The 70,209-nt window shown below is 39.7% G+C and overlaps 7 protein-coding genes across 8 annotated transcripts; 6 read left to right on the forward strand and 1 right to left on the reverse strand.

The window, feature by feature from the left end:
* Positions 1-12,642: 12,642 nt before the first annotated feature.
* hgd (homogentisate 1,2-dioxygenase) lies at positions 12,643-20,574 on the forward strand. 2 transcript variants are annotated; one of them, XM_041232950.1, is made up of 16 exons: positions 12,643-12,862; positions 13,768-13,911; positions 14,015-14,086; positions 14,464-14,552; positions 14,926-15,031; positions 15,425-15,484; positions 15,827-15,918; positions 16,273-16,307; positions 16,533-16,612; positions 17,001-17,100; positions 17,180-17,304; positions 17,700-17,804; positions 17,920-18,046; positions 18,692-18,873; positions 19,477-19,630; positions 19,959-20,574. In XM_041232950.1, exons 2-15 carry the CDS (start codon positions 13,843-13,845, stop codon positions 19,618-19,620), a joined length of 1,386 nt encoding a protein of 461 aa, XP_041088884.1. In that variant the 5' UTR covers positions 12,643-12,862; positions 13,768-13,842; the 3' UTR covers positions 19,621-19,630; positions 19,959-20,574. The 2 variants fall into 2 exon arrangements, with proteins under 2 accessions (XP_041088884.1, XP_041088885.1); XM_041232951.1 differs by lacking the exon at positions 13,768-13,911 and having other exon boundaries at positions 12,645-12,862.
* A 135-nt stretch (positions 20,575-20,709) lies between these two features.
* ndufb4 (NADH:ubiquinone oxidoreductase subunit B4) lies at positions 20,710-22,504 on the reverse strand. Its single transcript, XM_041232952.1, has 3 exons — positions 22,305-22,504; positions 21,334-21,480; positions 20,710-20,864 (listed from the first exon to the last, which is right to left on the reverse strand). The coding sequence occupies exons 1-3, from the start codon at positions 22,497-22,499 to the stop codon at positions 20,802-20,804; spliced, it is 405 nt and encodes a 134-aa protein (XP_041088886.1). The 5' UTR covers positions 22,500-22,504; the 3' UTR covers positions 20,710-20,801.
* A 259-nt stretch (positions 22,505-22,763) lies between these two features.
* Positions 22,764-26,256, forward strand: LOC121302765 (sperm-associated antigen 16 protein). Its single transcript, XM_041232949.1, has one exon. It carries the CDS (start codon positions 22,811-22,813, stop codon positions 24,716-24,718), a length of 1,908 nt encoding a protein of 635 aa, XP_041088883.1. The 5' UTR covers positions 22,764-22,810; the 3' UTR covers positions 24,719-26,256.
* Positions 26,257-30,497: 4,241 nt separating this feature from the next.
* On the forward strand, positions 30,498-37,925 carry LOC121302835 (matrix metalloproteinase-20-like). The gene is made up of 9 exons (XM_041233099.1): positions 30,498-30,730; positions 31,394-31,542; positions 32,072-32,197; positions 32,853-33,014; positions 33,815-33,974; positions 36,084-36,217; positions 36,291-36,447; positions 36,590-36,693; positions 37,469-37,925. Exons 1-9 carry the CDS (start codon positions 30,534-30,536, stop codon positions 37,567-37,569), a joined length of 1,290 nt encoding a protein of 429 aa, XP_041089033.1. The 5' UTR covers positions 30,498-30,533; the 3' UTR covers positions 37,570-37,925.
* Positions 37,926-40,702: 2,777 nt separating this feature from the next.
* On the forward strand, positions 40,703-47,879 carry LOC121302580 (collagenase 3-like). Its single transcript, XM_041232582.1, has 10 exons — positions 40,703-40,837; positions 41,597-41,838; positions 42,608-42,756; positions 43,874-43,999; positions 44,540-44,701; positions 45,134-45,305; positions 46,195-46,328; positions 46,423-46,579; positions 46,975-47,078; positions 47,375-47,879. Exons 1-10 carry the CDS (start codon positions 40,703-40,705, stop codon positions 47,473-47,475), a joined length of 1,482 nt encoding a protein of 493 aa, XP_041088516.1. The 3' UTR covers positions 47,476-47,879.
* Positions 47,880-53,582: 5,703 nt separating this feature from the next.
* LOC121302833 (collagenase 3-like) lies at positions 53,583-59,129 on the forward strand. The gene is made up of 10 exons (XM_041233096.1): positions 53,583-53,738; positions 54,658-54,887; positions 55,299-55,447; positions 55,966-56,091; positions 56,336-56,497; positions 56,923-57,082; positions 57,461-57,588; positions 57,988-58,144; positions 58,495-58,592; positions 58,820-59,129. Exons 1-10 carry the CDS (start codon positions 53,613-53,615, stop codon positions 58,918-58,920), a joined length of 1,437 nt encoding a protein of 478 aa, XP_041089030.1. The 5' UTR covers positions 53,583-53,612; the 3' UTR covers positions 58,921-59,129.
* A 3,844-nt stretch (positions 59,130-62,973) lies between these two features.
* Positions 62,974-69,148, forward strand: LOC121302834 (collagenase 3-like). Its single transcript, XM_041233097.1, has 11 exons — positions 62,974-63,056; positions 63,522-63,757; positions 64,434-64,582; positions 64,774-64,899; positions 65,496-65,657; positions 66,350-66,456; positions 66,696-66,772; positions 66,933-67,063; positions 67,463-67,622; positions 67,994-68,097; positions 68,609-69,148. Exons 2-11 carry the CDS (start codon positions 63,606-63,608, stop codon positions 68,710-68,712), a joined length of 1,272 nt encoding a protein of 423 aa, XP_041089031.1. The 5' UTR covers positions 62,974-63,056; positions 63,522-63,605; the 3' UTR covers positions 68,713-69,148.
* Positions 69,149-70,209: the final 1,061 nt, after the last annotated feature.

Below are 70,209 nucleotides of genomic sequence, written 5' to 3' on the forward strand. Positions count from 1 at the left end.
TGTTATGTGCAGTTGGGGCACATTATTCCTAATCAGATAGGGTATGTTGTTCTTTGCTTGGTGGGTAGGAGTGTAGTGTTTCATGGGTTCACACCAAGGACCAGGGCTAGCAGTCTTTCAGACCCTAGACGTGAATCACACTGAACCACAGACTGACTCTGAATTTGAAAAACAAGCTTGATTTTCTATTTTTGGATCAGCTGCCAGGGGTGTTCACTGAACAGGCATTCCAGGTGCTTGAGGAAGTGAGTGTCTGTCATGTGATACTCTTAGTGTTCTGCCAGGTTATCTTCAGGGTGATCTAGAATGATTAGCTTCATCAGGATGGGGTTCAGGATGTTCTAGAATGATTAGCTTCATCAGGGTGAGGTTCACAATGATCTGAAATGATCAGCTTCGTCTGGATGGGGGTTCAGGATGATCGAATGTAGTACAGAGGGGGATGGAGATGGAACTGTATGGCATTAGTTTTAACAGCTCCACCAGTCTCTCCCTTGTTTAATATGGTATTCTCACATACACATATAGCTCACCTTGTCTCCTGTAAAGAATGTTCAACTATACATTTTATTTGATTAATTTCCTTAAGATTTAAGGAAACTAATTACAATGCATTTACTTGTTGTGCAGCTAACGTTTCATACTCTCAGTGGTATTTATTTCACCTATGTTCTCATGTGCCTTAATTCATGCTCCCCTAAAACCCCAGTGGGTGCAAAGTTTACATTAGATACTATCTCATATCCCACATTGTACACATTAACACACAGGTAGGGACACAGGAGTAGGGAACACAATATACATACACTAAATACCTTTGTGTGAACCCCGACAGACTGAACAGCTCTGGAAGGGCCACTGATCTCCAGGCTTGTCCAGTGATTGGATAATCTCCCATTAAAGGGAGCTTTGTGCACTGATCTCCAGGCATGTCCAGTGATTGGATAATCTCCCATTAAGGGGATCTTGGGGCACTGATCTCCAGGCATGTCCAGTGATTGCATAATCTCCCACTAAAGGCAGTTTGGGGATGAGAGGCTGCAGAAACAGCTGGTGTGCACTTCCTTTAGTGCAGCAAAGAAAATCTGAGAGGTGCAATAAGCAAAAAATCTTAAGGGTGTAACTAACCTTTTTAAAAACGTCCCCCTCCCCCCAGACAATTACAGAAAGAGTTCAAGTTGATAAGAGCTGCACTGTAATTGGTCAAGTTCATCTCGATATGAATTCCTTTTCTACACACTGAACAGCAGTGAACAGCACCCCTGATATCAGGCTTTTTGCAGAAATGAACCTCAAAGGCTATAGAGGAGGAAGCTATTACTCAAGTAACAGCCCTGTTATTTATCACAAAATGCAACACATGATTTCCAACAATGAAATCCATCCTTTGATTTTTTTTCTTCCTTCTACGTTTTACTTTTAAAGGTCATCAGATTTTGCACAAGGTGAATCTACAATTTATTGTAAACACGAGTCTAGGTAAATAGAGCTGTCTGATTGCCGAGTCTGTGGCTGATTGCAGAGAGGGAAGAAAATAACCAAGAAACGAACCAAATGTAACCTTTGGGGGAAAAAAGTTGTAGAAATGCAATTTCAATGCCTCCACTCTGCGATCTTCATGCCATTTGCAAGGTTGCAAACATGCTTTATTGCTGTTATGGGGGAAATGCTGTCTAGCACTTAGAGCTCAATTTAATTTACTTTTAGCTGGACAGAGACATTGGGAAAATGTTGCAATAATTGAAAGCAATATTAATTTTGATGAGTTTCCGGAAGGATTCATTTCTGTTAAGCTGCTTCGTATAGATACATTTGGAATAATTTTCTTTTAGCTGATAAAAAAAAAGGTTTATATGAATTTTAGTGTCACATACATGGTATATAGATCATTGTGCTTTGCAAATTAGAATGAGCTTTTAACATTAGCCAGGATATTTAAAAGTGTAGTAAGGATGGGCCGATCTATATGTCAGCGATCCAACTTGGTTTGTAGGCAGTGATTTATTTTGTGCTTGGATATCAGTTTCCATGCTTTACTTTCATGAAACCTGTCACATTAAACTGGTGTTTCAAAGCATGTTACTGGCTGGAAGCATGTCAATCAGCAGGGAAGTAGGCGGCTGGCTAATGGCAGGTAAGAAGCCATTAAAGGTGGAATGACTGAGGAAGTGCAAAAGTACCTGATAGTGCAAACAGAGGTTTCATTAACCTAGTGCAGTACCACATAGCATGCTTTGAAATACAAATGCATGTTTACATGTGCATATTTAATAAACTGCACATCCCAGAACTATGCAGCTAATGCAAGTGAACTACAGGTAACATGCATGGAATCATTTTGTTAGCTACAAACACTTTAATGTCTAATGATGAAACCGTCTCATTTTGACTTTCTTTGTCAATTAAATTGAAAGTTTGACAAGAGCTGTCTTTATTTTTCGAGTTAAACAGTGTCATATGTTATCTTGATTGACATCGAAAACGACAAAAAAAAAAAAAAAAAAAAAAAAAAAACGTTTTTTATTCTGGTATTGTTTTAAAAGTTGGTTCAGGTACTAAAAGAAATATTAACACTTACCTTTAATAATGTATCTATACATAAGTAATTAAATTCTGTCACATACAATTATCACATACAAATAAGGAATCAATAAAAAAAAAAGACAATCAGTAATCAATAATTTGCAAAAAATCGGGAGGGCACCATTTGTTGTAATTATAGATTCGTATGGTAATAATGACGGCATTAAAGTAATTATGACGAGTTTAAACACGTGAATGCTTTGATTTTAAATAAACCCTCAAACATATTTGCATTTCGAGTACATGAGATTATCTAAACTGGGAGAGACATCCAATTCTAACAATGAACGCCAATGAGATGTTCTAGGAGAAGGGTACAGTGCTCCGATCGGTAATGTAGAATTAAATCAGTTCTGTTAAAAATAATTGGATTCAAAAGGAGACTATCAAAAGCGCAGATGTTTGTACAGTGTTGTATGCAGTGTGTAAAGCACCAGTGGGTAGTGGCTTTCTAACCATGTCGGTTTCATATATTCAACCCATCAGTGCAGCAGTAGGATTTACTGAGCCCTGGCGCAAGACTGTCAAAAAACAAATACATGCGCACCGCTGCCGCAGCGCAACCTATAGAAAACTTTTTGAAAACAAATACACCAGCAGCAAAATCTGAATCGGTCAAAAACGGCGCTTTTTTTTTTCTTTCCATTTTCCAACAAAACAAAGGCCTATTCTAATCAATCAAATAACAGTAAGACCGAACATTTTAGTAAACCAATTATATAACAACATTTGATTAATTACTCGATTTAGTTAATATAGAAACATATTAATAGCTTCAAATTAATCACAAACCCTATTAATCATAGGTATGAATTGGATGTTTTAATGCATGTTCTAGCATCGTAGCTGACAGTGATTTGGGGATACTGTCTGCCTTGGGATGTTTTTTTATTTTGTTTTTCAGACAGAAAGTTCCAGGAAGTAGTTATATCATATGTAATAAACTATAACATAAAATTGAATCACATACCGTAGTTTTCAATATATCGTACTTAACGACAAACTCGGTCACTTATTACTGTTGGTGGCATAATTTCAATTTGTGAAACTTGAAACATTTTGAGAGCCATGGAACATTTAAAACCTATTTCTAAAAGAATTGAACGCAGTAACTAAAAAAATTAGAATTAAATGAAATCACGAAGCTTCAAGTTTAACTCATTATAATTAATAAAGTATTGAAGTTACAGTATTTAGAATGATAGCATCAGATGATATAGTTATAGCATACAAATCCGCCACAATGTAACTTTCATTTAGCTAATTATAGCCGTAGAAAGGATCCATTGAGTAATGTTTTTTTTAACATATAATAGAAGTCTTTAATCTGACTCATGTGATGCCATTCTGCCACAGTTAATAGATAATGCAATTATAATGATATTGTATTTCGATTCTAACACAATCAAAGGAAGCAGTGCTTTTCAGCTTAAGTCGAAATGGCATTTCAGAAGCCAGTAAAACCTGATTAAACAGCAAAGTCAGAACAAGCTGCTGTTGATTGCGCGTTTATTTTTAAATGAAAAAAATATCTTAACTGAACTGATGTCATTAGAGAGGGAGCCTACAACAGCAGTACTGCACCATGCTACTGTAAAATAAGGATCTTTACGCAGTGTAGCGCGGCACGGTGCTGTAATTACGGCTTTCTAGTGACATCTGGTGGTTCCTCAAGGTCTCGACTTCACAAACTGATCTCTTGGTATTTGACTCACACATTGGGACCCAGTTTTTAGCACAGTGGAAGGTTTGCTCCACGTTGCTATTCGTCGTACTGTTTTATTATATCTTTGTTCTACAACTAGATTTTCTAATTTAAATGAAACCATGACTTTCTTGGGACTATGGCACAGAAACTACAATACACTAGAACTGCCCCAGCTGATCAGATGGTATTCTCAATAAAAGAGTCATTAATACATAAATATCAAAGGTGATTAAATGAATGCACCAGCAAGCCAAGGAACATAATGACACTGTGTCTGATCAAGTACCAATGCCAAAAGAATCGACCCATTTTAAACCATACAGCTAATTTACTTGTGTATCAGAAAGCGCTGTCTGTTGTTTAAGAAAAGCAATGCATTTTAAAGAGATGACTTGCTCCTTGTACACCCAGACAGCAAAGATCAAGATGACAACTAATGATGAAGCTAATAGCCTTATTTTCAGCAGGACAGGGAATCCAATGGCAGGGAAAGATCGTGAATGGCGAGATGCACATTCAGAAGCTCTAATACCTCATACAGGTAGAAAGCTTAATATCTGAACCTGACTGTGCAGCACAGTGGGAAAACAAGTCCCAGGCAATCTGTATTGGATCTGTCCCTCTTCCACCAGTCTGCCCCAGGTCTAACAGCAAGAAAGTGATAAGAGGAGCTGCTGCTTTTCAGAGAAGCACAGAGGTCTCCTTGAACACACAGGAGTCTGCTTGAACACACAGGAGTCTGCTTGAACACACAGGAGTCTGTTTGAACACACAGGAGTCTGCTTGAACGCTACACTTGAGATGTGTTTTGCTGCTGAGGTCAGCTACAAGAACATTAAGACACCACTGTTTTCAAAAGGTCTGTTAGAGAACAATCTTCCTCAGGGATTAATTGGTGTTGGATCACACCAGATCCCAGATCCAGTACCTTTGTGTCTGACAGGTGAGAATTATACAGTTTGCAAATGATGAACTGTATCTCCAAAGAACTCTATATACAGAACATGTATAATAATAGTATAATAGTACAGTAACGACATCTAGGAGTACAGAAAATGACTGGTTTCTTTACATCCTACACGTCGCTCCTGCTCCTCATATTAGTCAGCCCGTCGCTGGTATTATTCAAACCTGAAGATTATGTTCAAAATGGCTAGGCAAGGGTCGGCATGCAGCTACCAACACCAACAACAAGGCAAGAAACCCCGATCCACAAGCAGATGAGAACTTGAAGCATATATGGAAACCACTGTAAATCAAGGTTGGTACATAAAGGTTAAAAACACAGATCCTAGCCATCTTCCTTAATTATACATTAACCCCTGGTCTTCCCTATATAGAACACCCCCAAGTATAAATGTAAGTATAAATGTATAACAGATGTATGTATATTTAAAGTAATATAAAACACATAACATACATTATTCAGCTTTAGCTCAATAGGGTATGCTATACCATCTACAATGTCTTTACATCTACAATTACTTGATTCCTCTGATGTTTATTATCTCATTGTATGATTTTCAATAACTATTTCTGCCATGCTTACTAAACTCTCAAGCAAAATTTACTTCTGAAAAATAATGGGAAGCATACCAGCTGTGCAGCTTTAAGATAAAAGTTTAGGGTAAAGTCCCCCAAAGCAAAGGATAATACTATATTAAATGAGCACTGTACTACTTTACACAGATACATGGCTAAATTCTGTTTGGAACGGCACACAATCCTGAGCGCTGTGCTCGTAGTGTTCGAGGAAGTTGCCCAACCTCTTTTCGAGTTTCAGCAGATCTGTCCGCAGAGACTAAGTTAAGAGCCAGCTGTGAGGGCACAGACAAGTGTGGGATGTGAGAAGATAAAAAGCTAGTGTTTGAGTTGAAATGGCACACTCTGAGCGTCTGATTGCAAGCTATCCGGCGCTGCCTGTGCTAATTTGTTGATTTTATTTGAAGCAGATGCTGTTAGCTTTCCCTGCTAATGATCTGGAGGGAAGTTTGAAAGACATGCCGTGCTATGTTCATTGTAGTATAATAAGCTAATTACAACTTTAGATACTTGCAGTAATTAACGCAGCAGCAGAAAAGGTCTCTGATCCTGTCACCCTGTTGTAATGGAAAGATACTCTTTGTGGGATGTCCACAATCCAATGGATAGCATGCTAAGATATGTGCTTATCTCCTCCTCTCATATCTGAAAAACCCTGTACTAATCAATATATTAAAAGGTACAATACTAAAACTGATAGCGACTGTGGCAGGCCTGAGTCCCTTTATATGTCAATAGCGTGTTTTGTGTTTTTTCTTTTCAGTTTTGGTAAAATAAAAAGTCTGTGCAAATATGGCAGGGGTGGAGTTAGACTCCCATCAGTGCTAAACCAGCTGTGGAATGTGGCCAGGTGCTAATTGATGTGTTATCAATTAGGCCTGACCACATGGTTTATGAGAGCTGCTGAGAGCTGGTTTCATTGGTTGTCTCTCTCTGCAAGCTTGCGATGGATTGGCTCCGAAGCCTCACAAGTGGATGTGTAACCGAGGTGTGTGGGTGTGTTCCTGCAGCAGGACCTCCTGTATAGTGGCAGGTCTTTTAAAATCCCACACAGGTGTACAGAGGGTGTGTCAGGGAAAAGGTTCCTGCAGCAGGACCTCCTGTATAGTGGCAGGTCTTTTAAAATCCCACACAGGTGTACAGAGGGTGTGTCAGGGAAAAGGTTCCTGCAGCAGGACCTCCTGTATAGTGGCAGGTCTTTTATTTCCGAGCTGCTTTTTACCTACTGTGCTTTGCTTTGCCTTTTTAAATTTCTTTTTGGTTTCCAGGTTTTGTTTGTGTATTCTCACCTGTGGGCTATACCACTTGGTTACCTGCAATTGTATTCTAATCTGGAACAGGGGTGGAAATAAGAATCCTATTGCATTGCAGTTTCACCCATTCCAGGTTTTACTATGAGTTTGATTAGCCACTGCATATAGGCAACAGCCTCGGGTATTTCTTATTAAACTCATAGTAAAACCAAGAATGGATCACATTGCTATGCAATGGGAGTCTTGTTTCTAACGTAAACGACTGCGTGCCATATTGTAGGACAGAACAGAGGTAAGTTGGTTCCAGACTCTACCCTTCACTATATACTACGAAGGAGTCAGCACATCTAGTGAGTTTAGTGTTTGGATTGGTTCATCTGTCCACCATCTTTCCTAGGATCTTGGCCAAGGTGTCACAGCATAGAACCATAGAGCAGATACCTCTGAGAGCAGGAAGCACTAACGCATGGTCAAGCAACACGACATTCTATCAAACTCAAACTCAGTTATAGAGCAACAGAACTGGGAACCATCGTTAGGAGGTAAGGGAAAGACTCTGACCCAGAAAACTGACAGTATCTCATAAGCTGATATTGTGCTTCATTAAAACTGATGCTCAAAGCAAGAAGAAACCTACTCCAGAGAAAACAGCCCAGATCAGTAGAACCATTCTCCTGTAAGCCTTTAAAAACAAAATGAAATCAGAAAGTAGTTGCAAACTCATTAGCTCGAAGGAAGATGTGGATGACCCTCAAGCAGCAATTACCATGCCATCAGCAGGATGAGTCAAGACTTCCTTTCATTGCCAGCTCTTGTTTACTCACACTTAGCACTCATTACTCACCAGAACCCTCAGCAATTCCATTTAATCTGTCACACTTTCTCCTCAAGAGAGTGTGCCTGAGAAGTGATAATCAGCATTATTAGCATAATGTACTGCACAAGTAACCATGAGGTGTACTGTTTTGTGGGGATAACAAGCCTGATTTCTGTGTAGTGGTCTTTGAAATGACATTTCTCGGTATAATGTGGGTACACTATGTGTAAGAGGTAATATCCAGCAATGAGATTTTGCACAAAAGGTAATTATGTTTCTGTTTTTATTTTCTGATGGTATTTAAAGCACATCTCATCATAACCAAGCAATTCTACAACAATTTACTCCGCGGGTTAATGGTGCAATTTTCTATTTTGTGAGACAGCGATGCCTGATATGACCTGTTTTACACGTTTATACTGTACAGTAATAGCTGTGGACAGCAAGGGGATAGTCTGCGAAAAGGCTCTAGTCACGGACAGAAAATACCGGGTAGCCCTTTACATGAAGTATCGCTAATTACACTTAATGTAAAGTGTGACCGAATACTGTTTGAAATCAGAAAAAGGGTAACACAGCATTCTATTCTACAGAAATTCTGTACTCTGCAAGCTATTGAGCCTGAGATATTGGACACTGAAGAACAGTCAAATACTGTTTAATACATGTAATTTCAGAAACCCTTCTACAGGAGAATGATCGAATACACAGGAACTGTCTGACTGGGACTCACTGCTTATGGGCTTAACATCCTTTGTGAAAGGAATCTTAAATATGAAGCAACCCCCAGAAAATAAACAGGAGCAAGAAGAAGAAGAAGAAGAAGAAGAAGAAGAAGAAGAAGAAGAAGAAGAAGAAGAAGAAGAAGAAGAAACTAGAAGTCATTGTACAAATGTTTATACTATTCATTAACAATACACTCACCATGCTTATACTGTACTATACACTCACCATGCTTATACTATACTATACACTCACCATGCTTATACTATACTATACTATACACTCACCATGCTTATACTGTACTATACACTCACCATGCTTATACTATACTATACACTCACCATGCTTATACTATACTATACACTCACCATGCTTATACTATACTATACACTCACCATGCTTATACTATACTATACACTCACCATGCTTATACTATACTATACACTCACCATGCTTATACTATACTATACACTCACCATGCTTATACTGTACTATACACTCACCATGCTTATACTATACTATACACTCACCATGCTTATACTGTACTATACACTCACCATGCTTATACTGTACTATACACTCACCATGCTTATACTGTACTATACACTCACCATGCTTATACTATACTATACACTCACCATGCTTATACTATACTATACACTCACCATGCTTATACTATACTATACACTCACCATGCTTATACTGTACTATACACTCACCATGCTTATACTATACTATACACTCACCATGCTTATACTGTACTATACACTCACCATGCTTATACTGTACTATACACTCACCATGCTTATACTGTACTATACACTCACCATGCTTATACTATACTATACACTCACCATGCTTATACTATACTATACACTCACCATGCTTATACTATACTATACACTCACCATGCTTATACTGTACTATACACTCACCATGCTTATACTATACTATACACTCACCATGCTTATACTATACTATACACTCACCATGCTTATACTATACTATACACTCACCATGCTTATACTGTACTATACACTCACCATGCTTATACTATACTATACACTCACCATGCTTATACTATACACTCACCATGCTTATACTATACACTCACCATGCTTAAACAGTACTACACACTCACCATGCTTACACTACCATATGCATTTCTAATGCTCTAACTGGATTTCACTCTCTACCCTCAGTTTTTCATGATTCTCTTTTGTTTGCTTTGAGTGTGTAAACACACGAAATGCATTTGTCTTTCAACCCCTACCAGAAAAAAAGGGAATGCAGCTAGCTGAGGCTCTGCTGTAAGAGGTAGAGATAAAATAAAAAGTCCCATTCTCAGAGAGCAGATTCATTTCTTCAATCTGGGTCTTGATATTTTGTGCTATTATAAAGCCTCATTGTGGGGGGAGCAGCCAGACTGTGATTCTCAGCGGGAGCACTGACTCCATTTTCATGCCTGACTGAAGAGTTGCAGCTAATATCTCTATTTGGTGCTCTCCATGAGAATTGCTGTCATTTACACAAAAAAAGGCACAGAGGATATTGATTTTTCCTCAATGCACTCTGGAACACTTTACAGTTTTTTTCATTGCTCATAAATTTTAAAATACTCTCGTTCTTAGTGGTAAAGAAACACAAAGTGATTTAACTTCTTTAAGAGCCCAATATTTTGTCTAAATTATCCAGAAGCAGAAACTATTAGATGTACAGCTATGACCAGAGATTTTGCATCAGGCTATAGAATGACCTAATGTTGCTTCGTAAAGTCGAATGAAACCTGACAAATAATGTGACATTAACATATTGAATTACATGCTGCTTTGTAGCTTTCCATATACTTATTGAAAAACTGACCACAATTAAAAAAATCTAACATGAAATACTGTACTACTATTATGGCTTCCTGTAGACACTTACAATATCATTTTGTAGTTTCTTTGAGTACCTGATGTTAAACAAAAGATCTAAATTATGTTCATATAGTTTTGTTTTTTTTAATGATGTCTCAATCTCATTTACAAGGGGGTCTTGGAAAACAATAAAAGGAAAAGCGTGAAGTTTAAACACGACAATAAAAACATGTGTGGTTCAAACTTCGTCAGCAGCACACAGCTCAAAGAACACAGTAAATAAGACATGAATCTATGTGTTAATGTGGACTGAGGGAGAAGCATTGGAAGGGGGTTCTGTGCAACTCCCAGATCCGATCTTTAAAACCAGAGAAAGAAAGATGATCAAATTTAATCTTCATACTATGATGGAAGCAGTTCCACCTCTTCGGTAGCTGATATGCAAATGATCATTCTCTCGTCATGTTTGAACCCTTGGAAACAAGTGCAATGAGAAGTCAAGAATACACTGGTTTCAGCTAAACTGTTTATCCATGTAATGAGTTTGAAAAACTGGAAGAGGTTTCTGGCTCCTTGTCATGACAACCAACTGTACTTCATCCATTGCCTTTTAAGACAGAATTGACAGAATATGACAACAGAAAGTGTGAATTCAGTACAAAATAAGCAGCTTTTGGTTTATTCGTCGCTCTTTTTGGTTACCAAGGAAAGCCATTGTTGCAAAGAATTAACATGTTTATGATTATTAGGAATCAATCAAGAAAGTGTCTGAACTGTCAGATTCATGACTGTTTCTTCATATCAGTTGTCCCTGTCTTTCAGGTGATGGGAATTTCAATGACAGGTATTGCATGGAAAATAGGCTTTCTTCTGCAAGTACATTGTGTATATTATCAAATATCTTACGAACCTCTGAAAAGATACAGCGGAAACAATTGTTTGATACCTAGACTGTTTTATGGGCTGTCATCTCTCTTTCTTTCTTTCTAGGTCTAATAATGTCAATCCATTTGCTGGTTCTAGATCTAGGAATGTCATCCAATTTGAAGGTTCTAGGTCTAGGAATGCCAATCCATTTTATGGTTCTAGGTCTAATATTGTCAATCCATTTTATGGTTGTAGATCTAGGAATGTCAACCCATTTGGTGGTTCTAGGTCCTGGATTATCAGTCCATTGATGGTTCTAGATCTAGGATTACTATTACATGATAGAAACTGTCCTATTCGTTTTTCCTTTTACTGCAAGAGACAATGGTAAGAAACGTTCCTGGTAAGTGCACTGCAGTACCCTGCATTCACCAGCATGGTATTGCTTATTCATATTGCACAGCATCCTTCAGCACTGCCTGCAACTCACTGTGATTATTCTTTTAATTAAAACACATGTGAGTGTATGTTAAAACAAAACTCTGTGCTGTTATTGGAGCTTCTGCTGTAAGACCTCTTTCACAGTCACCCAGATATGCTGTCTTTCCCTTTGTGACTAACACAGATTTGCAACAGGCATATCCAACTGTTATATATTCCTCATTTATACACAATGAATATTGCACATTTATTTACATAGCAAATGAATCAGTCGTGCAAAAACTGCCCCTTCGCTGGTGTGTGCTTCACATCGTGTGTGTGTGTGTGTGTGTGTGTGTGTGTGTGTGTGTGTGTGTGTGTGTGTGTCTATTCATTGCCTGCGTGTGATTGACATACAGGGCACTGTCCAGTTATTTCAGCAGTCCCGTCCCTTCTTCACAAGTGGATAGGGATGCAGGTTAACTTAAACAACAATGTCCAAATGGTGGATCTAAATAGGCAAACTAATGCAAAGCCCAATAAACTTCAAACTTTGACTTCTGTTACAGATTATTGTAAAGGTAGATGCATGCTTTTTTTTTTTTTTTTAACACGTATAGTTTCTACAGTAAATCACATGAAACTGTTGCATGCACTTCTCATAGCGAATTATATGATGCATTCAGGCAGCTAAGTTACCTCGTCACGTTCTGAACGCCCGTGTTCGGGACGCGTAGATGCGTTCGGCTCTTTTTTCTTTCATCTGGTCTCCAGCAATCTAAACAGGGGACGTGACGTCAAAGCTGGTTCTGTGTTTCATTAAAACCACATTGAGCAACAATTTACCCTCCCCTCACCCCACCTTCTCCCTCTCTCCCTCTCCAAAGACTTTGGGATTCTTCCATTCTGTAGGAGAATAGTTCATGTGACGCTCGGCTTGCAGAATCCTAGAAGGTACTGGACAGTCCGCAAAACAAACTAGCGTTTTTTTATTTTTATTTTCATTATATATATATTTATATATATAAATAGAATATTTGTTTTGTGAGTTGAAAATCGTAAAATACAGAGTAACATGGCAGAATTGAAGGTAAGGCATGCTTAAATTGATTTAGATTGTATGCTGTTTTGTGCATGTCTGTCTGGTTTTTAGTTTTAACTTAGAAGTAAATGGTTCAGACATATGTTAAAAAAAACGGAATGACTGATGCTTCGTTCAACTTAACGTTTTTAAATGTTACATGTCCTGTGATATTGCTTAACTGTGTATCTGTGCAGAGATTCGTGTCAGTTGCAAGTCATTGAAACATTTGTCACTGAATGAAGTTTTAAGTACAGAAGAAACTAAAAAACAAAACAAACCATTGAACAGCAGAGCGGCGTCTGGGGGCGTTGCAAAATGAACCAATGGGATCGTCTCAAACAGCATCTGCCCAGCTGCAGTGTTATCTGAATAACCTAGAGGTTATCATCCCTTTGCAGCAATGTAACCGTTATACAAGTTTACCATAGTAAAAGCATAACAAAGTGTAATAAAGCATAGTGAAAGAATGGCAATCATCGGTAAGCATATACTGTAAATACTCTGTTCATAAGGCTTAAACCAGCCTAAGAAGCACTGTCTGCTGAGTTTGGAAGGGTGCATTTAACCCACGTGTTCCACGCGGAATTGAACCCAGATGGCCACGGCCCGTCTTAGGCAAACAATGATTCAGCAACATTCCTCAGGCCTGGCCTTGGTGCATACATTAGGAGGCTGTGTGGTCCAGTGGTTAAAGAAACAGGCTTGTAAACAAGAGGTTCAAATCCCGGCTCAGCCACTGGCTCACTGTGTGATCCTATGCAAGTCACTGAACACCCTTGTGCTCGGTCTGTTGGGTGAGACGCTGTTGGAAGTGGCTCTGCAGCTGATGCATTGCTCACATGCCCAAGTATCTGGAAGTCGCCTTGGATAATGGCGTCTGCTAAATAATAATATTGCAGTTTTTTTTACAGCAACTTCTGCGAACAGAACATTTCAGTGCAAGGTGACATTGCAGCTGCCACTGGGCCCACCTTTACCTGACATCAATGATGGAGCCGGACAGAAAGTCGTCCTTTGATCACCCCAGTGTAGCGATACACACCCTCTACAGCCCTGTCAGTACAAGTGTTGTAAGGTGTGAAGGCTGTGGAGTGTCATCTCAGACTCCAATACTGTTCCAGGAATGTACAGTGATATATCTTTCCCTCCCTTCCGCAGTATTTGACTGGATTTGGTAATGAGTTTGCTACAGAAGACCCTCGCTGCCCAGGAGCTTTACCTGAAGGACAGGTATGACTGTGTTAACAAACTCAAAATACATCTCTTTCACATGCTGCAGTAGCGGTATATATTAAAGAATTCAAAGTCTCTGTAATATTCTCTCTCCAATATCTATGAAGCACACCTCAGTTTAATGTGAGTTCAAGCACATTTTAATAATCTTTTATTTATTATCTATTTAATGTGCCTTTTTAACAATGGTCACGGTTCTTGCATATTTTTATTGCTAATTTTTCAAAACATTCAAACAAGCTACTGCACATTGATAAATACCAGTGTTGCAAAATGCTATGGTATCCTTGTTACAGAGTATTCTTGCTTATGATTATTGCAATTGGCATGTAAAGTATCTTCAAGTTACTGACCTGTCAGTGTCTGCATTGCAGAACAATCCCCAGGTTTGCCCCTATGGTCTGTATGCAGAGCAATTATCTGGGTCAGCATTCACCTGCCCGCGGCCAACCAATAAGAGAAGGTAACAGCACAGGGTCACTCATTAAACCCCTATGAAAGGGAAGGCGAAGAATGTGTCTTTCCAAGAAATTGTATAATAGTACTGTGTTTACTCTCGACCCATATATATATATATATATATATATATATATATATATATATATATATATATATCAAAATATTTTCAAAGTCTTGGCAGGGCACTCTTCTACCCCATAGACTTCACTTACAAGAAAAGACTTAAGTGGTTATTTTAAGATATTAATAACATATCGTATTCAAAACATATTTTGCTTTTTTACAGAAAGTCAGCATTATTTTTTTGATATAGAAATAAATAGAAGCAGATGCAGCAGTGCAGAGTAAACGAAAACGTCCTCTCAATTCCTCCTCAGCTGGCTGTATCGGATCCTGCCCTCAGTGCGTCACAAGCCCTTTGCTCCAGTGGAGCAGGGATCACTGACACACGACTGGGACAAAGCTGAGCCGGAACCCAACCAGGTAGCCGCTTCATTTCCACCCATACAGATCGGTTTCACATGTGAGCAAGGCTGCACACCCTGCTATCACTGACTATGACCAGGATCATGCAAACTGGAATGGCTTCACTTTTTTATGCTTTTATTTTGTATTATTGTTTTAATGATTGTGTCCTGTGTGAATGATTTGTCTCTTTTTGCCATTGATTTTATGATGTTATTTCTTGCCGTCTTCTCTTGCCAGGACCTGCTTTGTAAATAAGATGTGTATCTCAAGGGTTCTGTCCTGGTTATAGAAATACTTTTGAATTTGAAATACAGTTGGTGTACAGAACAGTACTTTTAAAATTCCAGACACTGACTTTAAAATATTACCAACAAACTATTCCGAATATATTCCCCTGTTCATTTTCAGCTCCGATGGTTGCCTTTCACTGTTCCTAAAGCAAATGAAAAGAAGATAGACTTTGTGACGGTAGGCTGAGTGTTTCTATTTTTTATTTGGTCTAGATTTGCTGGCTCATACGGTGCTTTAATGAGCCTTTCTACATAAACAGGTGTTGAATTATAGGCTGCCCACCTGTTCTGTTCTAAAGGAACAGATTCAGCCAATTGCATTAACCCTGTTGAACAAGTTGCCTTCTGAAGAAGACTTCTGCTTACACAAAAAAAAAAAACAACGTTTATTCCACAGTGTCGTAAACCCAGTAGAAGTGTGATGAAGCACAGAGAACCACGGCAAGACACACTCATTGTGTAATTTAATATTTGTTAGCAAAGCCCCATTTATTTTTGTGCTGTTTTAAAATGATTTCAGGGTTTGCACACGCTGTGTGGCGCAGGGGACGCAAGGTCTCGCAATGGCCTTGCTGTTCATGTTTACACCTGCAACGCCTCCATGATTGACAGGTGCGTTTTATTTCAACAATGAAGCTCAGTTTTTTAAAACTATGTATAAATGGCCATTGGGAAGGGAGGGAGGGCATCTTTGGGCTACTTAATGATTGCAAAAGACAGATTCCTAAACAGAAGAGTACTGCAGGTCTTGTCATTATTAACACATGTCATAAGCTAAACCACATTGCCTTTACCTTACAATTTTAACTAATCAGGAGGTGTGGTCAGGTTACCAGAGACTGTGAGTTTAAACATACTGTTAACTGTTTTAATCTTTGTAAATTAAACTGTTATCATCAAACAGTCAGAAGACATCTCGTAGGTTGAATATGATTTTTTTAAGCTGTATTCTGAAATGCATTTCAGGTGCTTCAACAACTCTGATGGTGATTTTCTAATTGGTAAGTTGGCAGTAAGCTTTTAGGCTTGTTAAAGCTGATAAAAATCAGTTTTATTTAGACAGTACTGGTACTGGGGTTGTTGACTTGCGCATACTGTACCAACTGATAAACAAACTGAAGCAGGTGACCAACCCTGCTCATCCCGTTTCTCTTGTTCCCGTTAGACTGCTGGATTGTTTTGTTTCTCTTCTGTGGATTTATGAGATGCTGTATTTTTCTATCTAGTGCCTCAGCTTGGAAAACTACTGATCACAACAGAATTTGGAAAGATGACAGTGGAGCCTAATGAGATCTGTGTTGTTCAGGTAATGGGGGATTTCATTTGTATACTATTGGTTATCTTCAGACTTAAGTCTTCAACCAGCTACACAGTTTTATAATTGAATACACTGTTCATCCTCCTAAGAGAAGCATACTCTGCTCTGAAAGATTTGTTAAGTTTCAAGGCTGTCCTCATTGTCCGTGATTGAAAACACCAGTGTGGATTTCAGGCAACTACTTGAAAGAGGCAGGTGGTTTCAAATGGTTATGACAGTGCTGTCCAGTCTGCCCATGGCTAATACACCTATTGAAAGTCTTTCATGTTTATTGTCCCTGTATAGTTTGCGTATCATGCCTGTAAAATGCACATTGTTAATAGAAAGTGTATATTTAGTATGAGTCATCTTGCATCCTTATCTGTTTCATGTCTAGCAAGGGATGCGTTTCAGTGTGGAGGTCTTTGGAGAGACCCGAGGCTACATTCTGGAGGTATTTGGTGCCCATTTCGAGCTCCCAGACCTTGGACCTATTGGTAAGAAAACTTCTGTTCTTTAACAAATAGAAAACGTGCCACTGGAATCTCTCTTCTAAATGTCATGCTATTCTGTTAGGTGCCAATGGCTTGGCTAATCCCCGTGATTTTCTGGTGCCCACTGCTTGGTATGAAGATCGGAAGGTACCAAGCGGATACACTGTCATTAACAAGTACCAGGGCAAGATGTTTGCAGCTCAGCAGGTACAGTAAGACATACAGTGCGTGACGAGAAACACCACAGCTATTAACCCCATCAAAAAAGATGCGTTACTTAGTCCACTGTTACACACAGGAATTTAAGAATCTTAGACGATGGATGCTACGGCTTTGTGAGCAGTTAAAGACATTGGGTGCATTAAGCAAGAGAGCCGCTCAGAACAGCTCAGTGAAAGAACCCACAATGGCAGACTCAGTCCAGCTCCTACTGAGCAGCACAGAGAGCGCTACAGAGAAGATTTCATCAGTGATCTGAGTGAGCGGAAAAATTCTCACCCTGAGCCGCTCAGCGACTTACACACCCATTATTGCACTCAGAATGCATTTTTGCAAGGATCTTTTTTTTTTTTTAACTGTAAATTGAACTTTTTGTCTTGTAGGACTACTCCCCCTTTAATGTTGTGGCCTGGCATGGAAACTACACCCCCTACAAGTACAACCTTACAAACTTCATGGTCATCAACTGTGTGGCGTTTGACCATGCTGTAAGTGCGCTTTTGCAGTGATCTAGTCTGTAAACCCTGTCTCTTAAAATCCTCTTAAAATCCTGTCTCACAGCTGGCTGTTCTATAGGCTTCTCTGCTTTATTGTGTTTTGCAGGATCCCTCTATTTTCACAGTCCTGACCGCTAAATCAACTCGCCCAGGTGTGGCCATAGCCGACTTTGTGATCTTCCCACCACGCTGGGGCGTGGCCAATAACACATTCAGGCCACCCTACTATCACAGTAAAGTCATATTTGTTCAATTCTATGGTTTTGGGCACATGCTGGAAAAAGTTGGAGGGGCAATTAATTAATACATTTGTGTATACAGGTCTTTTTTGGTTTTATTTAGGGTTAAGGTTTAGTTTTAATGGAACGAATCCCTTCAATAAACTTTAGACTTTGAAGATAAATCAGAAAAATAGTAATTTGCAGGTGACTGTATCTGGCATATGTAGAAGCAAAATACTGCCAGAGGACAATTGATCAACCATAAAAAAAGATTAGCCTACAGAAAAATTTACATTGTGGCCCAATTAAATAAAGCTAGTCACTCTTTGCAGTTATAGGCTATTAGAACAAGAGCACATAGAGTAGCAGAGTAGAGTAGCAGTAGCTGAATATTAGACCCATACCTGGGTCTAATATTCAGAAACTCAGTGGAGAAAGGCTTGACACAGATAACTTACACAGATATTCATTGCAACACGAATACTTGCAACCCTGAGTACCAATACATTATACACTGACAGCTGTATTCATGAAGGGTCCCCATAACTCAACATAAAAAAAAAAAAATTTCCACGTGGCAAGCATCTAAAGACATAAAGGTATATTGTTTCATATATAAGAAAGCATTATCACCTCTCCTTCCCCTCCATCTCTTAGGGAACTGCATGAGCGAGTTCATGGGCTTGATCAAGGGCCACTATGAGGCTAAAGAGGAGGGATTCCAGCCAGGAGGGGGCAGTCTTCACAGCATCATGACCCCGCACGGCCCCGACGCAGACTGCTTCGAGAAGGCAAGCCAGGCAGACCTCAAGCCAGAGAGGGTGGCCGACGGGACCATGGTAAACCTGCTGCTGATGCATTTCAGGCAGAGCTTATCAAGCCCTCTCACACTATCTCAATACTGTCAATATCCCTGGTACAGCTGTAACTACCAAGGCTTTTCTTACACCTTTTAGTGGCACTGCAGCTTTCACCATTATCATTTTGAGATTGTTTAGTTTTCCAGGCTATTTTCACTTTGAAAGATGATGATGCTGATCTAGCCTGTCACAGCAGCACATTAAGTTTATTTCCTGTGCTGCGGGTATTAATTTACTGCTTTATTTAATTATTTTTTTTGTTAAAATACCGCGGTTGCGTCCCATTTTAACACGTTTCATTTACATCAGGGTCCAGTGATGCACAATTTTAGTTTTTATCTTCTTACAGCATGGCAATGCTATCAAAGTTTAAACAAAGTGATTCATTGTTGCATCATTGTGTCATTCTATCACATTCTTAATGAAGTCCAAGTGATCCCTCGAAGGAGCAGCTATTAATATGTACTTTATATTAGTGTTGGGCACACCTGGTGGGCAAAACTGCCACTACAGTGTATGACTCCTTTAGCTCCTGAACTGTCTCCAGCACGTTTCGCATCCAGAAGCTTTTCTTTTTCCTAGGCTTTTATGTTCGAGTCCTCCTTCAGCATGGCTGTCACTAAATGGGGCCTGGACACCTGTAAACGGCTGGATAAGAATTATTATAAATGCTGGGAGCCCATAAAAAGTCACTTCAATCCCAACTGGAAACCAAGCAGCAAGTAAAACACAGCAGGTAAACTGTCACTCTTGAAGCCTCAAGCCTCGGACTAATCCCTGGTAACCTGTAGACAAACTCATCTAAAACTGACAGGGTATCAATCCTTTGCACATGGGATCTTTACCCCCCCAGCAGAATACAAAACATATACGCTATGAATATACAACATACGCATATTCATTATCTTCACTTCTGTTTAATGCAATAGAGCCTTCTAGAAAGTGAGCATGCTTGACACCCTCCATCCCCAAAGTATTGTGAATCCTCCAGTCAGATTTAACAACTACTGTGTGCATTGCAGCAAGCAGACTGAAAAATATATATATTTTTTTTTTTACTTCAGGAGAAACCAGAAGACCTGGATGAAGAATATTTTTAGTTGAACACACACTGGGATAGTGATCAAACTTTACAGACAATTCAGTGTCATGAAATTTGCTGCAAAGATGGCCTTTTCTGAATAAATGAACAAATTAAATTCACACATTATGCAAAACTGCGCAACTGTGCAAAGTGGAACATTAATTATGGAATAGTACTAAAAGAACTACTTGAGAAACATTTCAACTAGAAGTTTCTCAATGTCTTCAGTGTACATTAACACTAAAAATTAACAGGTTTCTTTTAGTTCTACTACAACATTAATTGTTAAAATAAAAAGTAAATCAAATTTATACTTTTAAAAATGATAGCCGAGAGCATACTCACACATCACTATGGTTTAATATGCTCCCTATATGTGAAATTGGAATAAGGAATGGTACAGTTCACTATGTTATTGCTCATATTAATTACACTATTTTGTCTATCAAGTCGCAGCCCCTTAATGATGCAAGTGTAGTCTGCAACTGTTTTAAATAGCAATTAAACACATATTTAATTTTTCTATTAACAAAACATTCCTGTTAAACTCCTTAGTAGAATGTATTAATACAAATATGAATAAAACAAACAAACTACTTATTGTGTTGTGTTTCACTTCAGCTAACTCAAATGTTTGTATGTTTACTGTAACTGTCCATTCCAGACTTCTTTAAAAGGGATCCAATACTGTTGCACTTGAAGACACCTAATCAAACCCTGGAGGGAGTAACTTCCACAATAATAAGATTTATTTTACAATTCAGCTGATATTAAACATAAGGAGTCCTTCAGAAACATGCGATGGCAGCTTGTGGGATGAGTCTCAAGATGACAACTGGAAGGGGCGTTCAATTGTGCCCTCTTGGATCAGCTTCTCCTTACGATCCTTTAATAAAAAAAGAAAGTATTAAGGATGAGCTCATCTGCAATCAAGGCTAGAAATGATCATTGTGTGCCACGGGTTTAACCCCAAACATTACTAAAGCTGTGCTGGTGGAAAAAAGGGAATTGTGTTTCCCCGATATTTTAATGCTTCATTTTGTTAGATTTCAAAATGAGTATGTGGTTGAGTTTAAAATCAGAGCTGTCCCAAGATCGCCATGATAAGAGAGTGCTTCAAATTCCATAAAAGGGTTTTTACACACAAACACTGCACATCGTTTGGAATTTCTCTACTAAAAACTAGATGTTCCTGCCTTCACTTTTAAATTAAAGAGCCATTCTGTGGATCATTGTACGGCCCTGGTTTAAACTGACTTGTGCATTTCACAAGTTTAAAATATGTTTCAAACAGCTATCAAATCAAAACCAAGCTACATTTGTTCAGAAAAGAAAAAACTGGACACTGTGCTCACCCGGTCTGTTTTGAAGACAAAGTACCAGAACAAAAGAGGGGCTATCCCACACACAGCCCCCAGTAAAGAGTTCTTGGGAGTGGGCCTGAAGGTAGGGTAAACGTTGGAGACACGGGCATAGGTCCAGCGGGTCAGAGCCGGGTCTTCCTAAAAAAACAAACATGCAGAAACCAAATGAATTAATAAAACTTGACAGGACCATTCTCAGTGATATGAGAATGCATATGAAAAACAAGCGTGCCAGTGGCATTCATTCCACACCACTGGCAAATTCAACATTATATAATCCCAGATTCTGACCCACTCAATACCTCGTATTAAAGCATGTCAAAAACAAGTTTAATCACAATGAAATCGGCGCTTTTAAAAACGTAGGGCTATACTAACAGAGACAGGCAAGGTGCCTCCACATACCTCAGAGTGTAATACTCTTAATAACTAGTCCTAAACAAAGTCATACTTATTATAACAGAATAAGCAGTCTTCCCAATAGCATTAAGAACGTCCTTTGCAATGTTTATCAGAACTGAATAAGCTGTCCTCTACATATTCTGAACTCACCAGCTTCGGTCGTCCACAGTTATAAACAGGGATGAAAATAAGACTCCTATTACAAAGTCGTTTCTTCCATGCTAGGTTTTAATATGTACCTGATAAACAACAGTGTGTAGTTGAGGTGACAAGCTCAGTGTCTTAATAAACTCGTAGTAACACTCACTGCTATGCAATGGGAGTCTTATTTCCATCCCTGCAATTAAAGACGTGACACAAGCCAAGGTCAATACAACAGGACATTCATTTGGTTAGTCCAGGAGCAGATTTTCCTCTATTCATTACTGATATTTATTATGACCACAGCGAGTACGTCTCAGCATCATTCGGTTACAACAAACTACGCGTATTTACAGGACAGGGTGCAGGCTGAGATTACACTTGCTAAACAGCTCGGGCGGTGTACAATATGTACTGACAATGGTCGTGACCCTCCGCGGATCGTTCAGCTGCAGTTGAAACTGTCTCTTCAGCTGGGCTCGAATCGCTGCCCTCTCCTCCTCTGCCTTCCTTTTAGCCGGGGAAACTGCAAAATACTCCGCAGGGTCCAAGGTTTTAGGACGAGACGCCAAGGGCGCATCCCGATAATCAGCCATCTTGAAAACGCCGTGCATTCAAACACAACTTTATTTACACCGAGCCACTGACACATTCATTTGAAACTTTATTGACACAAACAATAAAGTCTATCAGAAAATAGTTTCAAGTAACATTTATTGTTGCGAATAGAGTACTGTAGTCAAATTCAGATAACATAAGCGTTAAAATAAACCTCTTTTCAGGTCCCCCCGCCCCCCCCCCACGAATGATATTCTTAGCGGCAAAACAAAATAGTTTTCAGTTGAACTTGAATAGGTTCCTGCTCAATACAACTTACTTTCGCGCGAGACGCTGTCAATGGGTCGCTAAGCAACAGGTGGTATCTATGTCAACAATAAACAAACTCGGAGAGAAACGCAGCATGGCGAATTCACCAGCAGCGGTAACCCCAGACGAGATGGTAGACGCAGCTTTTTACCTGGAGAAAGTTTCAATAGCTGGCGATTCAGAGGATGGCTATCAATACGAAGAGGTCCCAGCAGATGATGACTGGAGCCTCACAGAGGGGGACGATGATTTGGAAAACACGGTGAAAGCCATCTCTGAACAAACAGATAGCACACAGGCAGCAGACCAGAGGGCAGTCTTAGCCAAACAGCCAGTCTCCCACAAACCCGAGGCAGTGGACGATTTCCTCAGAAACTTCCTCATAAAAATGGGCATGAGCAAAACCCTTGACTGCTTCCAGACAGAGTGGTATGAGATGATACACAGAGGCCTGCTGAACGCGGAGCAGGTAGGGTTTGTCCCTGACGTGTACACATACAATCAGCACCTGGAAAACCAGATTAAAAGCCTGAAAAAAGAACAGGGGACTTACAAGCAGGCCGCTTTGAAAGCTGGGGACGTTCTAGTGAAGCTGCGGAAGGAACGGGATTTTCATAGGATGCAGCACAAGAGGGTGGTGCAGGAAAAGAACAGGCTCATCGGTGACATCAAAAGGCTGAAAAAGCACTATGCCTCCTACGAGCCAGCGCTGAGGCAGCTGCAAGACAAATATAAAACTGCTCTGAAGCACAAAATGCTGACAAGCTTGGAGAGGGACAGAGCCGCGGGGCAGATCACTGGATTACAAGCAGCACTGCGTAATATACAGCCTGGGCAGCCTCCTCTGAGCACTGCCATACAAAGACCATGCAGAGAGGCTAGTGGGGCGCAGGGAGGCTGCAGACAGAAACAGGAGAGCAGGGAGAAGATGCTGCTGACAGATTTGGTTGCTCCATACGATCATGCGAAAGACCTAACCAAGCAGACTGTTAACAAGTACCCAGATGATTCAGAATTTCCTGTCGATACCCGAGTCAACCCCAATCTTGCCCAGGTCAAAGGCCAAGCCAGTCACGTGACCAGCTCCAGTGGATACAGGCTGACCAACACCCTGAAGGTGCACGAGCTAGCTGTTAGCAGCCTGGCAGCACACCCTCGTAAGCAGATCATAGTGACCACCAGCGATGACTGCCACTGGAAGATGTGGTCAGTCCCTAACGGGGACATCATAATGGCTGGAGAAGGGCACAGTGATTGGCTGTCCAGCTGCTGCTTTCACCCCGCGGGCAATAAGCTGGCAACTACCAGCGGGGACACCACTGTGAAAATCTGGGACTTCTCCAAGGGCGAGTGTGTGCTCACGTTTGAGGGGCACACTCACGCAGTTTGGGGCTGCTCCTGGCATTCCTGTGGTGACTTCCTGGCCTCCTGTTCTATGGACAACACCAGCAAGATCTGGGACCTGAACAGCAAGAGATGCCGCTACACTCTGCGTGGGCATGCTGACTCGGTTAACAGTGTAGCGTTCCTGCCCTTCTCCAACACTCTGCTCACAAGTTCTGCAGACAAAACCCTCTCACTCTGGGATGCAAGAACTGGTCTCTGCGCTCAGACATTTTATGGACATCTGCACTCCTGTAACCACGCCACCTTTAACTTGATGGGCGACACCGTTGTGTCCTGCGACTCCTATGGGGTAGTGAAGCTTTGGGATGTGCGGAAGGTGGCGGCAATGTTAACCGTTGACACAGGTCCTCACCCTAGCAATTGTGCCACCTTTGACCTATCAGGTCGTCTGGTGGCTATAGCCAGCAATGACGGAGCAGTGAAACTCCTGGATCTTGCATCTGGGCAGGTCTCAAGTTTATTGGGACATGAGGATGCTGTACAGAGTGTGATCTACGACTGCAAGGGTGAATTCCTTCTGTCAGGCAGTTCTGATGGTACTGTGCAGATCTGGTCTTGAAAATATACTTCGTACCGCTATAATAGAATAGAATATGTTCGTTATATATCAGCTTCTGTGTGTGGATTTGATGAGGTTTTGCCGATTTCCTAATTAAAAAAAAAAAAAAAACCCTGATATTAACGTTGTATAAAGTTTGTAAGCCTAGGATGCCGTCAAAGGAAACAATTTTTTAAAAAGTATAACATTTTCAAACTTAAAGCTGTCAGTTTGTAGTAATCACAGCAATCTGATAGCTAAAAATTAAAACAGCAAATTAGTCGCCGACAAATGTTACAATTTTCAAATTGGTTTAATTGATTATTAACTGTGATTCATTTCCCTAATATCTCATGTGTGCCTTAAAATGAATTTTATATATATATATATATATTATATATATATATATATAATATATATATATATATATATATATATATATATATAGGTTTGCTTTCCAGCAGTCTAATCCTAGGTGTAGGATTAGGTTAGGAATATGTAATCTGTGAGGTGAAGGGTGTGTGATAATAGTATCATTTAGAAAATGTGAAGGGCAGTTTTCATTCATTTGGTATCTTCGTGTATAATTGTACCATCTTAAGTTTTCTATCTATGTATCTTTTTTATAGTGCATACAGGGCAACACAAACTCTGCTATAAGTCATTAAATCACATCCAAGTGAATGCGCAAGTCTCTCAACATGATGACTGTACATGCATAGCAAAAAATGCTTACATATGGAACATTGTAACACCCTGAAGATACAGGGCCCCACATTCAGCAAGATCGGGTCCACAGCAGCAATAGACACCCGCTCACCAATATTACCTTAACAGCACATCAGCTGAAAAAACACCATACCAGAAAGCAGGAAGTACCATTTAAATAAAACCTGCTGAAACTCAGCTCACTCATCCCAGTGCCAGTTTGCAAAATTGGACCACTAGATGGCACCAGCTAAGTTGAATGCTGTGCATCTTACCATCTCCAACGGTGACAACTGCAGCATAGCAGTGTACAGGTCTGGATTCTGGAACATACAGTACTTGACCAGTGCTGGCTGTCACCAGTAGTTTAGAATGTGCAACGGAAATATGCTGAAGGGAAAGAGAAATCTGATTGTTGGTGGTACAGATATCGAAATGCAAACTGATGAAGGAGATTCTTAATTACTTGAATGGAGCAGGTGGGAGGGATCTCTAAGCTGTCTATTAAAAAATGTTTTTCTGTGACGTCAGATTTTCCCAGCTGCAAAGTCAGTGGTAAGTGTTGCCTGTAGCTATAATCTGAGAGACTATGACGGCTGCCGCTCTCGCTTGTTAGAACTCGTCCTCATTTTGTGCACCGGCTCATCACGAATGCTTGCGTCAAACTGCAGCGTGTGATTGGTGTAAAGTGAGAGGCCTCTCTGCTTCAATCAACAAGGAGCAAAGGCAGAAACATGTACTTACATTATGGGTGAGTCTAGTTCCCACAAGAGGAAAGGACCCAGGGGAGGCGACGAGGGTGGGGTTACCAACTGAGGGACTGCTGCGATACCAACAATTTATGTAAAATGAGAATATTAAAATCTGTACATCCTTAATAAAAGTCTTGACTCATCCCTTTTTCCATTTCTAAACTACCTTCATGTCACAGAAATTTGTTGAATTGTGAAAAAATGACATTAAAAACAACTTTAAAGGGCCAAACTCAGTACAGTACATCGAACCCCGTTCAGACGGGCGTTTACTTGTTTTCTGAGCTACTTGTTAAAGCCTACCACAAAATAACACCACACCGGTTCAAATCCTGGCTCAGCCACTGACTCACTGATTGTAACCCGAGCAAGTCCTCCTTGGGCTCCGTCCTTCGGATGAGACGTGACACCGTGGTCCTGTTGTAAGTCACTCTGCAGCAGCAGTCGTTGATGCATAGTTCACCCCCTAGTCTCTGTACATTGCTTTGGATAAAAGTGTCTGCTAAATGACTTATTAATAATAATAATAATAATAATAATAATAATAATAATAATAATAATAATCTTCCTTATACTGATGTGTCTCAATCACCACGCTTACCCTGCTAAATATTTCAGGAATGTTTTCAACGGTGACAGATGAGTGCTTGTGCAATGTGATGCTATCAATAAAAACAATAAGGATTTCTGTCTCCTTTTATACATGTGGCCGATCCCCAATTACCACAGATTAGGAATTGAGGAATGGCCACACCTGTGATAGCTGGCAGAGGCAGATTTAACTCCACCCCTGCCACCCTTCCATTTCCACGCACACACTATTTACACAGCAGGGCTCCTGCCTTGCCACAATATTCTTATTCCATTCCCTTTGGAGGCAGTGTGGTGGTCCATTAGGTAAATTAGGTTCACCACCGAAAAATCCCCCCTGTGAATGAATGATTAAGCTACCATGTTTGGGTGTATTTGGTTTTCCTGCATAGTTCACAACCCCCCCTCATGGTAAATGATACACGTCATTAAAGTCACATCGTGCTGCACAGGCAGTGTTGTGTCTGGTAGCTTGTTGCTTTAGAACTGGTTTGTTTGGGTGGAAATGAGAAAAAAAAAACAATGCAAAAGGCCCATGGAGAATATTATTGAGCAACCCAAACAGAAAATTGCATACTATAACTGATCCTGCCTGGGGCTAAACATTGTGAAACTGACAGTCCTGCTTTTTTATAGCAATGGCTGATTTGCTATAGTCTACAAGCTGGTATTTACAGCATACAAAATGATCCAAGGGAGTACCCTTATGTGTATATGCTAAGGGTTAGCAATATGGTAAAATACATGTCATTTCACAAAGGTGTGAAATGCTGTCTTGCAGAGGCACAGTGCTTTATTGTGGCTTGTGGGATATGAGCTGCACATTGCAGCCCTGGCAGGAATGGGGTTCATGTTGTTACGCTGCAGATAATTAGCCTGCCTTATTAACTGTCTGACAGACAGTGTTTTCAGGCTGGGGCTGGAGAGTAATGTAGTGGATGTGAGAAGTCTCATCATCAGCAAAAAAACAAAACAAAACACGAAAGATAAAATCATAACACTGAGAGACATTCCACAGTATGATAACTTGAGGTGCTGATTCACATAGTTTGAATGACCTTGTAAGTTAGTAAATAGACTCAGTACAAGGAGCAAATCAGCACCACGGGAAGCCTGGAATGTGCTGGATGTGTGCTTTGTGGTAATCTGCCCCACAGCACAGTAGAGATGAGATACATTATTTATAGCAATGGAAAAGGGGCTAAGTGATATTTACTTGGACTTGCCTGGGCTGGAAAGCTTGTTTTTCATTTTCCGTGATGCCATAATCTCGGAGCCCTCCTCTTCTCAACCTCGTTCAACCTCGTAGTTTACTTGACCTTGTTATTATTTGGAGCTTTTTTCTCTGGTATTCAAAGTTGTGAAGATTGTAGAGCCTTTAGTTTATCCAGTGCATATGCAATTTTTTATTTGATTCCTATATGCCCCAGCTACAGAAACTGTGCCCTCCACTTTTGAACCCAAAGTTACACCATTGATCCAATAACCACTGGAGTACAGTTTTCATAACAAAAGCAAGTTAGAAAACTTTAGAGCTGTCATCGACCACAGGGCCGTTCTAGCTTAAAAAAACACAAAAAAAGAAACTGGCAAATAATATGGAAAATGGTAATAGAAGGCCCTGTTGACTACTGTAGTCTCTTGTTGCCATATTGCTGGGCTCACCTTGCTAGTTGACTGCATTGTAAGCAGTAGGTGGCAATGCCATCATATTAGTGTAAAGCAGTGTAAAAACACAGTGATGGTAGATCAAAAAAGGACGTACTGCATGACAATCAGCCAGGCCACAAAGTCTAACTATATCATTTAAAGCACAGCAGCTTTGCACCAGGAGTGTTAGTTAATTCATGTGTACAGCAACATGGCACTCAGCATGTTCACTTGGCAGTGGATTTTGGCTTCCCATATGTAGTTGTGTCTGTTTATTCACTACGTTCTCTGTGGTTTATAAGAACGGAACGCGTGGCAGTTTGCATGCAAAATATTGGCATTAAAATCTACAATAATCTATGCTTCTTTTCCTTGGGTTCAAAAGTGGTCAAACACATCAGTAAATGTTATCTATACCAACAAAATTACACTAAATCTATTTATTTAACCTGGATAGAACCCTAGAGATATGCATCTCGCTTCCAAGGGTGTCCTGGCAAGAAAAGGCGTCAATAAATAACAATCTAAAAGCAGACACATCATTCAAACACAACAAAAACACTTCAAACAATCAGAAAAACAGTGATACAAAATAAACGCATAACAAATGGAACAATTGTCATAGTCAGTATTTACAGGATTTGCATCCCTGGCCAGGTTTTAAATACATATTCATGAGTGATTTAAAAGGTATTGTGAAGAGGCTGTTTTTATTTTCGAAGGCAGTGGGTTACCAAGATGAGAAGCTTGATATACAAAGGCACGTCAGCCCATATTAGATCTCAATTTAGGGATTTTAAAAGTAGGCACATCATTTGATCTTAGTGCATAGTTACATGTCTCTAATTGAGATGTAAGGTAACTTGGAGCATTTCTAGTGAACACCTTATAAACTAAACACAAACATGACAGAGCCTTCTATTCTCCAGACTGAGCCACCCTACGGTTTCATAGAGAGTACAATGGGGCTGCTTGCAATCTGCAGTCAGTGTAGATCTTGCAGCACTATTATAGACTGTCAGAACTGTATACGTTGGGTCTTTCTTATTATTCAACAGTACATTAGATAGGGTTGACTTTCTCTTCAAGATCTATATAACCACCACTGTCCCCATTCATCTACACAAATCAGCTGTATAATTAGAATCTGAGACATGATTCATCCTGGCACTCATTACATAGACCTGCCTATCTCTATAAAATAACTAGAGGCCCAGTCAACCCACACAATCATACACCTACTGTTAGGGGAGATAAATAAACCCTTGTTCCAGAAGACATGAAGGTCCTTTGTTCTCCTCTGAAGACGTGTCTTCTGCTCTTGGTGAGCTTGGTTGCTCTTTCTTCATCTCTTCCACGGAGGTCCAACAAGTATGGGAACTCAAACAGGAGAGACTTTCATTTTGCACAGGTTGGTAAATTTCAAAATCTATGCAAGTAGTTGTATTTTGCATGTCAAACTAATATTCTAGCATTTAGAAAACCTGACCTATCACAGCCAATGGCTATGGTACCAAATTGTATGGAACTCTTATGTGAACAATATGTATCAACTTGATTTCTGTCACAGTATCTGAGGTTATGTCAGATTATGTCATGGCTTGTAAAGTGGCTCAAATAACTGCTACAATGTAACATGTAACATCTCCCAAACTGTACCAGTACTACTGACTTCGTTACATTAGAAACACAACACTATTTAAAATAACTCTGTCTTCTACTCGGTTTGGAATCAGGGAGTGGACTCAATGGGGTTCAGGTGCATGGAAGTGTTTGAAGGATCACGATCACACTTCAAGTATGTGAGCCTGACATGTCTGTCTGGAAGCACGTCTCTGTCAGGAAAGACATGCTTATTGTACTGTAGGTCAGGTTTGACAGCACTGTGCTGTGAATATTTCATGGCAAAAACAACAAAAGCAGCATGCAGGTGATCTTTTTCATTGATAATTGTTCACTGCATGCAAAATCACTAGAACAAGTTTGAATGCCATACCTGCAATGTGTAATGCATTTATCTGAAAACAAAGACAGTTCTGATTGAAGGGTACATTTTTACTCCAGTTTGCTGTTTTTTTTTTAATGTCTAGGAATATCTCTCGAAGTATTATGGCACAGAGGGGGCCCATGTAGGCATGCTGCAAGCACCTGGCAGCCCCCTGCCTCCGAAGCTCAGGGAGATGCAGTCGTTCTTCGGTCTCAGGGTCACGGGGAGGCTTGACCACAGCACAATGGAGGTGATGCAGGCTGCTCGCTGTGGAGTCCCTGACATGGAAAACTACCGCCTCTTTCCTGGGACCCCCAAATGGAGACACCATAAACTAACATACAGGTACCATCTGCAACTGAAGGTATATCCACTGCTTGTAAACTGAACTTATATACAGTAATCCATCGTGTATCCGCCTGTCACATATCCACTCTAACTCTTCATCATCAAGCTCTTCAGCAACGTTCATTTATTATTGAACAGAGAAGATTAGCTCAGAGACTGTAGATCCCACCAAAGTTTCTGTACACTGTTTTATGTGATTCATGCGCAGCAATTGCAGGTAGTGTCTTGTGAGCTGTTCAGCGTGTTGATATGTAAATAAATTCTGTTCGCCTGCAGGGTGTATCAACTTCAACCTCCATAAAACCTTCGATCTCCTGCCTGTCACTCAGCAGTGAATGCACACACCCACATGGCAGACGGCTACCCTGTCACAAGCATTAATACCCTGTATCTTTCTAAACAAGGGATTTAGGGGCGCTCCCTAATAAAAGCTGAATCCAAAACAATAATTGTGTGAATATAATAATTGTTACAGCTGTGTATAATGGTATTTAAAACAAGATTAATTTATCCGACTTTTTACATACCCGCCCTCCGTCAGAGTCGCGACGGATCACTGTACTTTATACTGTAACCGTGCTCCATGCTACAGTAGGACTTGCAGGTGTCTAACCGAAGTGACGTGTTAATGAAGCACACTTTCCCCGCTTCTGTTTAAAGAATAGTAAAGTATACGTCTCATCTGAGCCACGCTGAGGTGGACCGTGCGGTGGAGATGGCTCTGAGCGCGTGGAGCAGTGTCACTTCACTCAACTTTCAAAAGACCTACAGCGGAGAGGCAGATATCAGGATCTCCTTTGAACTGGGAGGTATTTACTTCATTACTTTCTTATACAACTCGATGTTTTGCTTCCCTCTGTTATTGAATGTCTGATTGTGTTGTTTTTTTTTAACTATATCTATATCTATCTCTTGCTGTCTCTGTCTCTCTCGCTCATTCATATATATTAAACATTTACTATATAGTATTTCAGTACTACACCATTCTTACAGCACAAGCAAACTTAGAAGGTCATTAAGCGTTATTGTCTGATACAACGGTGATAAGCTGCAAGATTATTGACTGCAGGTCCAGTTAGGTGTCCCAAACCAAAGGTCAATTACAGGCTATGAGGCTTCACTGGATAATAATGCTATTAACAAAAATGGCTTTGTGTATGAAATCGTTTTTAAAATGGTTTTGTGTATGAAGACATTTTTAAAATGTGTATGGGTTATATTTCAAGATGAGTTTCAAGTCCCGTTAGCGTTTAGAGGAGCTGCCTGTGTTATAATGAGCACTGGTTAGTTGTATGTAGGTTTGTAACGGATCCTTGTGTTCTGTGTGCTTGTGCACAGCTCATGGTGACGCCTACCCGTTCGATGGTCCAAGGGGCACACTGGCACACGCTTTTGCCCCTGCAGAAGGTCTAGGTGGAGATACCCACTTCGATGAAGATGAATCCTGGACCATGGGAACCAGTGGTAACTATCGCTGTATTGGTTACTTCAAGCCGTTGTGAATGAATTGACTGCATGGTGCTAATATATATCTCTATACGCCTTGCATATTATTGAGGGAGGCCTTGGAATGCATGCAACTTCAAAGAACACGCTTCCTGTTATTCTGAGTGCTCTTCTTGCAGTTACTCAAATATTGTGTTTAGTTCAACACTGTGTGTGGAGGTGTTTTGACCTGAATACAGGAGCAGCACTCCAGCTGTGGCAGTCAGATTGTCTTTCAACATAGACACGTGTAATGAAGACAAGATGAAAAAAGCCCCTGTATAGTTGTAAGAGTCAGCACCATCTAATGAAAGGATAATGGTAACACTTTACATTAAAGTGTCTCTACTGTGTATTTAAATAGTAGTTACTTAGTAAATACATGTGTACTTACACATAGTTACAATGTTATAATGCATAGTTACAATGTATTTAATGTGTTAATCACGATATAAGCCTAACCCTAACCCTAACTCTAACTCTTGATCAAAGCGCATCTGGCAACTACAAGATCGTTTGAAATGTGTCAGTGATCGTTAGAAATGTACACGCTTTTATTTATTTATTTATTTATTTTTTGAAAAGGTGGAACTAGAGGAACTCAACGCTTTTTCATTTTGTCTTTGTTGATCAGGTTTCAACTTGTTCACGGTAGCTGCTCATGAGTTAGGGCATGCCCTGGGCCTCGCGCACTCCAGAGAGCCCTCGGCCTTGATGTACCCCACTTACAAATATCAGAACCCCAAGGGCTTCAAGCTGCCCACAGACGACGTGCGGGGCATTCAGTCTTTGTACGGTGCGTTCATTGTCCATTCCTAAAACTGGATTCAATAGAGCAGCGCTATAACTGCCTGAGACTCTCAGCTGCACTATTAACACTCAGCTTTGTAGACATTTGATTGGCATCTGCCTGTACACCAAGTGTCCAGGTGCACCTGACATGTTAATAACAAGGTCAATCACACTTTGACCTGAATACTGTAGTGTGTTGGATAGTTCTATTAGGTCAAGTTTTTAATACTGTATTGAGAAGCTTTCTACTCAGTTTGATTGAGGTTATGATTCTTATAATAATTGGATGCATGTGTCTGCTGTGCAAACCACAGTGAAAGGCCGTTAAAAGCCTTTTGTGTGTATTCATTGTATATTTTCCAGTTTTCTGAACCTCAGGGCTTGTTAGCACAATCAGTTATGACATTGAAAAGATGATTATGTGCCAGTGCAACCGGCTGACTGACTCAGGAAACATGCAGCATTATTATGTACTGTAAATACTGGACGGGTGATGTGTGAAATGCAGACTGAATGAGGAATTTCTGGTCGCTGGAAGTGAAGTGACATCGGCTAAAAACAACAATCTACTTCACCCAGTCCTTGTTTGGTATCATATGGGTTTACAACAGATTTCTACTTGCTGTCAGTGGGTGTCATTTTATGGTAATTAAGGAGGGGCTATGCTAATATTTTGGTTGCTACTCATAAGATAAGTTTACAACGTGCATTGTAAAATTCTAGAAGAAGAAGAACGTTCTTTTCTGGGCGCCAGCAGCGGTTGTAAATGTAGCTCCTATTAACCCCGATGTCTCTAATATACAGGTGACGCCACAACGAAGGTGCCTGAGAACCCTGACCCCCCAGCTGCCATCCCTCCACAGCCTCCAGCGCCTCCTGTCCACACCCCCCATACCTGTGACCCCAGCTTGTCTTTTGACGCTGTCACGGTTGTGGGGAAAGAATTGCTCTTCTTTAAAGATGGGTCAGGACAGACTATTTCATTTTCAGCTAAAACAAACCAGCCACTTCTATGCACATTGCTTATATCCTCACATGCTGTGTCTTATGGAGAGCGATGCATTTTGGTGCTGGCATTTCAGTTGTTTAGTTGAAAAGTAAAATGAAAAACCAACCATTTATAATAATTCTTTTGCTGAAATGTATGGCTGTGAACTTGAAATAACACACAGCTCTTTATCAAACAATGCTCAGAACAATGGGTTACTTGATTGATTTAAAATGTCTTCATATTATATCCCTCTGTCTCTGTAGTTGATTAACATAAAATGATTGCTATTTATACATAAACAGATAGCTTTGTCAGCATGTGAGGCAAAACACGTTTCAATAACATTACTAATCAAGCGAGTAGGGTGCTAATTATGTGTATATGCCTTTTTTCCTACTCCTCTGCCTTTAAAGTTACAGTTGTAGACCAGTCAGACTTGTCCTTCATAACTCAAGTCACAGAGAGAGTTTTCTTTCCAGCGACGCTATACAGCAGCTGGGCCCTGTACATTATAGTCAGCAAGTACTTACATACAAAATAACATTGCCAAATATAATTATAACAATTACGTACCTTAGCCACTGCAGCTCACACTTTTCAGTTTTGTCTCACCTGTTGAAATGTCTGCCTCACCGTTCAATGACAGTAACTTACAGCGTTGGACACATGGAGAAAATATAATCAGGGGGAAAGGATACAGACGACACCTGTCAATTTGAAAATGTATGGAAAAACAAAAATGAAGTGCACTATTGCTAAATGATATGGGAAAAATAAGGACTGCTCTTAAACACTGCTGACCTCGAAATGAAATAGTAGTCGTACAGACGAATGGTATATTTCATTTGAGTAATGTGTTTTTTAAACTTTATTTTATAAGGAGTGTATGATGTTACCAAAACTAGTCATCCAGTACAGCTTAGTTCACGAATCTCTCATCCACAAAACATGCTGACACTTCTGATACACCAGGTGATGCCCTACACACTACGTGCTCAAATATAAGGGTATGTAAGTGTGACAGGATGGACGAGGTGGTGTAAATGATTACAATGTCCACAACTGTAATTGCTGTACATCAGCTGCTGGCAATATCTATTTTGATAGAAGGTGAAGGTAACAGAAAGAAAACAACTCAAATCTTCACTACCAACTAGTGGTAGACTTTAAACTGTGTGTGTGGAATTTATTACTGCCAGTCTGGCACCATTACCTCCACCAGAGTACCCTTACCTACAATGGTAGTTGTGTAAGACTGTGTAAGTGTACCATACCCTTTATTATACAGTTCACACAGACCACTATTTACACTTTATACATTCGGCAGTGTATACCTGACATGTACTTGGTTGGTTTGCTCTTGAGTGGGGGTTTTGAAGTCTCTTTGCAGCTACTCAGTTGCTTTGTTTAAACTGTAGGCATTAGTAAGTAATGCTTTGCTTCATTTACTGTCTTCCAATGAAACCATCATTCAATTCTGGTTCACGTGGTCCGGTTACTCCTGCGCTGAGCACATGACCAGTCAGCTTCTAACCAACAGACTTTGGTTTAACTGGACTTACAGACTAGACTCCCCTCTCAAAGGTCCAGGCTTTTCTTTATGTTCATAAAGACACTATGACCAAACACGAATTTCCTTTTGTTAAAACGCTTGACTGCAAACCCCCCTTTCACTCTTCATTAACTCCAACCACTTCTCTCTGTGCAAACTCCCCTCTCACTCTTCATTAACTCCAACCACTTCTCCCTGTGCAAACTCCCCTTGCCCCTTTTAAAGATGGCCACCTTTCAGATCCGGGTCACAGGTCAATCACATAATTCTTTTCCTTTTCATAGATAAGTCTATCCATTTCCCATAGCTCTATCTGAAACAGCGCCACCCCTAAAAGTGATCATAAATTGAATCTATTTCAGGTTAAAACATGTATAAACTAAGTATTATAATCCTCTATGTTTCAATATAATACGCCCCACTGTTCTATATTTGTAACATTTGCGATTATACACCTATTTATCACAGTAAGCTTTCTAAAGATTAATCAAAACTAACAGAAACCCATAATTGTTGTTGTTTTTCTTCAGCTTGCTCTGGCGTAGACAGTCCCAGCTGAATGACGTCAGGCCGGGCTACCTCAGAAGCTCCTTTCCATATCTTCTGACAAGTGTGGATGCAGCTTATGATGTCCCAGAGAAAGGAACTGCCTATCTATTTAAAGGTATTACCAGCAAGTGTCCTTTTGTAAGGGGTGCATGTTTCTAGCATATTGATGTATGTTTCATTTTTTTTAGGCTCTCAATACTGGACCGCAAGAGGATTTCAGATGACAGGAAGCCCAAGATCAATCTCTGATTTTGGACTACCAAGCCGCGTGAGGCATGTGGATGCAGCGGTTTATCTGAAGGACATTAGAAAGACCCTTTTATTTGTAGATAGTGAGTTCTACAGGTGCGTGCCGTTTGTCTTGTTTAGTTGCATGTGTTGTTCATATGGGAGCTGTTAGAAAGTTGGATGATAAGCAAGTCACGTGCAAAGCAGACCAGGGTTCACAGCATTTCATGAACTCATTATTTTGAACATCTTTTCCCAGTTTCAATGAAGCCAAACGAAAGATGGATGAAGGCTATCCTAAAAACATTGAGGAAGAGTTTTCAGGAATCGGTGGTAAAGTAAATGCTGCAGTTGAAGTAAACGGTGTGTATGTTTCACTAATTGAAAATGATAGGCGCTCGGGATGAATGACTCAAATAGCATCCCTGTGCATGACCATTTAAACCCTCCCTCAGAGAAGTTTGAAAAAGTCCTGTTTGTAAACCATGCTAGTGTGCAGTATGTGCTAAAGCAGGGCATGTATCAAAGCCCAGCATTACTAGCAATTTCAACACACTGAACACGTAAACAGATGCTGCACAGGGACCCTTAACTTCAATCAGCTGCACTCTGGTACCCAGGAGGTATTGGTTTATATCACCAATGCCTCATGTGAGACCATTTCCAGGATCAACAGATAAAACAGGTCAAACTTCCGAGTTTAAATGGGTTGAATTAACAGTTCATAGTGTGGGTGGATAGTTCCATTCTGATACCAGCTGGTGTGTCACAAGTTCTCTGCTTTATTCCCCCTTGTGCATGTCTTCACGTATTCATTACACTCAGACATTTCAGCTCCAATTATTTAAAAAGCACTTGTCAAGCTGCTCTGCAGGACTGGGTGCAAGCTGGTTTGTAGTACATCTGTCCTAGAGACCTTTTCACATGGGTAAGAATGAGTGCTGCTGAATTTTACCTCCATCATTGATGAACGCTTAATGAAATGAAAAAAGTAAATATTGTTTCACAAGTAATTTCCCCATAATATCTGTTTCTCTAGCTTATTTCTATTTCTCTTTAAAAAAGGATGCTCATATAGACTTGATGTATAGCACAATGCACAGGAACTATACCATGACCATGCATTCCTCTCCCCTAGGGTTCCTTTACCTGTTTTCTGGATCCAATGCTTACAAGTATGACAGCGAACGAGATGAAGTTATACGAGTTGTAAAAGCCAACTCCTGGCTCGGATGCTAACTTTAAATTCCAATGCAATTCCCATATTAAATGGGCAGTGGATGGACATGTTAATTTACTTTTCTAAATGAAGAAAAGAACAAGACAGAAACATTACAAGCAAGTGTTGTTAACGTTTTGTGAAATGCATTTTTTTTGTATTACATGTTTTATATTGAATGAGAAAAGCCTTTGTTTGTTTTCAGGAACAGTTTGTAACTAACACAGTCCAGTTACCCATGTTGTCATGCTTGTCTGTGGAATGAACGCTGCTCTTCTGCATTTTGCAAACCTTAATAGAAAAGAAAAAATAATGCAGTGGACAGTTTGGTTTAGTTTTTGCAATGGTTTCTAGTTCATCTGTTAGTTAACAGTCAAGCGTGGCATTTTGCTTAATGTGTGTGTGTGTGTGTGTGTGTGTGTGTGTGTGTGTGTGTGTGTGTGTGTGTGTGTGTGTGTGTGTGTGTGTGTGTGTGTGCAATGTGTGTGTGTGTGTGTGTGTGTGTGTGTGTGTGTGTGTGTGTGTGTGTGTGTTTTTGATTGTTTTGGGAACTGTAAATATTTTAGAAGTGGGTCCATTAATTTAAGCCATATTTATATTAACTAATGGGCTTGGTTTTCCTGATTCCCTTTTAAAAAAACATGTTGCAATTAAATTATAATTATAATAAATGTACTCTATCATAGAACCACGTTGCTATAATATTACATGGAACATAATAGATCTTTTTTCTCGTCCAAACGAGAGTATGGTTTGGGTTTCGCCCTCATGCACACCCTATTTGAAACATCTTTCCAGAGGAGGCTCTCAAATCTACAAAGTGGATATTTTCAGCCCTGTTCAACCTGCCAGAAAAATCACAACACAGACTTACAGATGTGTGTATATACTATGAATTTATTGCTAAACATGTGCAAAAGCTGTTCTTTCATTTACTGTGTTCATGTTTCTATTTTATTTTTCTCTCTGAATAGTGGTTAACCCCAAATATTTCTACCCCCAGGAACAAATATTATTTATTATTACAAAAACATAAGAGGGTACAAATATTTAGAAGTGGGGCCAATGTTCCCAATTATTGGTTCCTAGGAGGAATGAATATTCCTTTCTGGGGAAATAAATATTTGGGGCAAACATATATTCTCTGACAATATAACAACTGAATAAAAATCTACCACTCAAGAATGCTCTTCTTCATTGGTGTGGCGTGGTCGTGCAAATACATTGTTAACTCTTGCGTGGCTGGTCACAGCTGACATTGGAAACATGGGTCTGTATTTTCTACTATGGCTAGCTCGTAGGCAGGTGTCCCACTCCTTGGCATGTGTATGAAGTGGACAGTGTGCCCACAGTGGCAATATCGTTCAGACGCAAGGTGTTGTGACCCAAAAAGTCAATACTGACTTTACTGGGCAGGAGGTCATGCATTCCATTGTGTTGGAGAGGTTTGTGTTACTCAAAAACACAAATAATATCAAATACACTGTGGCTCAAAATTAACCTGTAGGGTTACAATCTGTGACAGCAGTGCAGTGTCACACCGATACTCATAATAGTGTAAAGAGTTCACAATAATTGCCACCTCAAGCTTTCAACACCTCCATTGAGAAACATTGCTGTAAACAGAAATAATTATAATTGATAAATTACATGCGCATTCTTCAGAGATTAGCTGTGAATAGATGGGAATTGCATAAGGTTTCACAAGAATTCCTTATGGTTCTCCATATAGCCCACGTAAATGTTTTTGTTTTTATGCCAATGATATTGCATTTGTGAAATAACCAGCGGTCTAGTCGAGCTGGAACACGGCGGAACGTCGTTTTCTATCAACAGCGGTCCTGTAGTCAAGCAGAAACTCACATTACAGGCAAGCTAAGTCACATGACTCACATCTCCCACAGAACCGTCTGTTTCAGTCAGTAGTGCTCTTGATGAAATGAAAAGAGCATTAGGAACTTCTTTTATTACTAACTACTCATTTAAGATGTCTAACAATGCTGAGGAAGACGACAGCAACAGTGCATCAACCACAACTGTAGACATAAACACAAACTAATCCACTGACACACAGACAGGTAAATAAAGTAAAGCATTCTGCCAAGACGGAGAGAGACACTTTGTGGAGATACTTGTGGAAATGAGATGAATGCATTACCTGTTAAAAGTTCAGTATAGAAATAAATAGTATAATAATTCTTATTTAAATAAGTCAATATTTAATTGTGTTCCGGTTCCCTTCAGATTCAGGGCTACACCGCTTGTTGTATTGGCTGCATTGGACATATAAACACATGTGTGCTTACACATAGTTACAATGTTATTATGCATAGTTACAATGTTATTATGCATAGTTACAATGTACTGTACTTAATGTGGCAATCTTTTTTGCACAATGTATATCTAAGTACACAAAAGGTTTAGGGTTAGGGTTAGGGTTAGGGTTAGGTATAAGGTTAGGGTTAGGGTTATATTCAGGTTTGTATTGTGCAGAATGATGTACTCATTAAGTACCTCATAACTATGCATGATAACATTGTAATGATGTTTAAGTACCCATGTATTTAATAAGTAACTGCTATACAAACACATAGTAATTAGAAACACAGTGTAAAGTGTTACCCGCTGCGGTAACTGGCGATTTGGTGGGCTTTGTTAGAACTTCCAACGTTATTTCACCTGCAACCCAGATCATTCCCACATGATGAAATTGCCCTTGCAATGAGTTCATTTGTGCTTGTCAAGCTGTGGTTTTATTAACTTGCATGCCAATCTAGCTTAAAGCATTTTCACATTTGCTAATAACCAGTATTTACCACTTTGAGTTTCAAAACGGTCCCTGTGCATTCTTCTCAATTAGAGTCTCCGCTATGCCAAGACATCTGATTTTGTAACATATATATTGTGCTTAAACCATCCACCTTTGTTTGTTACAAAAACAAACACAGAATAGTTTCACACAATAACCAAGAGGATTTTTCCCCCCTTGACCCAACATCACCACGCCTTCATGTCATGTTTTCTATTTGAGTCTTTCATGGTTCCAGGTGAACTGAGTCATGACACTACAAGTGATAAGTTATAAGCAGGGCTGCTGTAGTTGCTGGAATTGGAAAACGACACGTATTCACTCCTTCAATGTTACCGGCAAAGATGCAGCAGGTACGGGCTTGTGCTGCTTTCCTCCTGCTGTGTGTCGTCTCTTCCAGTGCTGTGTCAAAAACCAAACAGGAAAACACAAAGGAGGATTCAAAGGATGCTGGCCAAAGTGACCTAAGCTTGGCAACAGTAAGTGCATTGTAACTCATTGGATTGGGGAAGTGTTCACAGATATGCTGTGTATTCATTACCTCTCCTGTAAAATGGGGTCATTAACATACCATACCAATTACATTTACAAAGGCTCCTGTCTGCCAGGAAGCCTTTTACATGTAACGCAAACAAAACTACATTTGTAAACTACTGATGCTTCTGTTTTCTGTTTACTTGTTTTTATTAAATTGGACAGATTCTCAATGCATTTGCAAGTTTTTGCTCAACATTGTCAGTATGTTAACATACCTTTGTCAAGGGAAAGTGTGTTTGAAAACAAACAGTGGAGGTGTATATTAAATGTAAGTTCCTACTATATTAGTTTTGTTCATGCACCGCATCCCATTCCTAACTTGTCTCGCGCACAATTCATAAGCTCAGTTGTTACCTCAGCTTCACAGCCTACATAATAAATACAATAAGCAGGGATTTGTAAAAGGCATTAAAGTGCTTGTTAATTTCTCTTCTTGAAGGGTGGAATCTTTCAGGGGAATTACACAGATTCCCTATGCATTATCTGCAACTTGAAGAACCCTGTTACTCTTCCACTAGTGAACGCTTACCAGCAGTATATCATTGATTGTATACAAAAGGAAATTCAGCCCAACGAAAATAGATCCAGATAACAAATACAAAAATAAAGACAACATAACAGATTTACGATGAGCACACAAGAGTGAAAGAGTAAAAGAGTAGAGGTGTCAGAAGTATGTGAGACTGTCAATCCTTCTCTAGGAATACCTTGAGCAATTCTACAGCCTGGAGGATGAATCAGCTGGTCGCCCCAAGAGGAGCAGTGACTCCATCGGAACGAAGGTGAAAGAGATGCAAAGGTTTTTCAGACTCAGCGAGACAGGGAGTTTAGACAATGAAACCATTGAAGTGATGAAGACACCTCGCTGTGGGATTCCTGACGTGCACAACTACAGCCCAAGCGGTCAACAAGCCAGGTGGCACAAGAGTGTCATCTCTTACAGGTAAAACACTTTACCTTCATCAGATCATTTACCAAAGAGGAAAAGACTTGACAAAGCATGGCTTAAACAAACTGTAAATGTTTTATATCAAATCTTAATGTACCATAGGACCTCATGTACACAAGGACAGCTTGGGACAGTTCAGGCTTTTCAGCTCACACCCCAATGCACTCCTGTGCGCGGTACCTGGCTCAGATCAAGGGTACCAGAATGCACTGCGCTGTGAGTTGAAAATCTCAAACTGTCCCAAAGTCTTGGATCCATTCATTTGATCTAAATGTGACAGAATAAAATACCGCTGTTCATTAAACGTGGCTTTTCCTGGTGATTGATGCATTTTTAAAGACAGAAATCCACACACAAGACTAAAGTGCATTGTTTGATGAATGATTTTAACAGGCAGTGTTTAGATCTGATGCTGTTTAGATCCATTGAATGGAGCTCCTTGTGTCACATACATTCAGCAAGTCTTTTATTAATAAGTTCCACCTTCTCTATAATAGACCAATAACAACAAAAAAAGAAAAAGACAAAAAGAACCAGACTGCAGCAATGTAACACACAGCACCCACACCCTTTCTGTGTCAGGATGCAGTTGGATCAGAAGCACCTCGCGATAGGTCAGAAATATCTTGAAACACTGGAATCAGATCCTGTTAAAGAATCTAATATACATACAGACAGCATCACTCTCACCCACCCAGTGGTCACTGGAAGCTATACACATGACTTGCCTGCCTCAGTCTCTTGCTGTGTTCCTGTCTCACAGCATTGGAAGCTATACGCATGATTTGCCTGCCTCAACGGTGGACCATCTCATCGACTCTGCACTGAAAGTTTGGAGTTCTGTGAGTCCGCTGTCGTTTGTCAGATCATATTCTCAGAATGCAGACATTAGGGTTCAGTTCGGCGCCTACGGTATGTATTGATAACAAGGTTGCACTTTGAAACAAACGTCAGTAATTCAGATACAATTATGTAAGAACTTGTGTGTTCCCAACTTAGGGTACATTCAGTACCTAATCAGGTGGATTACACTGCGTAACAATTTTTTTTTTTTTTGTTCCTGGGTAGTAAGTGTTATTTCCTAATTGCTTATGTCTCAAAAGTATAGAAAATGGCTATTATTCCTCACAAACTTTGTAAATACAGTATAATTGTAAATCTCGAAAAACTACTCACTTCTAAATCTTTTGTAGTCATCTTTGTATTACTTTAGTATAAATACATGTTAATTTGGATTCATATGTTGTTTTTTTCTGACTTTATGTGAACGAAAAGACACACATTTGCCCATTTTCCCATTGGAAATAGTGATATTTTGAAATATCACTGTCCTGGTCACAAAAGCAAAGTTTGTGGGGAATAATAGCCATGTTCTATACTTTTGAGGCATAAGCAATTAGGAAATAACACTTACTACCCAGGAACAAAAATTCTGTTACATAGTGTTATCAAGGACTGTGTTCTACATACCTGTCAGGGTCCCAGGGCAGTTGACACAGGAGATTTTGTTTGATTGCTAATGATGATGGTGTTGCATCGTGGCTGTGTTCTGTAATGCATGTTGTATGCCCAAGTGGCAGACTTGCAGTCTCTCAAGACTCTGTCGCTGATGTTGGAATCATAACAGTGGGTCCCGATGTTAAGCGGGTTCCGGGAGGGAGATTTGTCCTGACCGGGAGATGGGTCCTGAAAACAGGAGGGTCCTGGTCAAAACGGGGGTCTTGACAGGTATGCTTCTATAAGAACAGAAGAAAGGTTTGGGCCATCATGGCTTGTCCCTTGTTAGCAAACCATTCTCCACTCCTGGGGGGGGGGGGTCTCATTTAAAAGCACATCTTGCAAGTTTGCCATCTATTGACAAACAATTTGTGTGAGGTCTTAACAAACTGCAGCCTGATTTATTACACATTGAGATAAGGGTTACTACAAATTCCAACATAAAACAAAATGAACAAAAATTGAAATGATGTATTGCATTGTTCAAAGAGCTCCCCCGTTTCCCATTGTCGTTCTGCTGTGTCTGTGACAGCTCACGGAGACTTTGTTCCCTTCGATGGGCCGGGGGGTACTCTGGCTCATGCCTATAGTCCCGGGGAAGGAATCGGAGGGGACACTCACTTTGATGACGACGAAACCTGGTCAGCTGGGTTCCAAGGTATTTTGTTTTGTGATAGTAACCCTTTTTTTCTCAATGCAATTTAACTTAACCCTTTTCCCCTCCATCCGTCCCTAATTCATTCAGTTTCACTAATTCATACCCTCTTACTTGCCCGCCAGGGGATTGTGAGAAGTGTTATTCATGCATGAATGCATGCCTTATACATGTGAGCAATATCATTTGATACAAGGGAACACGGGATCAATACAGGTAATTAAACCCACATGGATTACCTGGGCTGAATTCAAGATGAATGAGTTCAGAACTCCGAGGAAGTGCAGAAGATATTCAGGTGTTATTCCTGTGGGATTCAGACATGAAAGTTCATTATGAATTTTAAAGTGTTACTGAAACCTGTTATGTTTCCACTCCCCTGAGATGCCCAGTTTGTCCCCTGCCCAGTGCTTGCTGGTATTACTAGGGTGAATGCATGTCAATATTACAAGGGGAACTGTAGTGAAGCTCCTGTATTTTCAAGCTTATCCTATTGATATGACTAGAACCATATATCTGAATCTTTTTTTTTTTTCATTTCAGGATTCAACCTTTACCTGGTCGCTGCACATGAGTTTGGTCATGCTCTGGGATTAAGTCATTCGAGATACGAAGGATCGCTGATGTACCCAACGTATAGAAAACGGAACACAGCAGGAAATATCCTCTCCAGTGAAGATGTTGCTAAAATACAAGCTCTGTACGGTAGGAATACAAGATAAATAATCTGCGATCCCAAATAACTAGCCAGTTATATATTTAGCCCGCTTTCGTTGATTGAAATCACAGGTTTTTGTTCAATGCACAATGCAAAAACAAATTATAGGAAACTTATAAACAGACTGCAGAATAAAAAAAACTCTTCTATCAGAAACTAAATAAGTAATGAAATCATATTTGGTTTTGCTTTTATTTGCATGAAGTGCAAATATTTTATTATGAAATGTTTGGTAACTCTTGGTTTTGTCTCTAACTACCCTGCATTTACATTGTCGTAACACATTTGTGGATGTGCAGTTACGCTGCAATAGCACGTTTAATTACATTTTGGCTGTTGCTAGGTTTTTTTGATACACATGTGTTAGTGTGTTTATATTGTAATTAATATGTAATAACACATGCAATTACATACGCTAGGACCTAGAAGAAATCTACTATACTATTTCCCAAGATATGACAGGAGGTCATTATTTTATCCATGGATGCTGAACTCTGATGTTCCACAAACGAGGAAGGAAAAATGTGACCCTGATCTGTCTTTTGATGCTGTGACTACACTGGGCCAGGATGTACTACTTTTGAAAGACAGGTAAAAAAAAAAAAAAGAAAAGCAACGTTTAAATGTTTGTTGCTGCCGCTTATTTTATTCAGAGATTCTGTTGCTTCTTCCTTCTATTAATAAGGCACTTGCAAAGGACTTTGTTTTCATTGCTTCAGAGTGAATCAGTATTTTCAGAGTGAATCAGCACACTGTTCTTTCATTCACACAGTGTATTGTGCAACACAGTTACTGAAAATAGCTGTCTGCTCAGGGGTGCACAATAGTTATCAGTCAGTGCTTTCACAAAGACACAATAACACCCACATATGAAAAAACAGCATTCTCCAATAGGAACAATAATCAAAATGTGCTGTGGAGGTAAAATAAATTCGAGGAAATATTATTTCCTTATTCACTGAAATAGTCACCAATCTATGACAAACTACACAGTGGTACATGACAACAGCAATACTACAAGCAATATTCATATCTACGTTCAACTTGAATTGTTTTCGTTCTGTTAACCCTTTGTCAGCTGCAGAATATGCATGCACAGAGCAGGCGGAATGGGGTGCAAATGCACCCCACATTCTGTACTGTACATAAACAGGGTTTGCAATCTGTTTGGTATCAAAATAACAGTAATCCATTACCATTTAATCACATGTCAGAATAGCACAGGATTTTCAAAGATGTTCATTTTAAACACGCAGGTGTGTATTTGCACCCGTTTTGCTGCTGACAAAGAATTAATGCATTTTGATATCTTCGTAAATGGTAAAAAAAAAAAAAAAATTGACATGCAAAGTACAATATTATATTTTAGGCATTAATTACAAAATGTAAATGTTACTAATAGGCTATGTATGTATGTATGTATTATTATTATTATTATTATTATTTTTTTTTATTATTATTATTATTATTATTATTATAGATACCTATGGATTAGACATGGACAGCTTCCTGATATAAAAGAAGGACTCATCAATAACTTCATGCCAAGAATTTATTCAAACATCGATGCTGCATACTCACTACCCAGGAGAAAGTTCACTTATCTTTTTAAAGGTAAGTGAGCCCGTGTGTCTGTTCAGCTGAAGTAAATGCACCATCCAGTCTCTAAGTTAAAACACTAAAGTGATGTTTCTGTGTGCTCCGTTAGGATCGAAGTACTGGACTATCAAAGGTCCTCAAGTGAAAGGGAGCCCCAAGTCCATCTACAACCTGGGATTCTCACATCAAGTGAAGCAAATCGACGCTGCTGTGCATCGAAATGAAGCAGGGAATACTTTATTCTTCATCAAAGACTTGTACTGGAGGTGAGGGCACTTCACTGCACATTATTTATAACTCATGCATGGAAAGCCAGACTGTGTCTGCGATGTATCTTTTGGAGTTCCTGTGTGGAGATGTCAACTGGCACATTCCTTCTACAAGTCACTGAGTACCATCATTTTTGTGATTTATAGTAACTTCATGGAACACAGTAACTGGTCTCTAATATTTCTGCATTGTTTGTAGTTTATTGTGACATGGGGTGTGCACAAAGCCGAAACCTGTTGTCTAAATCTGATCAAGATAGAGCTTTAACCCACTGCTGGGTTCGTGTTCATTGATGTCCACCTTGCAGCAAGAGAAAGCCCTGAACTATTAACTTCATTTGAAAATACCTTTTATAAGTAACGTAATGTAAATTATTTGCATGCTTTTTAAGTTACAATGAAACTGCCAGAGCCATGGAGGAGTTTTATCCCCGAAACATCACTGATGACTTTCCAGGGATAAGCACCAAAATAGATGCGGCTGTGGAGAAAAATGGCAAGTGCAGGTTTTGTTTTGCTACATCTGATAATTATCATCTTACAAGGTTGCTACACTTGAATAAGTGTGCAAGTGAACTAGCTCTATCAAGTCATTCACTCTTACACTTCACACACCTGGATTACACTGCGTAACACACCGTTTTGTGACGCGCAGCAGTGTATCTTTATTATTTAAAATGTTTTCTCAGCACTTCCTGTGGTAAAAAAAAAAATCATGCTTCAAAAATAAAATGCTTCTGTTCCTGTTCTTTTCTTTCATATTAAAATAAGACAAGCTGTTGTCTTCTCTAGGATTCCTTTATTTCTTCTCAGGATCAGAAGTGTGCAAGTATGACTACAAGCAGAAGAAAGTGACCGGAATTGAGAAGGCAAATACTTGGCTGGGTTGCTGAGACAAGAAGATTTAAAGTAGTTATATAAGAGAAACTTTTTATAGAGCTTCCTGATTTTACATTAAGAATTATATAGCTGTACACTAGACATCATGTAAAAATACAATATTTTTTGCTGCTTTTAGAGAGTTACATCTGTATGTTTTTATTCCTATACTAGAATCCATACCTTCACTTCCAACAGTCTGCTGAACTTTCAGATATCACTGTCTATCTAAATAACGCCAGGAGTTTGATTGTGTTTATTCCTTAAGAAATGTAGACGATATTAAATATTTTAAAATAGCAACCGTGAAAAGTGCTGTTGGCAGGAAATCTTTGGCTTTTGCTGCCCCTCAGACTGGAATAAACACCCAACAGGACTCAGGCCCACAGTGTCAGTTTCTCATGGATAGATTGCACAAAACTCAGGTCCACAGTGTCACTTTCTCATGTTAAGAGATTGTTTTGTTCACAAAACTCAAATATACAGGCACCTGCCATGGATAGATTGCACAAAACTCAGGTCCACAGTGTCACTTTCTCATGTTAAGAGATTGTTTTGTTCATAAATAAATATACAGGCCCTGCCCTGTTGAAATATATATGTGCTCTAGTGTTCATTTTACACAAGAAACAGTGTGAACAGTCCCAAATATATATATATATATATATATATATATATATATATATATATATATATATATATATATATATATATATATATACTTGGAAAAGACCAAGTTCAAGTTCCCAATTGAGTTATTGCGCTTAAATGATTCACTGGAAAAATGGGTGCATTGCACAGCGCCTTGGGGTAGTGGCTCATGAAAAGGATTAACTACGTTCAAATTGTATTGTATTAATGCCAACATTTGGTGGAGGTTGATTTATATACCTTTAAGTCTAGACTTTTTACGCGCGTCTCTAAGATAATTATCCTGCCGCTGTCATGGGTGTGTTCTGGAACCCAGGAACAGAAGGAAGAAACCTGGCCATGTACGACCTGCAAAACATCTATTAGCCCTTACCCAGGATCAGACCAACATGAGGAACACTGTATCCGGTTCTGTAAATCTCTTAGCCCATACCCAGGGTCAGGCAAACATGGGGAACACTGTACCCAGTTCTGCAAATCTCTTAGCCCTTACCCAGGGTCATTGTACCCGGTTCTGCAAATCTCTTAGCCCATGCCCAGGGTCATTGTACCCAGTTCTGTAAATCTCTTAGCCCATGCCCAGGGTCATTGTACCCAGTTCTGTAAATCTCTTAGCCCATACCCAGGGTCAGACCAACATGGGGAACACTGTACCCAGTTCTGCAAATCTCTTAGCCCATACCCAGGGTCATTGTACCCGGTTCTGTAAATCTCTTAGCCCATACCCAGGGTCATTGTACCCGGTTCAGTAAATCTCTTAGCCCATGCCCAGGGTCATTGTACCCAATTCTGCAAATCTCTTAGCCCATACCCAGGGTCATTGTACCCAGTTCTGTAAATCTCTTAGCCCATACCCAGGGTCATGACAGAGCAGCCAATCCCATCTTGCACAATCTTGGCTAAGACATTCCACACACATATTGTGAATTATTTTCCCACAACTAAGTACTAATTCACAGTTGTTTTGGTAGCTGTTCCAATAGGCATTTTCACTCAATTCCAACAAATGTTTGGCTGACAACTATGGGATAGGGGGCAACTCATCTGTCTTTCCTAAATCCTGTTGTGTCCCTATTGCAACCTTTCTCTGCTTTCTCACAGGTCCTAAATACTGGGTTGTGGACAAGTTAAATATTAAAGGCTTTCCAAGGTCCATATATGAGTTCGGATTTCCAACGAGTGTGAAGCACATCGATGCCGCTGTACACATGAAAGAGACAGGGAGGATGCTGTTCTTTGTGGGTGATGTGAAGCGATATATTTTCCGTCAGGAACTCAAATTAATCAGTAACCTGACAGCAGGTATTTCATTTTCTTTCAAGGTCAAGGTGGAATCCAGCAGGATTAATCTGTGATGAAATTAGACTCAAACAAAGAACCACTTCAGCCACAAAGACATAACAGAAACAGTTCTTGCTTTGGTAAGGAAGCTAAAGATCAATGGTACAAAGACTCATTAACAATAATAGCGAACGCTGGTATTTTCATTGCTTCCTGCTTACCCAACGACAGCCTTGCTCACAGGAGGAAAAGATGAACTGTCATTTAGATCTTCTCACCACATAAGTTACTTATCTTACATAAAATGTGCACTGTTTCAAACCCAAAGCCCTTTGACCGTGTCTCCTCCCCCTCGCTCCACGCAGAGAACATAGCAGTTGAGTCTGAGCAGGAGGGAGTGGGAGAGGGAGCAGGGCAAAAGTGTGAGGGTCAGGTGGAGAGCAGCAGTTGAGTTGGAGCAGGAGGGAGTGGGAGAGGGAGCAGGGCAGAAGTGTGAGGGTCAGGTGGAGAGCAGCAGTTGAATTGGAGCAGGAGGGAGTGGGAGAGGGAGCAGGGCAGAAGTGTGAGGGTCAGGTGGAGAGCAGCAGTTGAGTTGGAGCAGGAGGGAGTGGGAGAGGGAGCAGGGCAGAAGTGTGAGGGTCAGGTGGAGAGCAGCAGTTGAGTTGGAGCAGGAGGGAGTGGGAGAGGGAGCAGGGCAGAAGTGTGAGGGTCAGGTGGAGAGCAGCAGTTGAGTTGGAGCAGGAGGGAGTGGGAGAGGGAGCAGGGCAGAAGTGTGAGGGTCAGGTGGAGAGCAGCAGTTGAGTTGGAGCAGGAGGGAGTGGGAGAGGGAGCAGGGCAGAAGTGTGAGGGTCAGGTGGAGAGCAGCAGTTGAGTTGGAGCAGGAGGGAGTGGGAGAGGGAGCAGGGCAGAAGTGTGAGGGTCAGGTGGAGAGCAGCAGTTGAGTTGGAGCAGGAGGGAGTGGGAGAGGGAGCAGGGCAGAAGTGTGAGGGTCAGGTGGAGAGCAGCAGTTGAGTTGGAGCAGGAGGGAGTGGGAGAGGGAGCAGCAGAAGTGTGAGGGTCAGGTGGGAGAGTTGAGTTGGAGCAGCAGGGCAGAAGTGTGAGGGTCAGGTGGAGAGCAGCAGTTGAGTTGGAGCAGGAGGGAGTGGGAGAGGGAGCAGGGCAGAAGTGTGAGGGTCAGGTGGAGAGCAGCAGTTGAGTTGGAGCAGGAGGGAGTGGGAGCAGGAGCAGGGCAGAAGTGTGAGGGTCAGGTGGAGAGCAGCAGTTGAGTTGGAGCAGGAGGGAGCGGGAGCAGGGGAGAAGTGTGAAGGACTAGGCAGAGGCAATGTTATTAGGAAGCTAGTAAAGGAACCAGGAAAGGGTTACATGTAAATGGTGTGTCTGCCTAAAAAAAAAAAACCTGCCTAGAGCTATGCATGACCAAAGTATCCTGGAGATTTCACAATAAATAAGAGACTTTGTATCTTTTCAGCATTGGAGATGGGCACCGGCTGGTTCCTAATGTGCCCACGTTAACTGCCAACAAGTGTTAACTGCCAGCAATGAGGACAGCATGCTTTAATTCCATCTTGTGGATTGTGTTTCAAACATATGCCTTCTGCTCAGTTCCCAGTGTCACAGTGATTCCTGAGAAAGCCTGTAATATGGCACTGTGGCAGGGTAGCGTCACGATCCAAGCCATTACCAGCAGGAGTGAGACTCAGAGACAGAGAGCTGCAGTTACAGATACAAACAAAATAGGAACAAATAAAGAGGGTGCAGGTACTCCCATGCATTTGTGAATAGAACATAGTAAACCTGCAGTACAGTTTGAATTTTAAGTTCTTGTGTTACAGAAAGTCAGGTTAATTGCTATTCGTTTAGGCACAGAAATAATGAGTATGTGTGAGCTGGTTGTTTTTCTATTGACTCATTAGCTGAATATTTATCATTGTGTGTGGGTTTGTCTGTGTGTGTACAGGGGGTGTCTTCACTTTGACCTTGAAAATCTCTTTAAAAAAGAGACAGCAACAACAACAAAACTAAGTGAGAGTTTTTTGTGGAAGCCTGTTTTTCAGATTTCATGGAAACAGTGATAAGAACAGAAATAAATCTTTCAATCTTTCAAACACAAATGGCCAAGTAGATGTCAACAGTGTAGGAAGTCATTTCCACAGAGGTACAGCTTGAATCCAGTATAAACCCACACAGCTAAATGAAATAATAACCCAAACTTATACATGTTTGTGGTTTTGTTTTGTCTGATATATATTAAAGGCTTATTGTAGAAGCAATGAATCAGCGTTTGACGTCAGTGGCTGAAACATTGGTCTGCTTGAAATAGAATAGTTCTTATTAGGTTAACTCCAGCACTAATGCATTTTGCTTGGGGCTGTATAGCTAATCTTCTAGTTTTAGGGTGTTCAGTTCTCATTGCTCATTGTAGAATTAGTCCATCCCTAAGGACTCTGTGATGAAGTGGGAGCACTAATAGTTAACCAGCCAGTGTGCTCTGAATCCTCCAGTATGTTATAATGAGAGATTGCAGGCAGTGATCGATGGGGCCGGAAACTGCAATGTTAGTATGAAATGAAGTGCCTTTGCCCACATTCCCAATACGATACTATTGCTTCTGCATAAATATGGCATCTTTAAAAATAGCTACCCTTTTAAGTTGAATGCAGTGTAGCATGAATGTATAAACATATATATCAAAGTTTTGTGATGCACAGTGAAAGCATGGTAAAGCACAGGTAATCATAATGAATCACAGAGCATTAGTAAAACATGGCACATTGCCAAGCATACGCTTGGGAAAAGCATGGGAAACTCCAACATTACTGGGCAAATTCAACATGGAAAACTTCAGCACAGAAATATGGGGCAACCCTTTATTTAGATCTAGTGGTGACTTTAAGAGAGGAGAATTGCAATGCAAAACTCTAGTTACAACAATTCAATACATTTCTATGTTTGTGGGGAATCTGTGGAACATTGACCAACGCCTGACTTTTTCTGTTACAAATTTTTTTTTTAGACTCATAAATTGATTGTTTATGCTCGTTAGAGTTAAGCCTTAATGGGATCCCAGTGAATTCCACTTCTCTTCAATTCTATTCACAGCAGACCTCGTCTGGATGCAGTTTATTCTCAAACATGGTTTTAATGCAGGCACAGCCTTTGCATTCGTCTCATCCTATCCCACTGTACTTTAAATGAAAGAAGTAATGAATACAGATGCTTCTGTGTTAGTCAGTGCTACTAAAGGAAATGCATGCTTCAGGTTTTCAAAGAGAACTCTGCTGTTTTCTTTTTGGCATGAAACAATGTAAGTGTATCCAAATAAAAAATACAAGGATACCTTTATTTTTATTAAAAAGAACCAAAACTACAATTCAATATCCCATTATATTTAAGCATCAACCTTAAGGGAGGCATGAGTCTAAATTGAATCACAGCCGGGGTTTGCAAGTCCACCAAATTGCACCCTTGATTCTTGAGGATGTTGATGACCAACTGATAACCCTCCATCATGCTAGAAGGTCAAGCAAGAGGTGGCCAGGTGATTTCTATCCAGGTGGCTGAGCCTGTGGTCTTGGCTCACGGTTGATCTCTTCAGAAGGATCTCTAAACACCTTCCATGATTATGGTTTGAAATTATTATTTTACATTAAGAACCCCTACAAAGGACCCAATAACCTGTGAAAATGTTTTTTTCCAGGGGATCTGTCTTGTGTACATTTCAAAGCTCAGGCGTGTTTATTTAACCAGGATAGAACCATTGAGATATTCATCTCATTTCAAGGGGGTCCTGAATGTGTACATATCGGCGGAACATCAAATCATGTTCCCGAAAGCCTAAATCATTTTAGATATCACTGAGACTGATACATACTGTATTTCTATACTTTAACAACCTATCCTGTTAGTCCTTCCAACCTTCTATCTAGTACGTGTACATTTATCTGCCTCATAAAGTACTCTTCTTAAATACATCAACATGACCTGACTTCTGCATTCAAAAGGGTGATTCATAATTAACATGCTACTCCTATAACAGTTCCTGGAGTCGTCTTGGTTTGAGATTTGGAGGCACATTTCTCCCAGTGACTCACCTCCTTGTTTGGATTGCACACCTTATCAACAAGTGTTGTGAAACAAGCAGGCCCGGCTCTATATAAACCAGAGAGGAATCCACAGAGCCAGGAGAAGACCTGCAGGGAAGCTGCAGACTCAGAAGAAGATGAAGATGAAGATTAATTGTTTGGAGGTTTCGGTGCTGATCGCTTTAGCGTGCACGGCGCTGCCCGCGGCTGTGCCAGTCAATCCCAAAAGTGAAAACAATGAGGGTGATTTCCAGTTTGCAGAGGTTTGTCTTGGCCTTTCTTTATTAATATAAGGAGTTATACTTGATTAATACTGTTGTACAGTCAGTAGCAAATGCAGCAGTGCAGTGTCAGTCTAGTACCAGTGAAGCCACTGTGCTACAACTGTAAGGATGTGATGCATTATTATATTTTCAATAAGGTTTTTATTACACACGTGAAATATTGGAGGAGCATACTGTATCATGTACAGTGGTGGACTTCAGATTCATATAGCAAACTTATATTAACATGACACCGCATGATATATCTATATATAAAACTATTAGCAAAGGATTTTCATATTGAACATTTTAATAATCTACTCTATAGCATGAAGAGTAAGGCAATGTAATAAGCTGCATAGTTTCAAACTGGGGAAAACAGGGACGGCAAGAAAAGAGCATAAAGTTCAAAATTTTACAATCACGAGAAAGCACAAGCGCAAACGTTGGTCTGCTTGACTAAGTTTCTCTTAACTCTTGATTGAGTGCTTGTCGCTTTGCAGGAGACAGCATACCAAGTGCTCACGTGAATTTAACAGTCAATCTGTATTGATACCAAGCGGAGGATTAAAAGAAAGGGGACCCTGAGTGTTTAATTACTTGGTGTAAAGCATTAAGACTCACTTTTACCTACACCATTTATTCACTGCTACTAATTAAGCTCATGCATTTGAGTTAATTTAACAATTAACGTGCAGGGTATTATCAAAAAAAAAAAAAACTAAAGCAACGAGGAAACCTAGTGGCTTAATGATTAAAGCGAGGTCTATACAGCCAGATCCCTCCAGGGTATAATCTCAGAGGATGCATTATTCATTCCTTCCTATTTTGCTTAACATTAAAAACAGAACAAATTGAATGCATAACATTTTAAAGTTTTGAAACATGTTAACAATATACGTTTTTTAATAATCCTCAGGGATACCTAAACCGTTTCTATACCATAAGCACCGTCAAAAGCCGAAGCAGGGGCCCAGTCACAGAGACCCTGAAACGCATGCAGTCATTCTTCAAGCTCAATGTCACCGGGACTCTGGACAGGGAGACCATGGAGGTCATGAAGAGGCCCAGATGTGGGGTTCCAGATGTTGCAAAATACAGTTTTCTTTCATCGAATTCGAAATGGTCAACTAATAAAATAACATACAGGTTTGTTTTCTTTTAATATTGCAATCAGTCACTTACTCTTGTCCACAAATGGTGACATTCCCCAAACAGTTAAATGCATTTTTAATTGAGAGTAGGTAACTTTTATTAGAATTGATCTTTAAAATTAAGTAATTTACTGTATATGCAAATCAAGATACTCCTGTTGTGTTTGTTTAATCTATCTATCTATCTATCTATCTATCTATCTATCTATCTATCTATCTATCTATCTATCTGTCTATCTCTATCTATCTATCTATCTATCTCTGTCTATCTATCGATCTATCTATCTATCTCTGTCTATTGATCGATCTATCTATCGATCTATCTCACTATTAGATTCAGAGAAATGTAACTGTTAATAAAATGTTTTTTTTTTTTCTGTTTTAATAATTGCTCCTTTGCTGATAGAATTGTAAACTACACTCCCGATCTGACGGTAGCAGATGTGGATCAAACCATTGCAAAGGCTTTCAAAGTCTGGAGTGACGTCTCTCCTCTCACCTTCACCAAAATCAACAGTGGAACGGCTGACATCATGATCTCTTTTGGAACTAAAAGTAAGTTCCATAGTAGAATTCCATTGCAAACGCTGGATCAGTACTAGTGGAACAGTATGCATTAGATCTGGTAACACTTTACATTGTGTATCTAACTACTGTGTGTTTACATAGTAGTTACTTAGTAAATACATGTATAATTACACATACTTGCAATGTTATTATGCATAGTTACAATGTACTTAATGTGTAAATCTTTTTGCACGAGATAACCCCAGCCCTAACCCTAACCCTTTTCTGATACAATTGTGTACTTACATATTGTAACTATGCTTACATTGTAACTATGCATAATAACATGGCAAGTGTGTAAGTACATATGTACTGTATTTACAAAGCAGCTACTATGTAAATACACAGTAATTAGAGACACTTAATGTAAAACAAGCATTGATACTGTGCACGTATGGAAAGGACACAGCTGAAGATATGAGGGTAAGTATAAGGCACACTGTACTGTATGTGTATGAAGCATCTTGGTTTTCATGGGATAAGCAGTTTTGAGTTCATTCTTTCAGGTCACGGTGATCTTTTTCCCTTTGACGGTCCCTCTGGAACACTGGCTCACGCCTTCGGACCTGGGAGTGACATTGGTGGAGATGCTCACTTTGACGAAGATGAAACGTGGACAACGACTTCGAGAAGTAACCCGATTTGTCTTTGCTATGTTCTTTAATGGATGAAAACAGAATTTAAATCACTTAATGAACGAGGTCCCTGAGTCTCAAACTGAGAGGCCGATGATTAGATGAGAAGGGGAATTAATCTCTTCCCTCATTGAGACTGTTTGTTCCTCAGGCTTATGGCACACAGCAGGGGTGCTCTGGTTTATATAGCACTGCATTATAAACTTGACTGTAATTACTGAATCATTTTGTTCTGCTTTAGGTATCAACTTGTTCCTTGTTGCTGCCCATGAATTTGGACACGCGCTGGGACTAGATCACTCCACAAATCCATCGGCGTTGATGTTCCCCACCTATAGCTATGTTCCTACAGAAAGATATAAACTCCCAACTGATGATGTGAATGGAATCCAAGCTTTGTATGGTACATATGCATATATATAAGCTAAAGAACCTGCCTTATATTACATTGTTTCATTTTAAAGACAAATAAATAACTTTAAATTCCAGTTGACACTCGCCCACATATTTGACTTGGGCACACTGGTAAAGTTGCATGCAATGACGGTGGGAAACCCTTGAAGTTAAGCTCACAGAATACCAGTCCCGGGCTCTTTCGATGTTCTCACGGTAGGGGTAGTACCAGTGATCCCACATGGTACATGGTAGAAATCTAGTACGTGGAAATCCACTATCTTTCACAAGGCAGAGTGCTTTTGCTATGACAATGTTGTCTGAGTGAGGTACGGTAATGGCTGCAGATAAAGGATAGTGTGACTCTAGTTAGCAATGGAAAATAGCAAGCTGCAGCAGAAGTCAATGATGGATCTTTGATGCTTGAATTCCCAGGGAAACGTACAGTTATTCCACCCCAACCAACAACCAAGCCCCCTCAGAAGGCCGTGCCTGAACCTCAGTCTTCACCCTCTGAGCCGAACCACTGCGATCCCAACCTCACTCTGGATGCTGTTGCTTCACTGAAGGGGGATCTGCTTATCTTCAAGGGCAGGTAAATGCTGGATTGCCCTTTTATTGCATTTACATGTATCGTTACTGGTGGAGCAACATTTAAAGAAAGGCCCTGTTCATATTACTCACCAATATTTGGTAATGTAAGCTTGTATGTAATTAATATACATATTTTATTCATATATATATATATATATATATATATATATATATAGAGAGATAGAGAGAGAGAGAGAGAGAGAGAGAGAGAGAGAGAGAGAGAGAGAGAGATTAAAAAGGAGATAAAGCTGCAGTGTACAAAAATAAAAAGTTGAAAAGGTTTATACACACACACACACACACACACACACACACACACACACACACACACAGAGTATATATCAGTACTATATATAAAGCAGTTGTTCAAACTTTTTAGCGACTTCTGGAGAAAAAGCCGCAGTGATGTGACTGAAGAGTCAATCAAGGCCAACTGGCCACAACTTCCCTCAGACATCGATGCTGCTTATGAATTAGATGGGGGAAATACTCTACTGGCATTTAAAGGTGAGTCCAAGATCTTGTGTTCACTTCATGCGTTACAGGTTTAGAGCTCCCATGGAGCAACATTCCCTGCTGCTTTTGAGGGTCCGGGAGAGCCAAGAGAGCCAATTTAACCTGTAATGCAGGAAGTATTAGAGGAAGTAGGCTACATCAATTGTGGGCTTCACATGGGTGTCAAAGTGAGAAATAAAACAATAAAAATTGAACAGCAAAACAATGAAGACCCTCTGAATGTTGTAGTAGAAATGAGAAAGACATAGATTTGAATGCCTTGGCTGTTCCACCTTCAAGGTTCTTATGTAACAGAAAGTTGGAAAGTTGGAGACACAGTAAATAACAAAAAGAAAAATATAAGAATAAAAATCATTTTAAAGTGCTGAACCGTTTTTGTTATCTACACAGGATCTCAATTCTGGGTGGTCTTTGAAAATGGGTTTAATGTTTTCAAATATGGCATTGGTTTGCTGGGGTTTCCACGGACGGTCACACAGATTGATGCAGCAGTGCACATCGAGGAGACGGGACAAACTCTGTTTTTTGTTGGGAAATACTATTACAGGTAATATCTAGTGAAGACGATTTGTCGCATGATGCCTATTATGCATAACCCACTACTGTTCTGTATTAATTACTGTATTGATCTTCACCAGGTTGTTATTTTCTTATTGCCTCAGTTACATAACACTGTGTTTCTTTCATATTTTCATATTTTCAGACTCTTTTCTAGCAAAAGGGACCAGTTTTTGGTCACCAGTCACCAGATAGAATTAATGCAATGCACTTATATGTCTGAGAAGATCCACACCCCATTACATTTAGCCAGTGGCCTCTGATTAGGGTGTAAAATAAGGGTAGACATTGAAATCCAATGGGCATTGTAGATGAGAGACTCTCTTTCTGTTTGTATAGTTTCAATGAAAGAACAAGAAGAATGGCGTACCAGAGTACAATTTCAAGTCGCTTTCCAGGAATTGGATCAAGAGTGGATGCTGCCTTTGTAATGTCTGGTTAGTTTATTTTTATATCTCAATATTTTAAGTGTGTGTACTGCCCTAACTCTAACCCTTACCTTTAACCTAACCCTAACCCTAACCATTAAGAATCACCTGATGCCCTGGAAACAGTTTCTTGTTGATATTCCTTTGTGCTGCATCCAGGCACAGCACATTAATGAGGTGGTGGTGCCACCTTGAGGCAGGATTGCACCATTGTCTTATCTTCAATCTTATTCCAGGTAACTACTACTTCTCCAGCGGCCCCTTCCTCTACCAGTATGACATCAAGAGCAGAAGAGTCATCAGCACACAGGGGAACTCAGCATTGCTCGACTGCTAAGCTATAACAGAAGAGAGTCAGCTTTGAGTCTCAGCAAAACCAACCACCCAACAAGGCTTTTTGTTAATGTGTGGAATGTATTCATTGTTGAGAGTACTGCACAGAGAGGACTAAGTTTAATTACATCCAATTAAATAGATAGACAGATAGATAGAGAGATGGATAGAGATAGATATAGAGATAGATAGATAGAGAGACATAGATAGATAGGGAGATAGATATAGATATAGAGAGATAGAGAGAGAGATAGATATAGAGAGATAGAGAGATAGATATAGATATAGAGGTAGATAGATAGAGAGATAGTTAGATAATATAAGATGTGTTTAGTGCCCAGAATGTGGCCATAGAGATGTTAAAAGTTGTATTGCTCAAAAATGTAAACTGAATATAAGCTGTAGCTTGGGGTTTAGGAACAGTTTTTTTTGTGTGGACAGTTTTTTAAATTTTTTTTTTTTAAGTTTCCATTGTAAAAGCATAGCAACGTGTAAAAAAGCATAGTGAAAGCATGCTAAAGCATAGGCATTGTAAAGAATAGTGAGGTAGGGTAAAGCATATTAATAAAGAAACATTGCAAAACAGGTCAATTGTGGTAAATGAATAGTATAATGAAGTATTATAATGAAGTAGTATTATCCTTCATTCATTCAGGCATTCTTTTTTTTTACTGTTAAAATTATTATTAACAAAGCAATGTAAATTGTCTTTTGTGAAATTTGTTTTTTATATCACACATCTTTGAACTTTTTTTTATTACACTGTATTCCACAGCTATTATAGACCAATGGTTAGCTATGTGTTCTTCCAGATTCATTTCCACTAACTTGATCCCCAGTTCTGTACCTAATGGATGAATCCCTTGCTCTAATCGATCTATTTCAACACCTCAGGGAAGGGGGAGAAATAGAGTCCGCTCATCTCAAGTTCTTGACCTGTGTTGAAGTCTCTTGCTGCCAGTAACACCACTGCACAATCTAGTGGGTTTAAAACGGCTCTTTTAAATGCTTGTTCCCAAAATAACAGGGCTATCTTGCTATCTTGGCTATCTTAAGCAATATACTGTATCTTGGAAAATAGGTCTGACTTTGTTGCTTTCACTGAAACTTGGCACTCTCCTGGAGATCTCTCCTCCTTGCATCTAGCTACTCGTGCTAAATACTCTTTTCTCGAGAAACCTTGTAATTCAGGAAGGAGTGGTGGAGCTGCTGTCATTCTTAAACCGTCCTGCACTGCTATTGCTCTATCTTTTGACAACTATTCTTCTTTTGAATATCTTGTAGTAAAATTTGCATTTCCATTATGTTTTATTCTTGTGTTACTTTAATGTCCACTAAAGCTAACTCTACTTTTTATCCTGAGTTCTCACATTTTTTTAAGTCATGGGTGACTTGAATCTTCATGTGGACTCCTCCCACTTATCCATCTGTTGCTTCTGTTCGATCTCCAACTCATAACCGTGGCCATATTCTAGATCTTGTACTAACCTCTGGTCTTCTTGACCTCCACATCAATGACATTGCTGTATCTGACCACTACCTTGTTTCAACTGATCTTAACTTACTAAGCACACCTACTCCCAAGAACAACAACTTCTCTATCTCATACCTCTCTAAACATTGCCTCGATGCAGATATGACTAATCTGATCTCTACATCTCCTCTAGTTGGGCCTCTTCCTGTATTGGGGGATGATGCAGTTGATCTTTATAACAATTCTCTTACAAACATCTTGGACACTGTGGCAGCTTTTCAATGTAGATCAGTTCATTCTGATCATTACTCCCCCTGGTTTACTCCTCAGTTTCATGAAGTAAAAGTCCAGGGTCATCGCATTGAGTGTAAATGGTGATCCACTAGTCTTTCGGTCCATAAAGCAATGTGGAAAGAACACACACACAGCTATGTTATTGCCCTTTCTGAGGCGTGGTCACTTTACTATTCTCAGATTATCAGGGACGGGCGTAACAATCTGAGAACACTATTTAAAACCTTTAATGTCCTCCTGGGTTCAAATACGGCCCCAAGTACACCATCTTCTTTTATTGCTACCGACTTTGCTTCCTCCTTCAAGGAAAAGGTTGACGCCATTATACGCTCCTTTTGTAATTCTGGAACTTACACTTGTCCTCCCTCCTCAGAGTTGCCCAATACACCAGAGCTTATCCATTCCCCTTGTAGTAACCCAGATGAGATTCATGACTTGATTGCTAAATCTAAGCCCACAATCAGTTCCCTTGACCCATGGCCTTCAAAACTGATTCAGCGCTATGGGAAGGATCTTGCTCCAGCCTTAACCTTTCTTTATCTCATGGTCACGTTTCTTCTGTTTTCAAGACTGCAATAGTTACTCCTGTCCTAAAAAAGCCTTCCCTTGATGCCTCCTGTCTTAATAACTACCATCCCATTTCAAATCTTTCTTTTTTGTCTAAAACATTAGAACGTATTGTGGCCAAACAACTAAAGACCATTTTTCCACTAATGGCACTTAAAAACAGCCGCTGAAAGAAGCCGATAGAATCGTGTTTCTACTCAGTCTGAACAAAATTTAAAAAATGCAGCAAAAATTGGGGAGCATGTAGCAGCAAGCCCAGCTTGATCGAATTCTTCAGTTGGCTTCATTTGCCTCACTGATCTATCAGGGTGCTTTGCATTGCATGATAGATACAACTGTAAAAACACTTTTTAGTTTATTTTGAGTTAATAACTACTGTAGCTTACTAACAGATGTTTATCATCTGTTGTAAATGGTAACTAATATGTGGTGGCTTGTGTATTATTTTCAGGTCAATGACTCTGACCATACTGTACAAGTCAATTTCATTTGAAATGGTTTTATATAAAATAGGTTACTGTGCTCAGAAAATGAACCCTTATTAATATGCCTTTAAGATTGTTGTTAACAGTTAATAAACACAAAACCCATTACACAAGTGTCAACTAAGGGTTTATCCATTTTCTTGTTAGCTTTTATTGGCACAAGCAGTTTAATAACTGACTCCTTTAATTCTTTACTTTGTTATACTTTCATTTGGAATATGCGCCTCAAATACAATGCTATAAGCGGGGGGGGGGGGGGGGGGGGGTTCAATCCCGGTCCTGGAAAGCCATTCCACTCCAGGTTTAACAAGTAAAATGATATAATAATTACCGCAGGGTCTTTATGGAGGGTTAATGGGTTCTGTTAAAATGTAGAACAGGGTTGGAACAAAGACCAGGAGTGGAATAGCCAGCTTTAGACAGCACTGCCATAGAGGAAAAGGTATTACCAATGGACAATGTAACCTATGCTATTTTATTAATTGTAGTAATGTTTTATAATAGACTATTTCTCTATTTTTACAAACTGGCTTTTTATCTTAGTTTTTCAAATTTGAATATTAAAACAACATTTTTAATCTCTTTTTTTTTAATTTCTGGTTTGTTAAGTTCTGTATTATACTGTTTTTAATTCAATGGTTTAATTTATTTATTTATTTATTTGGTGTTTTTGAAGTGCTTTGAGATCCTTGCAATGAAAGCCACTATTGAAAGTATATTAATTAATGTTGCTGCTGTACCAGAATGCAGAACTTCATCTGTGGTAATGTTTATAAAAAAAAATAACTAAAAAATTATATTTTATAACAAAGAGACACCACACAGAAATAAGGAAAACTCTTCTTTAAGACTGGCATCAATTACTTGTAAACAACCTCACCCCCTCTTTGAAATTATATGGCAAAGGGAAGAGAGCAGGTATGAATGAAGGGCTCTCCCCCTGCTTTTCTGTAACGCATGTCCGGGCAAGCTGTGACACATTTAAAGGAATGCATTAACCTGGGCATTGCTTCCAGGAAATTATGCCTACAAAGCCCATACTTGGAAACTGTAATTCACCTTTTTTTGTATCATGATCAAATGTAGGCACACCTCCAAAGCCCACTATAAAGCTGAGCAGGTTGAAAGAGGAATGATCTCTCTTTGGAGAAGAAGCAATCGATGGCTCGCTTCTCCCTTTTAGCGCAGCTTGTCCTGCTGAGCATAGCTCTAGCTTCTGCTGCCCCTCAGGGTGACTTGCTGGGAGATTTTTATGACAAAGAGCACTTTACTGATGAAGCCGATATATTTTTCACCGATGAAGTTTACAAACAAGCAAAGGTAATGGCCAACCAAGCTTCCGGATATTATTTTTTGGATGCAGTCCTATCTGAAGACTACACTTTCTTTTTATAGTACTGTATATTGAACCCAGTAATTAATAAATCATTCTTGCTCAGGTTACATTCCTCTTACAACCCGAAAGATTCGTTTTTCTTGGATTGTATTCCTCTTTAAACTATTGATAACCGTGACTCAAAAAGAACCACTCTTACATTTTAGCAGACAGTAGTAACCAACACAAAACAACATGCATTATAATGTAGACAGGGTTGCAAGACAATATGTTTCTTGTTAAAATGTGATTTGTGGATCAGCAGCCAGTTGCATACAAGGAAAATTATTATTTTATTTTTTTCTAGCATCACACGCAATTTTAATTTGTTTTGTAATTGCTTAATTTTTTTGTCTCGTGTGTAAGATTTGAATGAATTAATTGTTCTCTTTTGCCTTCTGTGTCTGCAGGATTTTCTTGCTCATTTCTTTGCAGCAGAGGCTTCCCCAGTTGCAAAAGCAGCTGACAGCTCTTTCAAGAGCCGCCTGGAGGAGATGCAGGACTTCTTTAGATTAAAAGTCACTGGGAAACTGGACAGCAAGACTCTAGAGGTGATGCAGAAACCCAGGTGTGGGGTTTCGGATATTAGTCGATATGGGCACTTTCATGGAAGACCGAAATGGGAACAGAAAACTGTCACATACAGGTAACAATACAAAATTTGAATTAGGTACTGTGTATATGTACAGTATATATGTACAGCTATAAGCAAAGGTTTTGCATCCTTGCATAGAATTAACTCATTTTGCTTCATAAAGTCGAATGAGATCTGCTGAATAATGTTATACTAAGATATTGAATTACATACTCTTTTTCCATATACTTGAAAGAAAACTGACACAAATTGTAAAATGTAATATATATATATATATATATATATATAGATAGCTATTTCATATTTTATTATTTATACTTTATTTCATATTTCAATAATTTATGAAATATTTTGTATAATGTAAGTGCCTCAGTGGTACAGGCTTAAATGAGTACTCAGTATATTAACATGAGACCATGAGCTAAAACATGTTCGTTGTTACTGTACATTATGAAGCTTGGGAAACCAGCATAGTATATTGTAGTGTTCTCAGTTCCCGCTGGCAGATGCATCATACAGGGACGAGGCAATCCACACACAGGCGGAGCGTATATGGGGTATACCAGGCTTATGTCTTTGTATGTGATTACATTACCTGCCAGCCCTGCTGCTGCCTCCCCCTGTGAACGCTATACTATAAACTGAAACATTTCTGTGCAAATTCACCCTGATAAACATTTTAAAAGGTCTGCTTCTTTAACGCCTTCTTTTGCCATTCCTTTTGCAGGATCACACAGTACACTTCAGATCTCAAGCCAAGCGAGGTGGATGCTGCCATTGCCCAGGCTTTTAAACTGTACAGCGATGTGATCCCGCTGACATTCACTCAGATCTCCAGCGGCACAGCAGACATCATGATCCTCTTCAAGGGAGGGGGTGTGTATTAAGACAGATGTGCTTTTATTGGCATGTCTTATTTATTTCCATACACTAGTATTGCTCTGGACTCCAACAGAAGTTTTGAAGAAAACCCACCTTGTCGTCATATTTCAAATCCTGGTTATCCTGTACCACTGATTCACTTCAATGCGCCAATATGTAAATGGTCCTTCCTATCTCTTTCGTAGCCCACGGTGACTTCTATCCCTTTGATGGTCCACATGGGGTTCTGGCTCATGCCAATTCACCAGGTCAGGGCGAGGGAGGGGACACTCACTTCGATGAAGACGAAACCTGGACCTTGAGCGCAAGAGGCAAGTGCTTTACATGAACTGCACGATCCACAAAACTGATACTGGCTCCAAGATTGTGCTGAAGGTACAGCACAAGAGGATGAAATAACAATAGCATTTAGAAAAGATATCCACATTGTTCATGCTTCATTTCACAGATCAGTTTCTAAAGTTTGCACAGAAACGGGTAAAAGAGCATTTGGTTATTGTTCAACGTAGTCCTTGAATAATATCCAAACGGCAATATATTTTCTATTTTGGTACCTGAGTGACACATGCTCCTGTGTTTTCAAGTTATTGCCGTCCTTGGATTTTGTAAACTACACTTAATCGTGGTTGTGTATTTTTGTATGCATTTATTTTTTATTTGCTATGCAATAGAGACCTCATGGTTAAGGAAGAATACTAACCCTGTGCTTGCTCCACACACTCAGCATGTGAAGCTATTGAGGATCACAGAGATATAGTGACAGCACTTTTTCTCCTGCTGTTTTGTTCCCTTTTCTTCGACTTTTCTGACGTTCCACATGCATTGAGTGTGTTTAAACCCCATCGATAGTCAGGGACCCTCACGACCTGGTAAACGAATGCCTGCTGAACATCCCCTTTCTTTTCAGGAATAAACTTGCTGCTTGTGGCAGCACATGAATTTGGCCATGCCCTTGGGCTGGACCACTCAAGGGATCCGACCGCTTTGATGTATCCCACATACAAGTATGTGGACACGAAAGGGTACCGACTGCCAGACGATGACAGGAGGGGTGTCCAAGCCTTATATGGTAATAGTATTAACTAATATCACATTTACATGAACACAATCACCACAGAGGCTAGTTTACTGACAAGAAGGAGCTCCTCACCCCCTTTGAAATGTGCATGCCACAACACCATTCTCTTTCATACTGCTTGCAGCAGTCAAGGGTTATACACAGCATCTTCCAATGCTATTCTCAATAGATAAAACAGGATATTATACTTAATAATACTTTTCCTTTTTTTTTTTAATAGAGCCACAATATTTATTTGGGGTGTGCAGAAACTCACACTCATAATTGCCTTTAAGAAGTATTTATCAGTAGGTATTCAATAAATCTATGCAATAATGTGTTGACTTCAAAACAAGAAAACCTGACCTTCCCTCACGTTTACAACTGTTTACCACTAAATGGCAACTAACTTCCGCATTGAGTGTCTGAAAAACTGATTGGTAGCGGATTTTCCTTGCATATGGGATGCTGAAATTTATACTGGCGTACAGAAGCCGTAAACTGACAATACCTGCTGATAAATACGTCTTAAAGGTAAGTATACTAAATACCCCTCTCCACTGGTGTACACTGGTGATATTTGACTTGCCATCTTTCTTTTTTCATGATTGTCAATAGTTTGTTTTACAATGCAGTTATCCCACTGAAATGTAATTCAGTAAAAGAATACAAGTTGTATCATTTCCTATGGTTTTTCCCCCAAGGTGCCCGGACCCCCAGCCCCAAACCCAACCCCAACCCCAGCCCCAAACCCAGACCCAAACCCAACCCAAACCCAACCCCAACCCCAAACCCAAACCCAAACCCCAAACCCAAACCCAACCCCAACCCCAACCCCAACCCCAACCCCAAACCCAAACCCAAACCCCAACCCAAACCCAAACCCAAACCCAAACCCAAACCCAAACCCAAACCCAAACCCACCCAACCCCCAAACCCAAACCCAAACCCAAACCCAACCCCAACCCCAACCCCAACCCCAACCCCAACCCCAAACCCAAACCCAACCCCAACCCCAACCCCAAACCCAACCCCAACCCACCAGCCATTCCAGAGCAATGCAGCAGAGACCTGGTGTTCGATGCTGCCACAAGCATGAGGAGAGAGCTCTATTTCTTCAAAGATGGGTAAATACAGTATATAATACGCACACAACCTCTTTACTGTTGAGCAGACAATTAGGATTGTGCAGAACCCATACTAGTTAGCCTAGTTAGCATTGTTGTCCAGTGCACAATATGTGGATTGATGCTATTAAAATGTGAATTGATCTTTCTTTGTTTTTAGGTACTTTTGGAAGAAAAGCACTCTTTTCAATGAGATCCAGTTAACAGCCATAAAAACTGTGTGGCCACAGATAAGTTCAGTCGATGCTGCGTATGAAGTCCCAGAGAAGGATGTCGCTTTCATCATCAAAGGTATTTTATTGATTATAAATAAATAAATAAATAAAATAAAATTAGTCCAGCCATAATGTGTGTCTATAATCCGAACATTAGAAATTTTGTATACATTATCAAAAAAGACTGTAGTGCATTTATTATTCTATACCTGCAGAAATCTGGAGGATGAGCACAGAACTTCATTTTGTTCATGGCGTTTACTCATTCTGGTTTAAGAGAAAGACAGCAGCTCAGTTGTATTGTGAGGACCAGCGGTGTTCGCTTGTAGCACAGCTCAGCTCTTTAAAGTAACATACAGGTACTGTCAGAGACAGGGTCCATTCCAGTCATGGGTAGCTCTTTAAAATAAGGATTTTGTTCTTTGTGCAGCTTGCAAGTTTATGATGTTTACTGCCGTGCATTTTGTACCTGCAGGGAACCAGTACTGGGCTACCAGAGGTTACACGGCTATGCCTGGCTATCCCAAACACATTTCAGAGTTTGGATTTCCTCAGACTGTCACAAAAATAGATGCTGCTGTGTATGTAAAACATACTAAAAAAACACTCTTCTTCATCGAACACAAGTACTGGAGGTAGGTATTGGTTTCTTTCTTAGTATTACTCGCTCAGCTCTCATGAGGCAATGTTGTTCAAGGGTACTGCCCATTAACTGGTCTCTCTGTGCATTCACTGAAGACTTTAAAAACTGTCTTCAGTGAGACAGTTGTTTCATACACACATACATACATACATAATAATGCCACCCTTTTTCTCAGATTTCTACTTGTTTGAATATATAATAAACAAACAGAAAATGCTCACTGAAATAATATGTTTATTACATTTTAGCTGTTCAAATAGCAACAAGCAAAATTTTTCCCTCCTGTGGTTTTAACACAGTATGATAGTACAGCCTCTATTAAAAATGTAAACACCTCATTTGAATTGATAACATATTTTACAGCTACGATGAATCCAGAGGTAGAATGGACCCAGGATATCCCAGACAAATATATCAGGACTTCCCAGGGATTGGTAACAAGGTGGATGCAGCGTTTGAGAATTATGGTTAGTACAAACAACAAAGAAACAGGACACGTTGAAGCATAGTCACTGTGACTGTGAAACCCATGGGAAAGAGTCGAATGAATGAGTCAGTTTATCACACTTTCTGCATCCTGAGTCACAATAGAAGATGTTAAATCATCAGTAAATAGACAGAACAGTGTTTCTTCATTAATAATGTCCCCTTGCTCAGTGAGGTGAGGTTGTGGAGGTGGTGGCACGCTGTATTGTTGAGACTGTCCCTCTCACTCTTAATATAAGCTTTACCGTGAGCATTTTGTCAGATGCAATGTGTTTCATCTTCTTAAAGTAAGACAGCACCAGTGCAGATACTCACTTTTCATCTTTTTATTGGCTTTGTTTTTTTGTTTTCATGGAGCGCTTCAAGTAGTTTGTGTTATGTTCTGCCCGGCCATGAAGTCTATCAAACAATAAACTAGGACCCGGTCTATACAGTATGTACATCTTTTCATATGTTTTTAATTGCTCAATTCATATTGCTTTCTTCATATAGGTTACCTGTATTTCTCAAGTGGTGCTAGACAGAGTGAATATGACTACAGCAGAAGAAGAATCGTTCGTGTTTTGTTAAACTATGGCTGGTTGAATTGCTACTAAGAACCTAAAGCCATTACTGGTGCTGCCAATGTTGAAGTCTAAATGCTACAAGGACAACAACAAGCTCTATTTGCCTTGGCCAGTGGACTGTTCTACTGGTGTTTTTTTCTGTTGTTTGAAAATCGTTCCTTTTATCTAATGCATCGTAGCAGCTTCAGCTCAACCCCTATTCTGTTTGGTTACATTTTGCATATGCGAAGCTGTGTTTATGTAATGGATGATTGTGTTAATCTTTCTGGGAATTGGTTATAGCCACATGTGAAACAGATGCATGTGCATGCATTGACATTACTGTATTTTAACAAAAGAAATATATCTATGTATACAAGAACAAACAATGAACACAGAGTGCACAATGTATATATCCTGCATAAATTAAGATATCTATCTGAAACTGTGATGTATATTTTATTTCCTCAATAAAATAAAATGCAAAATAATGGGTGCCTTGTTCTTAAAAGAAAAAAAGAACATTGTAATGTACATAGTCATTAACAAATGTAATTCTGTTTTCTTCAAACTTTAAACACATGTTGTACTCTGTGTGTGTCTGTGGACTTGTAGAAGGTCAATGTCTCATTAGCCCAATCCCTCTCTCTACTCTACAATATATTGAGATTCAGCTTTTAATCTGACTTTCTTCATGCTTAAAAGCCTATGTATTGACCCGAGTTATGTGTGTGCGTGTGCGCGTACATGTGTGTGTGGTGTGTTTTTATAATCTTCCACTGATAAAACTGTATTAGCCCAAATAGTTTTTATTTACAATATAGTTTTACTGGTATATTAAAATATTATTTCTGACATTGCATGTCATTATTACTCTGAAATAATTTGATTCTTTAGAATTCTTCATTCTAATTAATAAGTGCTTAGACAAAAATATTGTCTCTACGATTTTTGCATATCTTGCATGTAAACAGATATTCTTTACAAAACACTCCCTACCATATCCCTTGAATCGCCATTTGAAAATGCTATTTGGATGTCTGGTCCAGGCCCACCCTGAGGGCGGGGAAATTTCCCAGGGCCCAGCTCAATGAAGGGGGCCCCGGTGAAGGAGATTTTTTAAAATTTATTAAATATATAAAATGTTTTACAGCACGTCGCCCTGCACAAGACCATTGATGGACAATCTGAATGTAAAACATGTAAAAGAACCCTAAAGTTGCACAGTCTATACCACAGTGTGAAGTATTCTATCAAGAGCTATAACCTGCTCAAAACAACGCGGTGCAGCAGACTGTTAGAACAATTATATTGTGTGAAATAAACAAAGTACTTTCTTCAGCTGCTGGTAAAAACAAATAGAGAATGATCGGTTATATTGCTTGAAATACAAATATATTTACTAATACAGGTTATTAGTTAAGAGCTGAGAGGACTGGTTTATTTTTTGACACGGGATAAATAGTGTATAGCAACACCATTAAAATGTATTTTAATGCTTAAAATGTTATTTGATGTTTACCTAAAACAAAACTTTTAATACTATAA

Source organism: Polyodon spathula, chromosome 30 (genome assembly GCF_017654505.1).
Source record: "Polyodon spathula isolate WHYD16114869_AA chromosome 30, ASM1765450v1, whole genome shotgun sequence".
Classification (NCBI taxonomy): domain Eukaryota; kingdom Metazoa; phylum Chordata; class Actinopteri; order Acipenseriformes; family Polyodontidae; genus Polyodon; species Polyodon spathula.

Excerpts from the sequence above, each read along its gene's own strand:
- LOC121302834 (XM_041233097.1), top strand. The coding sequence starts at position 63,606 with ATGCAGGACTTCTTTAGATTAAAAGTCACTGGGAAACTGGACAGCAAG. Across the intron at positions 64,900-65,495 it reads CTGGACCTTGAGCGCAAGAG|GAATAAACTTGCTGCTTGTG; the intron begins GCAAGTGCTTTA and ends CTTTCTTTTCAG. Across the intron at positions 68,098-68,608 it reads TGCAGCGTTTGAGAATTATG|GTTACCTGTATTTCTCAAGT; the intron begins GTTAGTACAAAC and ends TTCTTCATATAG.
- LOC121302833 (XM_041233096.1), top strand. The coding sequence starts at position 53,613 with ATGAAGATGAAGATTAATTGTTTGGAGGTTTCGGTGCTGATCGCTTTA. Across the intron at positions 55,448-55,965 it reads GATCTCTTTTGGAACTAAAA|GTCACGGTGATCTTTTTCCC; the intron begins GTAAGTTCCATA and ends TCATTCTTTCAG. Across the intron at positions 58,593-58,819 it reads TGCTGCCTTTGTAATGTCTG|GTAACTACTACTTCTCCAGC; the intron begins GTTAGTTTATTT and ends ATCTTATTCCAG.
- LOC121302580 (XM_041232582.1), top strand. The coding sequence starts at position 40,703 with ATGCAGCAGGTACGGGCTTGTGCTGCTTTCCTCCTGCTGTGTGTCGTC. Across the intron at positions 41,839-42,607 it reads AAGAGTGTCATCTCTTACAG|CATTGGAAGCTATACGCATG; the intron begins GTAAAACACTTT and ends CCTGTCTCACAG. Across the intron at positions 46,580-46,974 it reads ATCAAAGACTTGTACTGGAG|TTACAATGAAACTGCCAGAG; the intron begins GTGAGGGCACTT and ends ATGCTTTTTAAG.
- LOC121302765 (XM_041232949.1), top strand. The coding sequence starts at position 22,811 with ATGTCAACAATAAACAAACTCGGAGAGAAACGCAGCATGGCGAATTCA.
- ndufb4 (XM_041232952.1), bottom strand. The coding sequence starts at position 22,499 with ATGCACGGCGTTTTCAAGATGGCTGATTATCGGGATGCGCCCTTGGCG. Across the intron at positions 21,481-22,304 it reads CGCGGAGGGTCACGACCATT|GAAGACCCGGCTCTGACCCG; the intron begins GTCAGTACATAT and ends TTGTTTTTTTAG. Across the intron at positions 20,865-21,333 it reads TTGTCTTCAAAACAGACCGG|GATCGTAAGGAGAAGCTGAT; the intron begins GTGAGCACAGTG and ends TTTTTATTAAAG.
- LOC121302835 (XM_041233099.1), top strand. The coding sequence starts at position 30,534 with ATGCTGCAAGCACCTGGCAGCCCCCTGCCTCCGAAGCTCAGGGAGATG. Across the intron at positions 30,731-31,393 it reads CACCATAAACTAACATACAG|AATAGTAAAGTATACGTCTC; the intron begins GTACCATCTGCA and ends TTCTGTTTAAAG. Across the intron at positions 31,543-32,071 it reads GATCTCCTTTGAACTGGGAG|CTCATGGTGACGCCTACCCG; the intron begins GTATTTACTTCA and ends GCTTGTGCACAG.
- hgd (XM_041232950.1), top strand. The coding sequence starts at position 13,843 with ATGATGGAGCCGGACAGAAAGTCGTCCTTTGATCACCCCAGTGTAGCG. Across the intron at positions 16,308-16,532 it reads TGATGGTGATTTTCTAATTG|TGCCTCAGCTTGGAAAACTA; the intron begins GTAAGTTGGCAG and ends TTTTCTATCTAG. Across the intron at positions 18,047-18,691 it reads CAGGCCACCCTACTATCACA|GGAACTGCATGAGCGAGTTC; the intron begins GTAAAGTCATAT and ends TCCATCTCTTAG.